This window comes from Punica granatum, chromosome 7 (assembly GCF_007655135.1).
Source record: "Punica granatum isolate Tunisia-2019 chromosome 7, ASM765513v2, whole genome shotgun sequence".
NCBI lineage: Eukaryota > Viridiplantae > Streptophyta > Magnoliopsida > Myrtales > Lythraceae > Punica > Punica granatum.
This window is the reverse complement of record NC_045133.1, coordinates 9221167-9291532: the sequence shown is the minus strand read 5'-3', so window position 1 is coordinate 9291532 and position 70366 is coordinate 9221167. Positions and strand designations below refer to the sequence as shown.

The window sequence follows — 70366 nt, the reverse complement described above, 5'->3', positions numbered from 1 at the left end:
AGGCCTCACCTGATTTCAGGAAACTCAGGTTGGGACGTGAAAGTTCTTAGATCACTTCCGGATAGATTAACCGATCTTTTGACTTTTCAGGGTTCTTGACAACCCCGAAAGGTCCAGGGGATCGATTAGCGCCGGTCACAGGCCGAGGTGGCCCGCACCGCGTAGTCTCTCTTTTCCGAAAATAAATTTCACATCATGGGCAAAATCGTTTCTTTGCAAGTTAGCGATACCTCTAGGGTTAGAATAACAGAAATACTACAGTATCAGGGTAGGGATGGGCTACCTGTCTAGGCGCAGCTTTATCTGCATAGCCCGCTCTATCCGACCGATGAGTTTTCATTATTCTAGCATAGTCTCGGGTAGTTAGTTTTGGTGGATTGGCTCAAAATACAAATACCGGACTAATTATGTACTTGGTTAAGACAAAAACGGGCAATAGCGGAATAGGCACTAAGTTCTTTGATTCACGGGCGGAATACATGTTTGGTAATAACCTGTAACAACCGTAGTATCACAATATAGAACAATCCTAAAAGCCACCCACAAACACAAGACTTGACAACAAACGTCTCCTATGTCAGGTCCTCGGAAAATAATGCCAAATGCGAAATACCTTCCCGAGGCGATCCTTGATTGATTCAAATCTTGCACCCACTTTGTCTGCTTTAGGGTAGGATTTGCATGCCAAGATACCCTGGTTAATAATCGGTTAATTCACGTAAATTCGGCAATAACAAAACTACATTGTTTGTTTATTTGTGCCCGCTTGTTACATTCTTACGCTTGTTTGTTATGCGGATCAAGTCCGATCCTTTAGGACATGATTTATAGGGGGTCCAACGCCTAATCGTAGATCACGGGGTCCAATCCCCCTAACACTGAGCGCGCGTCTTAATTTCAATTCCAGTATTCCGTCGCGCGTCCCCGGGAAGGTGGATACTCCCAAGCCGCCTTGCATTAGGCACGCGCACACGTGCCCTGACGAGATTAAAATTAGGGTGTGTACACCGGGGACGGGCGATGGACGCACGTGAGAAGGAGTCGCCACTTGCCATTTTACGACCTAAAGGTCGAGGGCCGGCAAGTTACCCGGGTCTAGGGGTACGTAGTATACCTAATTGCTAAGGCATATGGTCTGCGAAACCTAAGGTTTCGAATTCGGGGGTTCTGTTACATGCGAGCCTATATCTCGCACGCCCTATCGGTACTCTAGCTTGTCTAGGCTTGCCATTTTAATTTAATTACCGCTTAATTGAGTTCCGCTCATCTTACGCATTTTGACACCATAAATTAGAAGAAACACTCCGACCGTCCACTCTCAGACCGGGATTCTTACATGAATTAATATACAACATAAACCCTTACATTGTTCCCTCGAATAAATAAAATACAAATTACAACGGAATCACAGTCGGTTCGCGTTCGGTTATGATTACACTCGTGCTCACCGTGTGGTTTGAGTGACCAAAATCGAAATTAAAGCAACGCGGGCTGAAAGAGCCGGGGGTCCGGTCCAACCGAAGCAACGGATGGCGAAAGAGTCATGTGACTCTCTTAATAGACGTAGGATCGGTCGAGCTCCCGAGTCATGTCTGGCCGCGGTTTACTTACCTTATCCGAGTCGTCTTCCACATAGACACTACTAGGAAAGAAGTAGTAAGTCGAAACAATACCCGATTTCGCACTCGGGTTGCGCGCGCTAGGTATGTGGGGGCGTTAGACCCCGTGATTGACAAGAGGGGGTGTTGGGCCTTGTGTATATCGTATCCTGGGAATTCGGGCTCGACTCGCAATAAATAAACAGAAAACAGACAAAACAGCGAAAGCAGACAAAGTAAGTGAAATCCGATGAACGTGTGAATGCAAGAGAGTTGTGTCTTTTAATGCCGTGTTTACGTGATTAGCCGATTCGTGCGGGATTTTGATCAAAGCCTATCCAATTATTCACATGTGCACATGAACAAGCAAAATCAGTCACGACAGAATTTAATTTTGTCAATTTTAAGTACGAATAATTAATTAAACCAGTTTGGAAGTATTTAATCGATTTAATTCACATAAAGCCGAGTGACCATGAGATTGGTTCGTGTGAATTCGTTCTCGCTTCAAACAACCGGTTTTGATGTCGAGTAATTAAAATATTTGAATTCGTCCTTTCATTGGTTTAACAATTATTTTATTTTTTGGTCATTCTTTTCTTTATTTTCATTTTTTAACTCAATTTTTCAGCATGACAATCACAAATTATCGTTGCAATCATCAAATTTATTCATGAATTAAGACCTACGTATGCCACTAAGTCGAAATTATATACCTAATTTTGGTTTAAACCAGAAAACCAGGCGTTCGGACCGGACAGGGCGGCCTGAACAGTGCAGACCAGCTGGAAAGGGCGCTGGGCCGGCGAGTTGGGCCGAGCGTGCGGAGGCCAGGCCGGATCGCGGAGGACTGGGCCGCGCGCATGGGAAATGGGCCGCTCGTTCTGGGCTGAATCTCGGGTGAGATGGAGCGGGTCGAACGTCGGATCGAGTCAGACCGTCTCTGCCGGACTGGACTGGGCCAAACGGGCTGGGTGGAATCGGCTGGGCTGGACATGCGCAAACCAAAGAAAGATGGGCCGAGCCCGTGAGAGAGAGAGTGAGCAGAGAAGATGAAGTTGGGTGGAGGAGAGGAGTCCAGCAGGGGAGAGGTAGCGGTTCCCGCCTCTGGGCGCCGCGGCGACGGCGCGGGAGACGGCGGCGAGCACCGCCTGGGCTACACCGTGCTCGGGAGGACCATCACGAGGCTCAGGTCGGTTAGGATCGAGGAGAATTTCGGGTTTTCGGCGAGGTTTTTTTGAGTTTTCCGGCGAGGGGTTTTCGGGCTTAATCGCCGGAAATCCAGGGAATTGAAAGGAGGAAATGGAGGGGTTTTGTTCAGGGTGAGATCGCGAGTTTGTTTCCAGGGAGGAATCGGAGCGGGACCGAGAGATTTCAAGCATGAGCCGAGAGCCAAGAGTCGAGAGTCGAGAGAGAGAATGAGATCGGGACTATGAGGGAGAGATAGCGGCCGAGGGAACGTGCCGGGGAAGCAAGCGGTGACGTGTCGGGCGAACGTGTCAGTGGCGGCAGGTAGTCACGGTGGGTGGGCAACCGCGGCGTGTCGAAGATAGGGGGGAGAAGAGAAGAGAAGGAAAGAACGGCGGGGGCGGAAAGGAAGAGGAAGAAAAGAAGAGGGGGCGAAATGGAAAGAAAGAAAAAGCAAGGGCGGAAATGAAACGGTCAGAAACTTTTGACCCGCATCAGAAATTCTGATAGGCGTCAGATCGGTTTGATGCCGATCTGACCGGTCTGACGCCGATCTGACTGGTCTGAGCGCAATTTTTTTTAACAGATTTAAGAATTTGAATTTGACGCACGTAAAAATTAAAATTATCATATTTTTAATTAGATATCAAAAAATGATTTGAGACCGCTATTGCGTTTAGAAAACTTCAAGAATCGATATTTTGTAGAAAATTATTTTTTTGGTCTCGATAGTGACAAATGACGATTTTACCCTCCTTTTGCTAGGATGGACTAAAATGAGGTGCCGACGCCCTTCATTTTAGACTGTCGGGCACGGGCAATATAATTCCGCTAGCTTACTGAAATACAACAAGTCAACAAGAATGTTAGTCATACCTGTGACGCTGATGCTTACAATAGTCCCCATGTCCAAAGAGAACTAAGACACAAACTCTTAACAATGGCTTTCGGAAAAGGCCGACAGTAGGCTTGTACATGACTCATATATAGTCTAGTCTCTTCCTTAAAGCATTAATATTTGACTGTGGTCGGACAATCTTCGTGTGCATGACCTGGTATCTATCCACATTGCTTCTTTCCGCGACGATTAACAACGCGAAAGTTCGGTTTTGTGCATGTGCGGTAACATGAAGGCTGGGTTGAATTTCCGAAAAGTAGTGATGAAATCGGGTCCAATGAGGGATCCTTTGCCTGCCTCTTTTGTTAATTTTAGTTGAATCTCGCGTCACCAAAAGGTTAAAAAGAAGGGGGCAAAAGGAAAAGTACGTGCTTAGCTGGCTAGCTATTACTTTTCTAATATGAGCTGATAAGGGCACCAGCTTCTCTCATCATTTGCACGTAATTGGTTTTGGTCCTTATCCATTCACCAAACTCTCTTCCTTGAAGTTTCTATCGTATCATGTTTTTACTGTTCTTGATCGATCGATCAAAATAAAGACTATCCACCATTGTCTCTGCCCCTTTATTTGTGGATAAAGGGTTCATTACGGTTGTTTTTCCTACTACGGATATGTCATTGGATATGTCTTCGGGCGAGACTGCATAAGTTTTAAGTGAAATTGTATCCTTCCCAAATAAGATCAATCACAACGTTTAATTGTTATTCATGATAAACTAACCGATTCTTCACCATTCATGTGAATCAGTTCAAGTGATTCAACAATTGTTCTCATTAAATAAATTTTCGAATTCGAGTATTGTGAATGAATAAAATGTACAGTTGGGAGAATTTTTTTTCTTAGTGAGTCGATCCAACTAAACTTGTATTAGTCGCGACCCATTAGACTTCTAAATACCCGATAAGGCTCTGTAAATAAAAATTGACCATGATTTCTTGATCCCATATGAAAGAATCCTTCTAGTCCTTGTCTGAAAGGATAATCTTTCACTCGTATATTGTACCAGGGTCAAGCTAGCATAGCAGAAGAGAGCTGGATTTATTTTATTTTGGATAGTTGAACTATACATATATGTGTGTACTAATTAGATGGTAGAAATGGAAAGAAAGGGCCGTATTGCAGTCAGTACACCCTCGTCCAAGAATTAAGTGGTTTCATTTTTTTTGGTACTAGGTACATCAACTTCCTCCGTAGTTAAAAAAAAAAGGTACTAATATGGGATGGTTTAAGTGTTTCGTATTTGTTCCTCTTAACTAATATCTCGTGTTCGAGTCTTGTGAATTGATAAAATCCATATTGGGAGAATTTTATCTTTTAATGCGCCGGCTTGACTCAAACTGAATTAGTCGGGTCTAGTGAGCTTTTGAATATCATGGAAACAACGAAAAAAAAAGAAGAAGAAATATGGTATAAATGAGCCAATTATACATCTCGTACATCGAACCAATGAAGTCGCATAACATGAACAATGTACATGGTATGTGCATAATATCGTGTAATTTGCTTAGAAAGCTTTTGCAGCTACGTAGATGATCGAGAATGTACATGCATTCGTCCCACACGACCATCCATACAATCTCTTAGCAAAGTATGCACTTTGCGAAAAGCGATTTGGTGGTTGAAGAGCATTGTCACAAGACACTCTTTTCGTTCTTCTTCCACTAGAATTAGTAATAGAACGCAAAGAAAAATATTATCCGACTGTTTTCCATGAAATTAAAAAAAGAAAGGTATGTAGTATAGTATTACCTGTGCACGTCTATAAATTATGAGATTTCCCATTTGATTCTTTTCAGTAAAAATGCATCTATTTATTTAAATTTCTAATTTTTTATACTAGATCTATTTATGTATGTGAAAAGAAAGATTATTTAATATTTCGAGAGTTTGTGAATAAAAAGATGAGGTAGTGCGTACCAATAAAAAAAAAAGATGAGATAATAATATATTGGTAAATACAACTGAAAGTAACCAACAAAAGTGTTGGTTGAGTGGTAAGTAGTTCACCTCCATAAGGAGAAAAACACAAATTCGAATCCCGGGAAGCGCACTTATTAGGAGGAATAATAACCTTTAATGTTCGATCTCCCGACTGGATTAGTCAGAATCCATTAGGCTTCTGGATATCCGGGTATACACCGTGTAAAATTCCTACTATGCCTATAAGCGATTGGGCTCATCTCCAACTCAAAAGCTTGAGCTAATAGGTTGTGGTACACAATCTCTTATAAACTTGTGGAATTCCTTTTATATTTTCGATGTGGGACTTAACTCTCAACACCCGCCCTCACGTGGCAACATGTGGCTTTGACGCTTCACCTACACGTGCCACGCGGACTTGAACACCTGCCCTCAAGAACTGACTATGAGTCGGGACTGAACTTCTGTGCTTGGGACTTAACCACGAGATGGATTTTTTCTTACACCTCGGGCAAAAGGAGGGGGGATAATTGAGATTTCCCATTTGATTCTTTACGGTAAAAATGCATCTATTTATTTAAATTTCTAATTTTTATACTAGACCTATTTGTGTATGTGAAAAGAAAGATTATTTAATATTTCGAGAGTTTGTGAATAAAAAGATGAGGTAGTGCTTACCAATAAAAAAAAAGATGAGATAATAATATATTGGTAAATACAACCGAAAGTATCGAATGACATCATCTAAGTGAAAGATAAATTTGTTGTATATAAAATGTACATGTATATATTCATACATGTGGTGAAGTAAAATTGAAAGGACAGATTTGTAGAGGCTTAAGAAAACTTCTTGGCGGCTGTCTAGACCAAGCTGAATTAATATATGTGTGTTTGATAAGTCCAAGCCAACGGATTACTAAAATTAAGTACGTGTTTGCTAAAGTTTTAAATATTTATTGGAAAAAGTGTTAAAATGATTACATAAAATTTATTCTGTAAGATAAATGTTGAAAATAGATATAATTTTTTTGGTAGATAAAAATAGAAATTCTTTGATATTGTACTTATTTTTGGCGTTTCTTTGGATTTATTTTGAAGTACTAAAAATTTAATTACTTAAGTTTTAAATACTTTATGGAATGAGACCTAAAGCGATTAAATGAAAATTATTTAGTAGGATAAGTATTGAAAATTAGAAAAATTTTCTTTTGGTAGATGAATTTAGAAATCCTTGGATATTATACTTATTTGGTGGTCCTGCATTATACTTCTTTTCACATTTACCCACCATATAATATCAAATTATTTTTTATTGGCATTAGAAAATTTAAAAATTTGAAAATGGAAAGGAATAGCCTAATAAAGAGAGCGGGCGATGGTGGCTCCAATCCAGACCACCATTGGTAGCCAAGATCAGTGCGGCCACTTCTAGTAACTTCTCACCTTTTATATCTTCGCAAAGAGAGAAGGGAAATAAATCTCGACAATAGTGACTATAATACCTACCACCACCCCCAGTCAAAGCCGCTGACTAATTCTCAGGTCGCCGATGAATCCTCAAGCAGCCGATGGTTGCCTTTCCTTGGGGGGTGGTGGCTAGGACCGAAGCCACCACCGTCTCGTCCCCTCCATCGTAACAATTCCCGCATCCTATCCCACCCCTCTCCCACTCCTTCACAACCCACCCCTCCCCTCACTCAAGTCCCTTTACTATTGGTTTTCTTTTTACGGTGAATATTACTATTGGATTTTTGAATATTGAGCGGTACATAAAAAAAATAACTATGGGAGAAAGGAACCGGGTAAAAAGGTATTCCCAAATATTATATCTATCATCTAATTGACCAAGACGTACAGCACACGCTTTATACCGTCGACTAGTCTCGTCTCGCGTCAGATGCCCTCTAATTATTTGAAACCATATGCCCAAAGTTATATGTGTGCGAGCAATAGCCTTTCGGCTGACCAATAAAATGAACCCAAAGTATTTCTTTTTAGTAATCATAATAAAAACAAACTCATCAACCGAATAAAGAGTGAATAAAAAATATAATCTACTAGACTCTTTTGTTGATAGAAGTTTACCTTTATTATGTATATACGACATTGAACCATGGTAGCACAAAATCCATTGATTAAATTGACAGGAGGAGCCTCCGTATTATGAACAATTTTTTTTCTTTTGATTATGAAGAAGGTCAATCAAAATATTTTTTCAGTTTTTACATCATAGGAGGGAGTTATCACGATTTGTTTCTATATATAAAGCGACTATCACGTATTCGGACCAACCAGCACTAGATTTACTTGTGACTATCAAGATGAGTTGCTCATACTTTGGAGACGTAAATAAAAGAAATATCACTTGCCAAAAAAAAAAAAAGGAAGCTTAGAAGTAGAACCACCCAGAGCTGATTAAATCGAGGGTGGATGGTCAATATTTGACTCGCTCAGAGATGTGCAGAATAAATTGAGACCCTCCAGAGGGCAAGCATTGCGCAGGTACATAGAAAAAAATAAAAAGCAAAATCAATTATATTTATCTAATAATTAATTTTACAATAATATTTTATATCTTTTAAAAAACTTTAGATATCAATTTACGAATTGAAAATTTTTCTTATTCTTCTAAAAACTTTTGATTTTTATTTTTAAATTTTCGATGAATAAATTTATTATATCATAGTTTTTTAAAACCTAAATAATTTTAAAATAAAAATAATTAAATATTTTTTCTCAGGTTTCATGCTTCAACTTCTATATATTAAATTGATAATTGACTGGTTTGTTAATTAATGTGTGCACAAGTCGATTCGTAGACGCACCTTACTCGGCTAAAAAATTCCTCTATTGTTGAACACCCACCCTAAAACCTCAAGGAATTTATATATATCTTACCAAAAAGAAATTATAACAAATGCTATATTTCTATAGGACTTATAAATAGTTAGGACATGTGCAACGCAAAAATTAAGTGATAGAATGCAATTGTATTGTCTACCAAGATTTTTGTTATTATTTTTCGGATATTAGAATTGCAACTCTTAATACCCTAAGTGACAATATGCAAGCTTTCGCACTTGTCCTCGTGTCCTTTTCCTTTCGATACTCAATCACTCTGAACAAATGATCATGGGACGAGCATAGACACTTTAAGCACCTGAGACTATTGATCATTGAGATGGGATCCCTCTTTCTCACTTTGGGCTTCCAAACTTGGGTCTGAGGAGCTAACTTAAGGTGCGGTGCTTTTGTAGCAATTGAGTCTAGGTCTTGATGTGGTGCGAAACCACATGAACTCACAAAAACAATTCTAAGATCGTGTTAATTTCACCCGTGGGAGAACTTTACCTTTGATGACCAACTCAACTTGATCCAGATTAGTGGGACCCATTGAGAATCCGGATACTAGGAGTCTAACATACCAAAATGTTCCACCTTGACTAAAAGTGATTACGTGGGTTGGTTCAAGCAGTTAAACACTTGTTCCTCCGAAGTAAAGTCTCAGATTTCGAGACTTGTGAATGAAGAAAATACACGATTGTGAGAGTTTTACTCTTAAATAAATAAGTCCAACCCAAATTGAACAAGTCAGGACCCATTGGTCACTACGACACCATGATACAAAAAGCCCATATCAAACCCCAAAAACTTATAGATGGTTGAACCAAACTGTCTTATGCCACATTCTTCCCATTATTTTTCCGAGACAAGATTCTCAAATCTCAATACTTTGGGAGATCGCACTATAATCTTTGATCCCCCAAATAATATACCTAAACTATTACAAGCATCTCAGGAAAGGAAGAATCAACGGGCACCCCTATTTTTTGCTTTACCATTAATGATTAAATGTGCCGAGCACTGTCCAAAAAAAGTGGTAGAATCTGTGAATTAGATAATCTAAACAATTGTTAAAGCAGAATCCCCCCTTATCATTAATACATGACCAACCGTATTTACCGGCCTCTTAAGTCTTGGGATCGCCAAATTGCTCATGACAAAGATATGATAATGAACCAATTAGAGGGATATGGCATTTCCTTCCACACTTTGCTTTCCGCCGAAGAAAGCGGCTTTGGGGGCAATTTCGTAAATTCGTGAAACCTATAGGGTGGGGGAAGTTGGCGTTGGTTGGAAAGAGACGAGCCAGTCCAAAAGAGCAAAAGTTCGTTCTGTTGAAGAATATGTGTAGACCGGATTTGAGTTCGACATGTCGAAATTCCGGTCTAACACTAACGGTTCGTTTGGATCTAGGGAAATGATGAATTATAAAGAATCACTATACAAATCTTATATGATAATCCACGATTACCCTCTCAACCCAAAGTAAGTCTGGACATGATCAAAAATTCGAACATGATGATTTTGAGTTATTTATATATAAATAAAACAAAGATATCCCGACTTGTGACTTGTGTATGTACGTGCATATGAATCCGGTTTAATTGGTTTTAGGGGCATGCCATCCTAAGGCAACCTTGCCAAGGCAAGCTAAAACCCCCTCGAAGCCAATAATATTCAAACAAGTAAAGAAAAGAATTCAGCTTCTCCTTTTCCCTCCTTATTCCATTTCCTATATAACTTGTCCCTCTCTATTGATCAAGGACTCTTACGCCTCCCTCACTCTATCCTCCCTCCCCATATCAAACGGACAATAGCCACATCATTTCGAGGAACTATCATGATTCGTGTTGCTCTACTTTTATTCGCGATCCATTTCTCAGGTAATTATCTGTTTATGATGTTTTATGTTTCGGTTACAAGGACGTCTGTGTACGATGTTTTTAATATATATGTTCTTGCACTTTGCGATACGAACATTTATGTCACTTAATGTCTTTGTCATCTTGCCAATAAATTGCGCCTCAAGACTAATCGAATTTCTTGCTCTTTTGCAGGCTATGGTCTTTTAGGAGTGGAGTCTCTGGGGATCAACTATGGCCAAGTCGGGAACAACTTGCTGCCACCGGACAAGGTCCTCGACCTCTTGAGCTCCTTGAGGCTCACCAAAGCGAGAATCTACGATACCAACCCTCAAGTCCTGACTGCATTTGCAAACTCGGACGTCGAGCTCATAGTGACGATCGAGAACAACATGTTGGGCCAGCTGACGGATCCCGAGCAGGCCCTCCAGTGGGTCAGCACCCACATAAAGCCGTACTTCCCGAAAACCAAAATCACCGGTATCCATGTGGGGAATGAGATCCTGGGAGGGGATAGCTCTGACCCGGCCCTGATGACGAACTTGGTTCCAGCAATGGCGAGCCTCCAAAGGGCGCTGGCCCAGCTCGGGCTCGATTCGCACATTCAAGTCTCGAGCCCCTGTTCTCTCGGGGTCCTGGCAGAGTCGTACCCACCTTCTGGAGGGAGCTTCAAGGGCGAGCTGTCCGGGGTGATGTACCAATTACTACAATTCTTGGCGAGCACCAGGGCACCTTTCTGGATCAATGCCTACCCCTACTTTGCATACAAGGACGACCCTTCCAGCATTTCCCTGGACTACGTCCTCTTCAACCCTAACCAGGGAATGGTCGATCCTTACACAAAGCTCCGCTACGACAACATGCTCTATGCTCAAGTTGATGCAGTCATCTTTGCCATGGCCAGGATGGGCTTCCAAGGGATCGAAGTTCGGGTGTCTGAAACCGGGTGGCCTTCAAAAGGAGATGCAAACGAGGCTGGGGCAACCTTACAGAATGCAGCGATTTATAATAGGAATCTGCTGAGGAGACAACTGCAGAACGAAGGGACACCATTGAGACCGAGTACAAGGCTGGAGGTTTACGTGTTTGCGCTGTTCAACGAGGATATGAAGCCCGGACCGACTTCGGAGAGGAACTACGGTCTCTTTCAACCTGATGGCAGAATGACTTACAACGTTGGACTTTCCGCCTTGTCGAATCATAAAGCCACTTCAGCTACCATCTCTCTCACTTCCTCCGCCACCAAGGTAATGATAAAACCATAATCTTATGTTCCATCCGTCCGCTTAATTTCCTTTCCAACATTGAAACTCGGGCCATATAAACAATTAATTTTACCATATAGAAGAAGAAGCATACACAAACAAATTGCATATATATGATCAACGCGTAATATTAAAAAATCCATTTAATCCACGGTAATTTTCAACCGTAATTCTCTACAGTCGAATCATGTATTGAATCCATTATATACATATATACTTTGTTAATAAGGAGAAATTGTATAATGAAATTAATGTAATTACAATTAGGTTGGGTTCCTCGTGCAAGATGTATATATGTACATGTAATGTACAGTAATTGTTTCTATATGTATATATGCTGTATATTTGATATCATGTTTGAATTGAAGAATATGTATTTCGGATGTATTCTAATTACAGTTTTTTGTTAAATTTTTTTTCCCGTTCAAATTGGATAATTTTCACGGCGAAACAGGTAGCGAATAAGGAAAACCAAAGCTTGGTTTACTGGATGTTTGTGTATTTGCTGACCTTTCAAGTACTCTTTATGAGAAGAAGACCCTTTTAATCGAATGGGAGGTTCTCCATCGCATGCATGTATATATTTACATCTTGGTAAGGAAAAAGTTTAAATTCTTTTTTAGGGGCTTTTTTTTTCTTTCTTTATATTGCATTGCATGGTTAATTAGTAGGAAATGGGGAAATTATTAGAAACAACCGAGCACGCAAAATACTATTGATTAGAATTCAATCCAGAGATCTGTTTATTTCATATGGAAATCTTGCATCACTGCGATGAACTCCATCTCTGATTTAGAGCGCGTTTGTTTGTTTTTCTTTTTTTTTTTTTTTGGTGTACGAATTGAAGCCTTTCATTTGGAATAGGACATCGTCAATGTAGTTCCAATTGAGCACCCAAATTAAGTAGTAGAGCTCGTAACAATATGGAAACTACTTTATGCAATGTTTTTCTGGCCATAAAGAAAATTCATGCGCCTAGTAAGGGGTAAGAAAAAAAAAATAAATAAATACGAGATATTTTATTTATAAAAATCAAACTCGAAATTTCTTGATTATAGGCGATAACCAGTGCCTCCGTATTAACCCGTTCTCTCTACTTTATGCATTGACGGTTGAACTTGACACTGAAATTGATGGGATCTTATATATCACCTCACAATCATTGCAACGGGTGTGCATATGAAACAATCGATGCTCATACAAAAGGGAGCTGCCAACACGCGTAATGGTGTTTTATAATAACTCCTCGCAATCGATAATTTTTAATATAGATATATAGATTTATGTTATAGGAAGGTCATGTACATTTTCTTTATTTGCTTTATAAGCATCTATGATACATTATAATATGTAAAAGATATGTAGAGTAATGAGAGAGCCATTGTTTTGTCGCCTCATCAGATTGCTCAACGGAAAGTTCTCCACTTTTGGACGTGGAATCCATAACCAGAGCCCCTTCCTTCCATATAAATATTTCCCTTATCTCTCTCTCTGACCATCCAATTTCGATTAAAAAAATGTACGGAATAAAGCAGCTACAGCACATATATGGATCAGCAATCTAAAGTTGTGTCTATTGACATGCCACACATTAAAAAGTTCAACGAAGTTTCACGTGTCTGTAAATTAAGCATCGCTTCACTATGAAATTTTATATCTTCACGTAGTTGACACTCAATCTGAATAAAGACGAAAACATTATTAACTTATCTATGATGCCCTGTCCCTATCAAAAATTCCGGATCCATATGCTCCATAGACATGTGACCTTGAGGTCAGATATGAATTGGCATTCCAAATTCACTGCAGGATGCGTAAATGTATGGCTCATGTTCGGTTGATCTCATTCATCTAATTACAAAAGTCATTACGGAACTTTTCTTTTTTCCTTATCAAAGTTTTCCATTGCAATCAATGTTTTCTATTACAAGAGAGACTCAAGAACTTAATTAGTATAAGGAAATACATAATTTATATATTTAAAGAGTACGGGTAGTCTCACCATAAGAATTAAACTTGAAACCTCTACATTATCAAGTGAGGATGCGTATCACTGCACTATATCTCATTTCTCTTTTTCCTTATCAATGTTAATGACGTTCACATGTATAATATGGATGAAATGCATGCTAAGCTAAAACCCCGTATCAAGATATTAAAGTGCACATCATCATCATCATCATCAATTCACAAATTTTTCCGAGAATATAAACGTTGCTTGTTATATTATGCTTATTGCAAATATGCTTTGGGTGGTCAAAGTTGTTCGTTATATTGGCGTGAGGTATAAATAGAAATGGAAAGCAAACTATAACTAATGCTACCACAACAAGGCAAAACCAATGACTGAAGCTCAATAAGACCTGCTTGATTGTTTTTGACATGACAAGGAAAGATATGGATGCGAGGATATGGACTTGAGGAAGACAAATGCAACAAATGACGTCAAACGTTGCTTTGATCATGTTAAAAGTTGGCAATATATTAAGGAATACATGTGCAAGAGATAACGAATTATTAGAGATCAAAAGTGTAAAAAGGGATGACATTGCGCTTTGTTTAGGGTTCCTTTTCCCAATTTATCTATCCTATACAGTGCATATTCCCTGGCAAAGAATGGACCCAGCCAATATTCTTTCGTCAGATGAGAAAAATGATTTGGTGCAATGGTATAAGTTGTTAATCTGAATCATAAGGTCTCAAATCGATCTTTATCGGTGGAACTTTTATCTCCCTTTATTTAGCTTTATTATTTCCCATATAACTAAAAATATATGTTCTTTGATCAGATGACCGTCAGCATTTGTGTGCCATTGCCATCCCTTTTTGAAAGGAGCTCTCTCTCTCTTTGTTTTTTTTTTTCATTTACAGTAAAGGCTTATGAGTATAATACAGATAAATAATTATTCTAATAATTAATAAAATGATATGAATAGTCCCATAGTAAAATTGAATATAGAAATTCTTAATTACCAAATGATAGCGTATATCACTATACGACAGCCTCTTTTTCTGCAGTTTTTCTCTTTAATGACTATATAAAAGGGAAATTTTTTGGACAAGTTACGGGAAGTTCGGCTGGAGCCTCCCTCCCTTTGGATCTTCCAAAAAGTGGAGGAAAAAGGGCCAACAGTGAAGATCCGGAGGTTGGGAGGTGTGATTTGATCTTTCGTGATTTGACCAAAATATTTCTTATATATATTATATATATTTATATACAAGACTTACGTGGTACCTCCTATGTAGGACCAATTATTACAGTTAAAAATTGGAAATTATAGTTTTTTCAGTAGGAAAATATTATAAATTATAGTTTAATCAAACTTATCACGACATATTCCCGTTGGCTCTTTTTTGATAAGTAAAAAAAAAAACCGACGGGAACATGCCGTGCTAAGTTTGATTAACTATAAGTTTCAATATTCCCTTCGGTTTCGGTGACCGCACAACGTTGAAGACTAACACATTTTCTTGAATTTGAGGCACTCGGAATTCAGAGCAAGTTAAAGTTAAGTCAGGTCAGTGAAAGAAGACGTTTAGTGCAATTTCATTCACTCTTAATTTCAAATCAAAAGATCTTGAGTTAGACTTTAATCCTATAATTTCTGGTACTTGCTCATTTACTTGCTTTTTCCTTATATCATGTTTTAGACTAGCTATATAATTAAATCGCCATTATAGCTCTAAAGAAGAGATTAGTGGTTGACATGTGAGACAAAATGAGGTCAGCCTACATAAGATCTTCGAGGGTTGGTCGACCCATTTGCGCAGCTCAACACGTGGGGCACATGCAGCACACAAGTTTCATCTGCCCTCACACGTTGCCCGGGCACATTTAATTTTTTGTTTACAAATATTTATGCTTATAAAATTCACATTGAAATATTTTATTCAACATATTCAAACTGATAATAATATACATATTCAACATGCCAAATATGTATGGTAGAAATTTAAGAAAGTAAAGACAAATTTATATATTAAACAAATAAGTTTAAAATGACACAAGATTGTCATGGGAAGATTTATATGCAGCAATTGAGAATTTGATAATTGAAAAGAATGTATAGAAACATACTAATTAAATGTAATTATTGCTATTTATATATAATTACAACATGTAATCAGTATTTATTTATAATAAAGTTTTTAATTGATCTTAATTACTTCATTAACACTATGTTTAATTGCCATTTTATTATTACTATAGATAAAATAACAATTTGTTGACCGAAATTATTTCTTCGTCCAGAGAAAGCTATTTCACCCTCTTTTTATGTAAAGCAGATTTATTTAATTATACAATTAATTAATTAGTTGAGGTAAATAGGCTTATTTAATTTAATTAAAGTTACATAAAATTTAGATTCACAATAATTATTTTTAAGAGAATTTCCTGAATGGCGATGTAAATTCATATATATAAGTAATTGTTTTGGTATTTATTGTCGAGACATAGTGACATATGGCGGAAATCACATGGAATATCACATGGGAGCTTGTATACGTGGTGACACATGACGGAAGCTAGAGAGACTAATGACAACACATGGCGCGACGTGGTTAACTATTCCAGACATTATATATAATATATTGATTCGAATGTCTTGCATGTTTATTTTTTTTAGATTTCTTTTTCATTTAATTAAATATATATATATATAATATTTTTGCATGTATTTATTTTTTAAAATTTGACGCATTTAGATTAAATTTGACTAAAGTGATTTTTTCATTAAATTAAATTCATATATATAAGCAATTGTTTTGGTATTTATTGTATGACATTGCAATGCCAATTCGATTGTCTTGGATTTTTTTTTTAAGATTTGCACGTCTTTCTTTTTTTCATTTAATTAAATATATATATAAAAGTAATATTTTTGCACTTTGTTTTTCAAATTTGGACGCATTTCATTTAAATTCGATTAAAATATTTTTTGAATTTAATTAAATTCATATACATAAGTAATTGTTTTAGTATTTATTGTCGACACATAGTGACACGTGGAAAAAATCACATGGGATATCACATGGGAGCTTGTATACGTGGCGATACATAGCAGAAGTTGGAAAGTCTAACGATGACACATGGAGCGACGTGGTTAACTGTTCCATGCAAAATATATTATATATTTGATTGTTTTTAGTATTTATTGTCAACCATAGCAACACGTGGCGGAAATCACATGGAGAGTCTATACGTGGCAACACATGGCAGAAGCTGGAGAGGCTAACAATGACACATAGAGTGACATGGTTAACTGTTCTATGCATTATATATTATATATTGATTTCAATAAATTCGATTAAAATAATTTTTTCCATTTAATTAAATTCATATATATAAATAATTTTTTTATTATTTATTGTCGACACATAGAGACACCTGGCAGAAATCACATGGGATTTCAAATGAGAGCTTGTATATGTGGTGACACATGGTGGAACTTGGAAAGACCAACGATGACACATGGTGCGACGTAGTTAACTGTTCCAGGCCAACGACGACACATGGCGCGACGTGATTAACTTAATTCGATTGTCTTGTATGTTTTATTTTTTTACAAATTAGCACGTGTTTCTTTTTCCATTTAATTAAGTTTATATATTTTAATTAAGTTGCTTTTTCTGCATAAGCTAGAGAGGTCAACGATGACCCATGGCGCGATGTGATTAACTGTTCCAGAAATTATATATTATATATTAATCGTTTTAGTATTTATTGTCGACACATAGCAACACGTGGCGAAAATTACATGGGATATCACATGGGAGCTTGTATACGTGGCAACACATGGTAGAGGTTGGAGAGGCCAATGATGACACATAGTGCGACGTGATTAACTGTTCTAGCATTATATATTATATATTGACTTCGATTTAATTCAATCAAAATAATTTTTTTCCATTTAATTAAATTCATTTATATAAGAATTGTTTTATTATTTATTGTCGATATACAGCGACACATGGCAGAAATCACATGAGATATCACATGGGAGCTTGTATATGTGGCTACGCATGGTAGAAGCTGGAGAGAGTGATACATGGCACGACGTGATTAACTGTTTCAGGCATTATATATTATATATTGATTGGGTAGATCTTGGCTAATTAAAGTAAAAAAAATGCACCTAGAATGTGTGCCACCCTTTACAAATGTACGTTATGGTTCTTTTAGCACTTACATACATTAAATAATTTTTGAACGTTCTATAAATTATAATTCATACTATTATGAGTAAATTTTTTAAAATTTGGAGAATATTTTCAGTTATAAAGAAGTTTAATAGGCCTAATAATGAAATAAAAATCTTAATAGCTAATAAAGGTACATCGATTATTTCATTACTAGTATTGAACTTGAAGTCTTTTAATTATTAGGCAATAATGAAGCAAGCGCTTAACTATACTGTGGCAATGCTGATTGATCAATGTGCGAGTTTATTGCTTTTATTTGCCTGAAACAAATTTGTCTTCTTTTTCTTCTAATGGAAGACTAGTGGTGGAATTAATCATCTGTGAGATCCCCCTCCATCCACAAAGTATTAATTAGATAATGAGAGAGGTTAGTGAGATTAATAGATTACTAAAATAGGCATGCTAGAGAAAGAGGAAAGCTAGGATTAGCTTAACCCCTACTCCATCCTAGCATCTTTTTTCTTTTTCTTTTTTTTCTTTTGTTCGATAGGATTAATATGAGATTGGGAAAAAAAATACACGGAGTCTGACCAGTGAAAATATATTCAGAGCCTCTCTTGATCCGAGTTGATAGCATGTCATGATCCTAAATACTTTTTCTCATTAAATTCTAATTTCTTTTTATCACAAAAAGGTATAGCGCAGTGATATAAGTTCTTATTTGATAATTAAGAGATTCTAAATTTGATACTCAGTTGCATATGCCCCTATATATTAGATATTATGATTTTTATTTCATTGTATTATGCCCATGAACCTTTTTTGTAATTGAAAAAATTATAATTTCTTTTTATTATAAAAAAAAAGTTTATGAGCCTAATGAAAAGAAAATGGTGACAAGCAATCCCACTAGTGGGAATATAACTAATATCTCCTTAACTTTTTGAACGATCGAGATGTGTGTCATTTTATAACAGTATTTTCTCTACTCATTTCTACTTTTTTTTATGTATACTCTAGTATTCAGAAAATCCAGTAGACCCTAACTAATGAAGTTCGAGCTAGGTTAGCCCACTAAGGGTAAAATTGTTCCAATTAAGAATTTTTTTCCAATCACCTGACATGAATTCGAGACCTTACTTAAGGGGAATAAATGCTGAACTATTTGATTAAGAAGGCCTAGTACAAAAAAAAAGAGAAATCCTAAATAACTAATAAATAGCACGTATAGTCTTACTAGATATCGATCATGTGACCTCTAAGTCAGCAGATAAGAGTGTGCGCCATCATACTACACCCAATTTTGATACTCTCATCTCTACTTTAACTTGCCAGAAATTTTTAAATTCAATGTTGACATATTTGTTTGGTAAGAAGATATAATTAATGACATTAATTATAATATGGATAAGTCCCAGTCTTTAACTTTTTGACGTTTCCACAATTTCAAACTTTAGATATATAGCATTTGTTAACGAAGTGAAGTTTGAATTAATTTGAGTTAGTTTGATTTGAGAAAATGAAGACAAAAATAGTTGGAAAAGGTACATGAAAGAATTTAAAGAAGAAGATTAAAAAAATGACTGTGTTGTTGAATTGCGAAAAAATATTGAAATTGAGGAAAAAATATTGAATAGTTGAGAGAATTTATTATTAAAAAATTAATTTAGATAATAGATAAGAAAAAATATGAGAGAGAATTTGAAGAAAAAGATTAAAAAAATGATTATGTTGTTGAATTGATGAAAAAGTTAAGTTAAGTTAAGTTAAGTTAAGACCAAACGTATATAGATTTTCAATTTCAACCTACCTTTCATAAACACCCAATGACACTTCGGGGTATCTGTTCCAAAGCACTCAACGGCTCACAATGGCATTATTGATCGGACTATAGGTGCCATCATAACCGTAATTTGTGAGACGAGAATTTTGAATTCGAGAACATGATTCGGCTTCTCTAGTAATCAATCGTGAATTTAGCTGAAGATTTCCTATGATTGTTGACCTCTTGAAACCACAGGAAACCATAACATAGGTGACGCGGTTCGATCCTTCCGACAATTAAGTCAGAAAAAACGATCAATCTTTTTGACAATTAAGTCAGAAAAAAAAGAAGGCGGGAAAGAGCAAAAAGTAGAGAGAAGTTGATGGGCCCAGTGCGGCCCTGTAAGCGAGGCCCATGGAAGTTTTCTACACTAAAATTGAGGGCCCAGCTAGCCGTTTCACTACTGACCAAAGGAAGAATATTTGCAGCTTACATAATCTTTCTATTATAGATTGTTCAGATATATCGAATATCTCGATGAATATCGCCTCATCTCCCTCCCCTACATAAGAACATCCAGCCTCCAGGTATGCAATTTACTTCAAGCACAATTATACTTTATTGTAATGAATCTGACTTAAGTATCGAATGGTGAAATCGGGACACGCCATTGATTTTTCTTAGGAAAAAAGACACTTTTGGTCCTCAACCTTTTACGCTTTGTCATTTTGAGGATGAGAATCGAAAAGAAAAAGAAGGTTTAGGACCAAAACAACAAAAGCATAAAAGGTTGAGAATCAAAAATGTCTTTTTTCCGTTTTCGTTCGTGCAAGTTTGGAGCTGTGTTCGACGACCCATCAAGACAAAGAAGAACCACCAGGACTTTGGGCTCGGATTTCGACTTCATTAGTTGGCTTCATGTGTGGCAAACCCTGTAGACCTTCAGCATCAAGCAGCGGTTGGTGCTATAACCAATAAGAGTGAAGCCTGGCTTGGGGGTCAGGCTCACTGAGAAAACCAAGTTTGGTTGGACTCGAGGCCGAACATTGAGGACGCAGTCTTGTCGGAGCACTGTCTTATGGCTAACCTTTGAGATCGTCAAGCGAAGGCACCTCAAATTCAAACTCAAGCCCCATGCCCTTCACACGAGGTACGCCAGAGACCTAACCTACTAGAGATGCTTAATGCATGGTAATATCTTGATCTGGGTGATGCAAATGAATGAAAGAAGGCATTTCAACTTCCATCACTGAACAGAAACCTCGAATCCCCTTTTCTGAGGAATAATCTCAGTGCCAAGATATTGTAAAATTTAGTATACTGCCAAACGTTGACATGCTAGGTCCACCATACTCCGATCAAGTGGGAAAGCATTTGAAATCGTTAGGAAACCGGGACGTACGAGAGATAACTCGTGTTCTCATGGAAAATAATTAATGGTCAATATATTCCTTGAGTATATGTGTGAAGACACGCATGATCAGATTCCTCTTCCTCCCTCTTTCTTCTCTTGTTGAAGTAACAAATTAAAGATTCATTTTATTTCCTAAAAACATAAATAAAGATTCATTTGGAAAGATTTTAAAAGATTCCAAAAAATTAACAGATTCAAACAAGAAATATTTTTAAAAATGAAATAATATTTAATAAAATTTTCAAAGAAAAGTAAGTAAGTTCAAAAAAAATTTAAGATTGTTCTGAAAATTCTAAAACATTTTAATATAAGAAGTTACATATAATTTATCAATGTTTACACCATAAAAAAAAGTTATATAAACAACCAAAAAATAAAAAACAAATAAAACAAAATTCAGAAAATGTAGGAAATAAAAACTAAGAGAGAATTCAAAACTTAAAATGCAATTGAAAAATAAAATAAAAGTCAGAAATTCAAAAATGAAAAACTCGGTGATAAAAATATGGATAAAACTCTAAAGAAAAAAGTGATTGAACTTCTTTTAAAAAAACTGATGAGAAGTTTGTCAAGAAGAAGATAAAATATTACTTTATTGTTGAGGATTGATATGTTATTTCGTGGGCAAGAGAATAGGAAGTGAAAGTATTGTTTTTTTAAAAGATTTTGTAATATATGAATTTATGAATTTTATTTTTTAATTTCATTATTTTATTTTATTTTATTTTTCAATTGTGTATTTATTTTTTGAGTTTTTTCTAGTTTTAATTTTTAACATGTTTTGAATTTCACGTTGTTTCTCCTTTAATTTTTGGTTGTTCTTCTAATTATTTTTAAAATTGTGTGTATGTTTTAACTTTAAGATTTTTCTATAATTTCATGTCTATAAATGCTTTCAAAATTTCAAAATATCTTCATTTTTTTATGAAGTTTTTACTTTTGTCTGAAATTTTTAATGATTAAACATCTTTGAATTTGTTACTTTTAAAAAATTTCAAAAAGACTTTCTTAATCCGCATATAATATATAGTAGCGAAATAAAAATGCAGATTCCACGAGGTTGTGCCATATGTCATCTCAAGATTAGTGAGATAATGTCATGCGTCAAGCTCTAACTCTCTATTGCATGGCTTCACCCACAAGAAAGCTTCATTCGAATTAATTATAAAAACAATCTCTAAAGCTTTACAAAAAAAAATCCCTAAAAATATATCATTTAAGAAGTTAATATTTTTAAATTCATACACGAAAAATTAGAGAAGTTAGAGAAAATTAGAGAAGTGAAGGCCAAATTAATATTTAAATTTTTTTCAATTTTTTGGAAAATTTTCATAAAAGATGGAAAAGCATAAATTATGTATTTACCTACTTAAAACAAAGAACAATTTTCAAGGAAAAGAGATTTTTCTAATTCCCCAAATTTAAAGCAATTCAGAGGAGTACTTTTAATAGTTTTCCAATTTTCTTTTTGTTTAATTGGAAGGCTCTTTATCAAAAAAAAATCCAATTTAATTATATCAAATATCCTCCCTTTAATTGGAAAGTCTCCCATGGTTATGAGATATTGAATATAAGGTCGCAAATTCCAAATTTTGATTTTGTAAACATGATATCTCAATTTTCTTTAGAGAAATGAATTTAGAAAATGGATTTTTATCCCAAATGGTCCATGGTTTACTCATTTTGTCAAATCTATCATATGTTATTTTTGTCAGATATATCGCATAGTTTACTTTTTGCATCAAATCTATCCCAGCGTTATCTTTTCCGTCGAAGTCTAACGGTTGCGCTGACGTGGCACATGGAGCGATAGTGGGCCCTACTTGCCACGTGGGCGCCACGTCAGCACGGCCGTTAGATGTTGACGGAAACAAATAACGGTGGGATAGATTTGAAGCAAAATATAAACCATGAGATATAGCTGACAAAAAAAACATATGATAGATTTGACCAAACGCGTAAATCATTGGCCATTTTAGGTAAAAATCCCTTTAGAAAAAGAGAAGAAAAATAAAAAAATATTTTTCTAAAAGTAAACAAGATCGAAAAATCTCTCATCACGTGGAATTTGCGACAATCCCCTCCCTCTCTCTTTCTCTCTTTAATTTCCTTTCTCTGTCTCTTAGTAATTCTTTTGTTCGTTCATCCATTAATATTTTTTAAATTTTTCATGAAAATAATTAAGCAACGAAGAGTTTTTGGTTGGGGGAAGTGATGTTGTCTTCTGATGCAAAAACATAGAATCCTTCACAAGAAAAAAAAAACACATAAAACCCTAAAATGAGAATAAAAAGATTAGGAGAATGAAAAATAATTGATTAGCTCAATAGTTAGGAGGGTTCTTTTCCAAATATGAGAACGAAAAGTAATTTGAAATAAAAAGAAATGATATATGTGACTATATATATATATGCACTAATCTATTTCCCAAGACAACAAGCAAAAAAAATGCAATGCAAACCATTTTCTTAATATATATATATATATGTAATTATGTATGTATGGATTTTTCTAAATTATATATAGGCCAGGGCTATTTCCACCCTTTTTATGGCTAATCCTCCCCTTTTTTTTGTTCATCTTACTAAAATGCCCCCAATACTTATCAATTACAATAGGTAATATGGATAAAGGCCACTTAAATCACTCTCTAAATTTTCATCTCTTCAATTCTTAATTGATGCATACAACTTACTTTCCATTTGAACAATTTTCCTCTACTTACTCTAAATATCCACTAGTTCAAAATTATTTTTTAGATATTTTTTGCTTTTGTACACTATATAAGAAAAAACTATAATTTTGGAGACATTTTTAACCTTTGTACACTAAACAAACAAAAAATATAATATTACCCATATAAACCGAAATCCCATTTATTTATTATTCCGTTGTCAATTTAACTTTAATTAAAAATAAAAAGTAAAAAAGAATCAACTCTTCATATTCAAATAAAATGATTTTCATAAAAAATATAAAAACACAACAACAATTAATAAGAATAACTTATTAGGTTTTATATTGATTGAGATCTTTTATTTTCATTGATGTTTATTTTTCAGGAAAAATTATACAAGTAATGAGTTTGTGCTTTTCCAAATAATAGATTTATATAGTTATACTCATATAGATATGCTTTTCAATTTTCAATTTTGTTCATCAGAATAACTTTGAGATATCAATTTAAATAATATTTATGAATTTATAATTACAATATGAAAAATATGACATTGAATACATCGCCATCAATTATCTTCCTTGGAGCGAGAACACCGTGTCATAAGGGGAACACATGTTCTAAATATTTATTTTTTCTACTTTTAAATAAATATTTAATTTGTTGATATAAATATTTTACTATGTTATTAATATTTCTAATCGAATAATAGGATACTATAGAAAATATATTTTGTACTTAAAGATAACATTTTTTTTCTCATTCATTAAAGAAGAATATGAAATTTTTTTAAGTAATATAATGGGTAAGTCCATTTTTAGAGTAAATAAGAAAAAAGTTTCAGATAGGTAAATTTAATGCATTAGATAGTGATTTAAGGAGTCTAACTGTATTTAATTAGAGCAATTAATGGGCTATGAGGACATTTTGGTACAATGGATAAGAAATGGAGTAGATTAGCCAAAATAGAGGTGAAAATAGCCTCAGCCTTATATACATTGTTGCCATAATGTTAATGGGTAAAATATCATAAATGGATTCTAAAATGGCAACTACAATTCATCACTTTCTTTAAAAAAAAAAAAGTAAATTGCGTGCCTTTAAAAAAAAAGCCACTTTCATGGATTACTAAGGAAAAACACTATATTTATCTTTTTTTATCAATTTAAAACGAGTATTTCTTTGATGTTAAATTAATTAACACATATATTCATCTTGATAAGTTATGTACATTAAATTTATCCTTATGCTAAGGGCATCGGTCAAAAATCAAAGTTTTAATTGATATATATTCTTTCATATCTTAGCATGATTTCCTCTATTTGGAATTCTCTCTGGCATTTTCATTGGCATAACTCTCTCATAATAACTAACTATTATATGTTACTTAGTTTTTTTTCCGTTAATTTCATCCATTTTTTTATGCATGTGTCGTTGTTAAATGAAAAAATGCAAGAATATTACCCACTAAAGATTGTCGTGATGTCGACTCTAAGATATATCTATATATTCTATACAATATGTAATATGGCGAAATACAAGACTCTATGTGTAGTGCCATGTAATTTTTAAACATCTAGATCCAAATGCGCTGATATTTTCAATTGGTTGGAATTTAAATTTTATTACTCATGCAATTAAATACTTTTATTATTTAATTAAAATTTTCCAAAATATATTAAATTAAAATCAAATCTACATAAAAATTAAATAATCTAAAAAAGCTTTAAAACTCAACGATTAAAGCTAACCTTACTTTTCGATAAATTTTAAGTTTTATAATACATAATAGCAAAATTATTCTCCATCAATCGCCACATATTTTGAAATATCAAATCCTCAGCTCCTCATTATTCCACTCCTCACATACTTGCACTTAGGATTAATCAACATGAATGTATAATTATTAGATAGGCCTTCAAATTAATAATCAGCATGAATGCGTCTAATATTTTGTTGGTCTACGCCAAAATTGCTCAGTGTGACTAGAGTAGAGCTTCTTTCATATTTCTCCTGTAGGCATCATGTTGAATAAAGCTCTTCAAAATTTTATTTCAATAGAGCTAACTCAATATGATGAATTTAATATTCTTTTAATATAGCTTAGATTAAGTTATGCAAATAGAAAAACTTGGACGTTGTTTAAAAGTATCCAAAACAACATAAACTAATTGATATTTTCAAATTTTAGGCAACAAGTTATGTAATATATAACATATAAGAAAATAACTCTTTGATAATAATTAATCCCGTGTAATACGGTGCAACTGGCTAATTATTCTTTAATATGTTACTTTGTGACAAAAGAAGAAAGAGAGTGGAAGAGGAAATCATTAGCCCTTAACTTTTCAATAAGACTCGTGTTAACTCTCGTTAAAGGGAAAGAAGATGAGAATAAGAATAGAGGACATAGAATGCACGTCCTAGAAATCATATACAAACACATTTTCATGGGGCAATTTTTATCATTTCATATCAATGGGCCAAAAGAGAAAGTGAGTACTTGATCAACTCAAAATCAAGATGTTATAGGTTTGATTTTCATTAAAAGGGGTTCTTTTTTTCTTAATAAAACCTAGAACTCCCTTTGTAACTGAAAAAAAAAAAGTGAGCCAAAACTAAGTCATGTCACTTTTGGCTTCTTTTTTCATTGAGGTAATTGCATAAGAAGTCCCAACGTATTCTCACATATAAGGATATCATGTTGTTTCAATCATTATAAATAGAAAAATACCATGGAATTCAATACCTACTCATCATAATCCTTCAATCAAAATTAACACATCTCTCTGGAATACTGCGTGTATCTTGCAGAACATACACTAAAACTATGGTAAACTTTAAAAGTCTGAATCATGAATCACGACTATCTGCGATAAAGGGATCGATTACATACCAAATTACTGGCCGCACGAACATGTGAAAGAGGAGTCTGCCTGGAGGTAACACATACTTTTTTTTCCCTTTCTATGAATGCATTAACTATTTAAATATTTGAATTTGACAGATTAGTATCAAAGAAAATAATTAAGGGAAAAAGTACAAAAACCTCATTTCTGGTTTGGGGTCGGGACAAATTGCAACATATGCTTTTATTATGGACAATTAACCCCCTTGTGGTGTACTCCATTAGTCATAGGGGGTCACAACGTTAGTTTTTTCATTTTTAATCCTCAATCTTTAGCCTTTTAATCATTTTAGTTCTATTTTTTTCTTTTATCATTTATATCCTCAACTTTTCATCTTTTTATTTTACTCCTAGAAAGAAAATGGAAAGGGAAAGGGGGGTCGGGGCCGCCAATCGGCGACCCCAACCCCTCCACCGAGGTTGCTGGCGTCCTTCATGGGTATCGGCGACCACAAAGGAGGGGTTGGGGTCGCCGATTGGCAACCCCTGCCCTCGAATCGACTGAGGGCTCCCAGTTGAAGTTCCCGATCGGTTCGCAGGCTGGGGCCACCAATCGACGACCCCAGCCCCTCTACAGAGGCTGCCAGTACCCACGGAGGTTACTGTCGTCCTCAATGGAGGGGTCAAGGGTCATCGATTTCGCAGCCCCAACCCGCGAATGGATCGGGAACTCTGACTCGAAGTCCCTGATCGATTCGGGGGTTGGGGCCGCCAATTGACAATCCTGACCCCTCCATTGAGGTCGTCGGTACCCACAGAAGACGCCAGCGACCTTGATGGAGGGGTCGAGGCCACCAATCGAGGTCACCGATTGGTGGCTCCAACCCCTTATTCCCTTTCGATTTTCTTTCTAGGACTAAAATGAAAAAAAATGGAAAGTTGATGATAGAAATGATAAAAGAAAAAAGATTTAGAGTCAAGATGATTACATGGCTAAAGATTGAAGACTAAAAATGGAAAAAAAAAACTAACGTCGTAACTCCCTATGGCTAACTGAGTACACCACATGGGGGCTAATTGTCCATATTAAAAATATATTGTGCAATTTGTCTTTATCCCAAATCACAATTGAGATTTCTGTACTTTTCCCAATAATTAACAGGCATCGCCGTCTTCGACCTTGACGGAGAACGATTTCCTCTCCATATTGTTGGCGTCCTATTCTCTCTTCTCCATCTCACTCACGGTAATCAACTGTCTATGAGTCCAAATCACTGACCTAGCTTGAGCGACGATTTGACAATTTCTGACCTCGAGCTCATCTTCTTCTTCTCCACGAGCTTCACAGTGAACCCTCACTGTCCTCGCCATCTCACCTTGTCCTCTCTGACTTCAAAAAAAATGCAAAAGTCATGTTTTTCTGTATTATTTTTCAAAAATCGTCTTATTTTTAAGAAAAAGTGCAAATGTCATTTTTTTTAGATAATTAAGTCTAAATTTCATTATAACGTCCAAATTTTACGGGGACGACTACTCCGTTGATCCATTTCAGCAGCCACAAAGTTTTTATTTTCTTTTCTTTTTTTGGCTCAGTAGCCACAAAGTTTAGGATTAGGAGAAAATTTATAATGTATGGTAGTTCATAAGAAGTTCACAATCATGTTAATTTTCTTTTTGAAGAAATCTGCGGTTGAGAAATTGAATAATTAACAAATTAGTCCTGCAGATAAATATAAATACAAATTTTGGTTGAAAAGATAAAGAGGTTGATTTATTCGAGTTCGAGGATGGATTAAACAAAATATAGCACGATAACAAAAAAAAGTTAAGGATGAGGACGAAAATGTGAATATTTTCCTGTAAACGGAAAAGACAACTTTATCCCCCAGGGTTCCTCCTCTCGCTCCTCATACTCATACTCATACCTCCTCCCGCGGCAGCTTACTCTCTCTCCTTCCTTGCTTTCTACTATCAAAATCTGCGTGAGGTTCCAAAGTCGCTCGCTTTCTCAGGCTCCACTCTTTGCCTCAGGTTCGTCTCTTAGGGTTTCTCAATCTAATTGAACAGAAAGTCAGCCTGCTCTGCCTCGGGTCTTTCTTCACGGCAGAGAGAAAACACACAGGAGACCGGCGGACAAGAGGGGGGGCTCGGCTCTTTCAGTCCGTTCCAGCACACATACGGAGGACAGCCGTCAACCTTTGGGCCGGCTCGGTTGTCTCTCCATCACCATCAACGAGTCACTGCTCGCCTCAGCTCGATCGTCCTTCCTGACTTCTAAGCTCTGGATTGCAGCTACACGGAGTCTGTGTCATTCTCACAGAGGTGGGGAATCCGATTACTTACTGTTGAATTAGAGGTACGAATGATGGCTGGTTTGCTACTGCTTGATTTGTTTCTGATTTAGGTGTTTACGGAATCTGAAATTGGTTGGTTGCTTGGTTTGCCTCAGTCCTTGGAAGCATTGAGATTCAGTTGTTTGCATGGGTAAGAAATCTGAAGAAAGGAAACGGAAGAAGCACGGTATAACTGATCAGGACCGGGGCGCTTGCCCCGCTGAAAATTCAGATGCAAATAGAGGGGAAGATGTTGTCGAATTAAGCGGGCATGAAAGAAAAAAGAGGAAGAGAAAGCATGAGAAGAGCAGCATTGATAACGGGCTTGATTCTGCTGGTAATGCTTCTGAGAATGGGAAGGGGGCTGTTGATGATGAAAGTAAAAGCGAGCGAAGGAAGAAGAGGAAAATGGAGCTAAACGCCGATCGAGAGGCGGAGCTTGAGAGGCCTCGGAAGGAAAAGAAGAAGATTCGCAAGGAGACTGAGGCTAGAGCTGAGCCCGATGTTGACCCTTTGAAGCTGGAGGATTCTCAGAATGAGGCGACAACTGAGAGATATGAGAAGGAGACCTCTGCCCATGAGGATAATGGTTATGTAAGGAGTGGATTAGAAGGGGTTAAAAGCAAGAAAAAGAAGAAGAAACACAAGCAAAACTTGGGGGATTCTGATTGGGTTGGTGTAGGGGAAGGACAGGTAATCATGAAAAAGGGTAAGAAGAAGAAGGAAGAGAGTAAACACGGAGTAGATGAAGATACAACCAATCAACTTGATTCAGGTATAGGGAATAACAAGAAGGAGGAGGAGGAGAAAAGGAAGAAGAAGAAGAAAGAGAAGCAGGAGGAGGAGGAGGAGGAGGAGGAGAAGAAGAAGAAGGAGGAGAAGAAGAAGAAGAAGAAGAAAGAGAAGCAGAAGGAGGAGAAAGAGAAGAAAAACAAGAAGAAAAAGGAAGAGGAGAAGGGCAAGAAGGACAAGCTTGTGAAAGGATCATCTCGGAAAGTTCGGTTTGCTGATGAAGTGGAGATTTTTCCTTCCTTGGACAGCCCAAGTGAAGGAAATGTAAAAGAAAAAGACCAACTGGTGCGAGGCAAGCGATTCTCACCGGAAGAAGATGAACTGGTCAAGAAGGCTGTTTACAAGTATATAGAGGATCATGGGCTTGGTGAAAATGGTCTGGACATGATTCTACGCTGTAAAGGGCATGCTGAAACCAGGCATTGTTGGAAGGAAATAGGGGCTGCTTTACCGTGGAGGCCTTTTACGAGTGTCTATTATCGAGCACATATATTGTTTGAGAGGAGTGAGACTCGTTCCTGGACTCAAGAAGAGTATGAACTCATCAAGAAGTACCATGAAGAGCACGGATCAGACTGGAGAACCCTAGCTGACGCTATGAGTAAGCACAGGATTCATGTAAAGGACACGTGGCGGAGGATAAAACTTCTCAACAAGAAGAATGGACAGTGGACCCAAGAGGAGTACCAGTCTCTGTTCGAACTAGTGAACAAGGACTTGCAAATGAAGGCTATGGAAGAAAAGGTCTGGAAGCACGGGATGCTGAAAGATAATATCTGTTGGGAAGCTATAAGCCAGAAGTTGTCCACACGAACTAATGCAACCTGCTGCCAAAAATGGTACGACCAGTTGACTTCTCCCATGGTGGCCGAAAAAATATGGGCAGATGCTGATGATTATCGGCTCCTCGATGCCCTCGTCGCCTTAGATGCTTGCTCAATGGAAGATGTTGATTGGGATTGTCTTATCGAGAATAGATCAGGGGAAGTTTGCCGGAGACGTTGGGTGCAGATGGTCAGGCACATCGGGGAGTACCAGACGGAATCCTTTGCTGAACAGGTGGAGATCCTTTCGAAGCGGTACTGCCCTGATCTCCTGGAAGCGAGGGAGGCTTGTGATAAGAAGCGCCTCGAGGATTAATATGTATGCTTCATCTTCCTCAAGTCGAACTATCCCGAAAGAGTATCGTACTTTTGTAGCTCGAGTTCTTCTTCATCAGGATCTGGTTTTCTTGCAGCTGGTCCCAGTAAGATTTGGTTTCACGGCGATCAAGGTTCAACTCTTTCATACTGTTGTATGATGAAGTTATTTATTTAGACAGTTATATTTATCTCCTATAAATATATTTCTCTGTTCCTTTTGGGATCATTGTGGAGATTGTTAATGCTTTGACATATTAACGGTAGGTTTGAGATTACTGTCCAGCAACAGAATAGGAAAAGAAAAGAAACCGATTTTTTGTACTCGTGTTCGTCTCAAACGCGGGATCGTAAAGAGGCTCGGACCTCCCAATGAATAATTTATCTGCTTTTATTCTCAGTGGAATGGAAGCTAGCTCTGTGATGCTTCAACTAGTTTCAAGTCTTCCACCTAGCATCAATTTCATTGCTAAATTAAGTGGATTGGAAGAATACTTGCCGCAGGAAGTACCAGATGTGCCTTTTACGATTTATAATCTGCGCATTGGTTTCATTCCCAGAGAGGACAATTTGGACATGGCGAGTTGAAATGACCGATCTAATGTCAAAGAGTAGTGTCAGGTATAGGCCTTGTCGGTCATCTTGCTTCCATCAGGTTCGACTGGATGAGCTCTGCCCGTTGCTTTCTTCAGATTCGACTCGAACATCGCACATTTATGTACTTTCTGATATGCATTAATTCTTGGGGTCTTGCCTCGTATACAGCTCAAAGCTGTGGAACATGGCGGTTCTTTCAACTACATGACCAGAAAACCCTAGATAAAAAGGGCGTTCCAGTCTTGAAATAGCCCCTTCTTTCTGAACAAGACGACTCCTTTTAGGGCATGTTTGGTTCGCGGGATTAGGTAAGGAAAACTGAGATCTGAACCAATTCAACCGGATCATACCATCCCTGAAAACCGGGTATGCAGGCTCTGTGCAGCTATGATTCTGAAGCACATAACCTGAAAAATAGCCCTTAAGTTAAAAAGTGAGTTCAGTTAATTAAAGCCTAGTCCAATTATCTAATTTCAAGAACCAAATAAAACAACTCTGCTTATTTTTTTGGGTCTTCCACCATTTCCCTATGAGAAATTTTTTTAACTTACTTGAGAACATGGAGGTTTATGGACCTTTAAAATGGGAAATCAAAGACATGGCACTGGATTTATTTATTTTTTTTACATTGAATATACATTGGCTGCTGCAGATGCTGGAAGCTTAATTATCTTAATTAATAGGGTATAAGCCTCATTTATAGTACAGCCACACAGCATGATACAAAGTTATGAACGCCAAACGATCCAATATCTCACTCTAATTACACGTTAAGCGAGACATTTCTAATTTGTATCAGAAATACACCGTTGCTTTGGATACTAGCAGTAGCACAAGCACAAGCACAAGTAATCAAGAGGGTACACAATAAAGAACAAAGAAAAGTTCTAACTCCAATCGTAGAATTTCCTAATGAAGCGACCCGGACTGCTACCCATCCCCATGTATCATAAGTTTCCTCACAAAATTCAATTGATCCATTCATCGTATCATATGGTTCACATATTGAAGCACAAATACTAACGATCGTGATGCATATGAAAGGTAATTTCACTGTGTAATGGTTAACAAGGAATTCATGGAATTGATTCCTCTGCTAAAAGGAAGCATTGTACCAACAAATTAGTCGGATTTCCATTTAAATGCAAGCAACTCCGAGAAGTCATTATGGTACAAGAAAAAAGCATTAAAGTACAGCAAGTGCTTTCAATCCGAATACCTTAAGAACACCCAGCTCCAGTTCCGAAAAATGAGAAGGCAGAATCGTGGGTCTTTCCTCTCAACGACCCCTCTCAAACCCTATTCTAGTTCGCCCAGATCCTCCTTCATACCCGTCTCGGGTTGAGGACCCACCGCTGGCCCTCATAGTCCCTCCGCTGCCTACCTTTTCCATGGCCTTCTTACCCTTCTTAACCTCCGTCAAGAACTGATCCAACCCGAACGGGTCAGCCTCCTCAGCATCCTTCTCAAACTCAACTGGCCTCTCCCTCGGACCAGCCGTCTCAGATGCACCGGCGAATGGCTTGTCAGGCTTGAACCGGTCAGTTTTCATAATCTTCTGCAACTGCTCATCAGCATCTCCTCCATACGTGTCAGAGTCAACATCTTTGCTGGGCCTGTAAAGGGTCGAAAGAGTTGGCTGGGCAGTGAATAGCCCCTTATCGTAGACATTGTACTGATCATCAGTAGCAAACCCAGAGTCCATTCCCTTCTCTTGATTGAAGAGCCTCTGATCGTACATGACCTCTCCTCCTCTGCCTGCCCCAGTTGAAGCCATTCCCAACGCGACTTTCTCGCTGATGTCTCTATCCCTGTCTCTAGTGATCTTACTCTTCTTGCCCATTGCAGCATCCTTTGCCTCCAACCTCCTCTCCCTCTCCCTCTCCCTACGCCTCTCCTCACGAATCTTTTCCCTCTGCAGCCTCTCCTCCTTCTCTTCTCTAGTCTCCTTCGGGTAATCTCTATCTCTGTCTCTCTCCCTTTCCCTATCCCTATCCCTATCCCTCTCGTGATCCACTCTCATGTCATCACCATTATGAGCTCCTTTCTCAGACGATATAGGAATGGCAGCAGGGGGAGCTGCACCGGTCCTCTCAGATCTTGCTTTCTGAGCCAAGGCCCGAAGCTCCTGCTCCTTCCTTTCCTTCTCCTTCATGAGCATCTCTTTCTGAACTTTAGATCTCATTGCAACTGCCTCCCTAGCCTTCTGCTCAGCAACATAAAGCGCCTCGGAGAGCTTCGCAAAGTTGTCATTAATCTGTACCTCCTGGAGGCCTCTCCCATCTGCAGCAAGACGCTTGTCGAGTGGGATCGTGTAACCCTTCGGGTTCTTCCAGTTGGAAATACAAGGCGGGATTTTCCAGTCTTGTTGGTCCTTCACAGTGACTGGCCTAGGGGGAGAGTGCATGACTGGCACGGGTGGGGAACCTGAAGCCTTTGGGACCCTCTTGTGCTTGAACTTTGGTGGTTCAAGTGGGTCTGTGGGCATTTCCACCATTCTGATAATCCTCTCTTTGGCTCCGGAATTAAATGCTGCCGATTGCTGTGAAGGCTTATACTTGATGAACTTCGAGTCCGTCGATTGCTTAGGGACATTCTTGGGCTGAGCTGCACTCAACCTCACATTAACAATCTTCTCTAGGGCGGCCTTTGTCTCCTGGGTTGTTTCCTCAATCTCCTTCTCAATCTCCTTTTCTTCGTCTTGGTCTTCCTCGTTTCTGAGTATCTTGGGAATTAAATCCTTGTGCTGACTGTAAACAATCTTCTTTGCATTCTCGTTCTGCTTGACAATGGCATCATAGGCCACATTACCATGGGCATCAACTGTAACAGGGAGGATTTTTGGTCCCGGTTTCCCCGATTTGTCCCTACCCAAATCAAGCGGGTACTGGGCAATATGAATTTCAGGGAAGGCACCCCCATCCCCGAAATCCTCAATCTTTCTAGGAACAAAACCCTGTCGTTTCAAGTATGGAGGAACATGGTTGTGTTTAACCACGGCGGTTTGCTCCATCTCAGAGGAGGAGCTGAACCGCTGCTTGAACCAAGGATCATTGGTGTGGTCAAAAATGTCGCAGCTGTAGACTTTGCTGGAGGTAAGAGCTCATTCAGTGACGCCATGACAGCTCGCTGCCGATGAACTCAGAATCCCAAGAATTCAACTCTGAACAAAGGATTCTTAATAATTAGCAATAACAACCTGAGAAGAACGGAGAAAAGAAAGATCAACTATCACTAATTGTGAAACTAGTAGAAATCCCGTACAAATACAATTTCAATGATTGGTAGTTCCAAATAACAAATAAACTGAACTCGAACTTTTCAATTTCTTCAAATTTCTCATCATTTTAAACTCTTAATCATCTTCCTTCCTACAGGAAAATCCTGGTCCTTCTAAGGGATGGCGCCCTAGGGATGGCTACCAGACGGGTCAGGTCGGGTATCGAGCAAATGAACTCGCCCGTAATGCACTAACTCCAAAAATTTCCAGAAGCCATGGTCAGAAGTAATTGGTTCTTTCTCCGAATCCACATACTGAAAAAGCTTCCCATCTCCTGATGGCTGCGAAAACTTTGAAATCACCAACAAAGCACCCCATCACTGAAAACATACGATTCTGAGTTTGCAAAGCCATCGCCACAAGATCCCATATTACAGAAGCTTAAAGGCTCGTGAATCAGCTACGATTAACCAATCCGTAACTGATGAGTGAGTTAAGACGTCGAGTTACCGGATTTCAAGAACTGAGGCTAGTCGATCTCTCGCCTACTCTCTCTTTGGCAAAGGTCCCAAAAGAACTGATTGTTGTACCTTTACGAGGAGTCTCAGATGTTCGTGAACCCTAATCTTTCAGAACTGTCAAGAGTTTGCAACAGGAAATGCAAATCGATAGTTAGGGTTTGCTTCAACAGACGGAGGAGGAGGGGAAGGAAGAGGAAGAGGAAGATGAAGGAGGAGGAGGAGGAGGAGGAGCACCCCTTACCTTCACTGTCGCCATTGCCGGACCTCGGCCTTCTTTCATTGGCTCATCGTTTGTCTCCCAATAAAGGTACTGAGGTAAGAGAATGTGGACTAGATTGTAATTTGATAAAACAAGAGGGGCGTCATGGCTAATAAAAGAAACAGCCTCACTAAATTCAAATGGGCCTGACCGGCCCAGAATTCTGGCCCTAATTCATGGCCCACCTCACTATTGCCTGAACCCGGACAAGGAGCCCATCTCGAACGATTCACGCCGGGGCTGTCCCCTGGCGTTACCTATCTCGCACTGAAGTTGTGAAAATAGCTCGTAAGATTTAGTACCAACCACGACACGTTACTATGCGTGGCGTGAGTATCACTTGTTTACCGGTTTGCTATAATCTAATCGTTGTTCCTTGCCCGCGTACGTGAAGTAAGATAACCGAAAGGATAGTCCTTCCCGCATCACTTGCTGAAATCAGGTTGCTTGCTCCTACTGAGTGAGAGTGCTTCTATGAACCATAAACAGTCCCACCCCAACCTCCATCAGATGAACTTTAATGGAAATAAAGTTTCATGCTGGCAAGACATTGCATGCAGAGGGTGCGAGCTGCCCCGACCTGCTCGTTAGCGGCTCGATGACCAGTCATATCAACCGACTCACAAATCGCAATTTTATATAAGCTTAAATTGTGGAGGTGCAAATATGCCGCCCATAGTCATAAGTAAAGCCTCAAAGCCAAAAACCATGTCTATGGGATTCATTGGCCAATCTCATAAAAATCGCACGGTTTCCACATTATCCTTATAATAGATCTTAGTTAACGCAGTCCCCATGAATTTGTTTTTTTTTTTTGGGAGAAAGGGAAATATATATTAATAACTAAGCAAGAGTTCTACCCGCCATTTGAGTTAGGTACCATATAGACGTTACGGGTACGTGGAACACCCGCCAAATCAGCCAACAGAAAGCTAGACGCCTCAGCGGGAGGTGAATCAAACTACACAGTGTTATCAATAGTCATAGAGTCATCAATATAAAAAGGGTCACCCTAGCGAGCTTAGCTAAACTATCGGCCACCGCGTTAGCTTCCGTGTAGTTGTGCTTCATCCTAAAAGCGACAAAGTGACGAATGAGACTCTGCAATCCGAAATAATGTGCATTAGTACTAAATTGTTGCAATCAGAGATTGTAATTAGATCATATACTACAAAATTACACGTGCAAAAACCAAAACGTACATCTCAAGCAAAAACACACAAAAACGCAAATAAAAACACGTGCAAAATATCTTACAACAGGAACACCAACTTGCTGAGCACCTCCACCTTGGACTGCATTCAGCTCAGTGGTAGGGAGAGATAGTAAGACGGCATTTGATGTGGCACTAGCAGCAGGAACATTTGGAGAAATCTTACACATGCAACAACCAAAACGTTAATCTCAAGCAAAAACACACAAAGATGCAAATAAAAACAAGTGCAGAACATCTTATAGCAGGAACATCAACTTGCTGAGCACCTCCACTCTGGACTGCATTCTGCTCAGTGGTAGGGAGAGATGGTAAGACAATGTTTGATGCAACACCAGCAGCAGGAACATCTGGAGAAATCTCACCCTACAAAATTACGTGTGCAAAAGCCAAAACGTTAATCTCAAGCAGAACATACAAAAACGTAAATAAAAACAAGTGCAGAACACCTTACAGCAGGAACACCAACCTGCTGAGCACCTCCACCCTGAACTGCATTCTGCTCAGTGGTAGGGAGAGATGGTAAAGACAACATTTGATGAGGCACCTGCAGATGGAACATTTAGAGAAATCTCACCCTACAAAACTACACGTGCGAAAACCAAAACGTTAATCTCAAGCAAAAACACACAAAAGTGCGAATAAAAACAAGTGCAAAACATCTCACAGTTGGAACAACATCAGTCAGAGGATGACCAGTATCAGAAGGACTTCCATCGTGGACTGCCCCTTTGAAATCATAAGAGCTGAAAAAAAAATGTCAATTGGAGTTTATAGAATGTAAAAATGTCAAAAAATAATAAGAGCAATTCCCTAACCATAACACAGAGCCACAAAGCCCACCTGTTCAGTATTAGAGCCTTCCTCTAAAGGACATCTGATCCCCCCAGAAGCTACTGATGCGAGATCCTTGGGGTGAATTACTTTCTTAACCAGTCTGAAAAGATCTACACTTGTCTTAGAAACCTTGTCTGACACTTTCTGCTCTAAAGTCCTCAACCATTATCTATAATATTCTCCAACTTTCCAGCAATAAAGGAAATCCCAATCGAATCCTCCAGTCAGATATATTATTGCCCTTTGATATTTTAAGCCTTTTCATGACTCAGCTGTCTGCTTTGCTCTCATCCCCTCACGCATTTAATGATCCTTTCATTTCCCATAAAACCTTAACCTCTTCCTCTCCTCACCCACCCGCCCACTCCCTACCTGGGTTCTGAATATAATCTAGTCTTTTCATGACCGACTTTATAGCCGTTTGCCTTGCCCTGCTATGGTCTGCCCGTTTGATTACAAAATTTGTTTTTAATTCTTTTTTTTTAATTCAATAATATAATTATTATTATTTTATTTTTTTTCAATTTTTTTAACTATTCAATTCAATTTTTAATACTAAATTCTCTCAATTATTCGTTACATTTTTTTACAATTCAACAACACAATTGTTACTTTCTCTTAACTATTTTTACTTTTTTCACAATTCAACAATACATTCATTACTTTCTCTCAACTATTTATTATTTTTTCATATTTTTTTATCATAATTTAACAATACAATTATTACAAATCAATTAAAACCAAGACTTAACTCTAAAACTAAACGCAATCGCATTTTTCTGATAACCTCTTCCATTCCTCAACCCCTCTCTCCACTGCTTCTTTCCCACATGGGAGCACAAACAAGAAGGTCGAGAGGCCGCCATGGGAGTACAAGAACAGGGTCGAGAGGTTGCCACGAGAGAGCACAGCAAGGACGAGAGGAGTTTAGCACCGACGACGTCTCATGGGTGAAGTCCGACAATAGTGTTCCTGATTTTCTTTTCGACTAGTAATCATCTTTTTTTTAATTTAACTTTTTTTTTTCATCATTTTTCCAGTTCTCTTTAATGTTTTTAACCCTCAATTGGAACCTGAAGAATTCTATGAAAATTTTGTATTCTTTCCCTGGAAATTTTCAAGGAAGCGGGCTCAGCCCAAATCTAGGCCCATTTTTTTTTTTGAATCGTTCATGTACATATGTGTAGCTGCAAATTTACCGCTCATTTTCCCTGTTCGATTTCACTCCCCTTTCACCTGTATCATCTTCTCTTCGGACGAAGAACAACGTACTTCCAACAATGGTTGATGGTTAGTTATTTCTTCATGCTTCGATGGATCACCGATTTCTGTAGATTGACCTTCGATTGCTTTGATTTTGCGTGATCATTGAGCTGAGCTCCCATTTCTTTGGTCGTGTGCTTTGAGTTTTGTAGGTTTTGTGATCATAGATTTTGTGTTATCATCATCGATTGATCTTCCATTTCTATAGATTGTGTTTTCTTCGACTGAGCTCCCGCTGAGCTCCATCAATTTTGTGTGATCTTCGCTTAATCTAATTTTTCTTCGATTTTTATAGTTAGTTTACTCTGAATTGATGTCCCTTCGATTGGTGCATTTATGAGCTTCGATTTTTATAGTTAGTTTACTCTGAATTAATGTTGGTCCACTTAATCCGAGCTACTAAGCTTTGATTGCTTTGATTTTGCGTGATCAGCGAGTTGAGCTCTCATTTCTTTAGTCGTGTACTTTGAGCTTTGTTGGTTTTCTTATCATAAATTTTGTGTTATCATCATCAATTGATCTTTAGTTTCTGTAGATCGTGTGATCTTCGACTGAGCTCCGACTGAGATTCATTTTTTTTGTGTGATCTTCAGTTAATCTAATTTTTCTTCATTTTTTTTATATTTACTTTACTCTGAATTGATGTGTTGGAAAATTATGACATTGGTGAATGAGAAATTGTTTCTCATTAATGAAATGAATGTATTGAATGGTGGTTTGTAAAATTTGTATTGGACACCATCAATCCTTGAAATGAAAGGACACCATCAATTGTTATGAATTGAACGGCACCATCAATTGTAAGGAATTGAAAGGACACTATCAATTCTATAACCATCATCAATAGCATGTATTCATTGATCGATTGTCTATAAATTGTAAATTCCCCTCGTTTTTGAAGAGAAGATAATTGCATAGTTAAGTGAGAGTGTTCAACTTCGTTTTGTGGTTTGTTGGGGTGCAGATAACTCGTGCTGCTAGCTGCACTCAATATCGTTTTATCCTAGGAAATAGACGCTCACGTGACCTCGAGCACGTCCTAAAGGGATGAATCTGTTTCAAGGGGATTGTGTGAAACACAGGACTCGGCTTTCTCATGTCTTCCAATCTTTCGGTTTCGTCTTTGTAACGGTTTGAATTTCTAAGTTCTTATACTAGTGAAATTCATTTAATTTTATAGCATTCTATTTATCCAACTTGTTATTCGAATTGTCGTTCAATTTGTACTTATTACGGATACTACTTTTACATGATGTTCGTTCGATTGGTGCATTTATGAGCTTTGCTATGATCACTGATCTTCGATTCAGCTTCGCTTTGATTGCTGATCGATTGTCTAATTTGTGTTCATCATTGATCTTTCGCAGATGGAAATGTGTTCACTGGTCTAGGACTTCTAGGTGATGGTAAGTACGTGACCTCTGATATGCTCGCTGATTCTCTACTACCATTCCATCGTGAGGTTCGTGGGGTTTAAACTACTAGGTTCGTTTGAGTGCTCTGCCACTTCGAGAGGCTCGTTCTTCGCGCTCCGATGTCAGTTTTCGAAAGATTTTGCACCTCTGAATCTGCAATTCAATTTCCTATTTTCTAGAATTTTTATGGATTTTTAAGTAAATTGTTTTTGACCCTATTTTCGGTAATCATATGTATTTTCGCAATTTCTATAGAAAAATTAGTTATTCAGATGAAATTTGTTCTTGCTTTATCTTTTTCTCTTTGCTCATTGATTTCTCTTCCAAACTACCCCAATAAAGCACAGATCATTTTCCAACCTCTAAAGAGAGAAAGCTTAATTGCGATTGTTAATGGTAGATTCAAGAAGGATTAGATTCATTCTAAGGGCGTGTTTGGGAAGTAAACATGTTCAACTTTGCTTATTTTTACTTGCATGAGGACAAAGAAAGCCGTAGCTTTGAAAATTAAGGGCCCAACCAGTTGACGTATTAGACTTGTACCGACGACAATGTCACAGGGTGCTCTTTTTCTTCTTCTTTTTTTGCCCTATCGGTGGCCAATTATGACCGTTCGGTAGGGGCCATCTTCCTACCCAACAGAAACCATCGTTCCCTTCTCTAGAGTTCCATCTTTGCCTCTGTTTTAGGGTTCCATACAATCACTCTCATTTTCGATCGAAGTCGGGCACAAGAACCAGCTAATCAGCTCGAAAACTGTCAATTAGTGACAAGGAAGAAGCCATTTCACAGATTAGTAGAGGCCCTACGGTGATTTGCAGAGTGTATGGGCGTGCAGAAGACAGGGAAAGACGCTGTCCGAAAAACAGTGAAAGCTCGACTTTGTCAAGAGAGATTCCCGGAGTTAGTGAGGTCTGTCACCAAAGGATAGAGATTCCCGACTTAGGTCTTTATCTAGGGCCCCTTCCATTGCTTTGTTCACTTGCACGATGGTCTTTAAGAACCGGTCCACCTCTACTTGGGAGAGCCATCTACAGTCGAGGTAGCTTCCTCTACCCTCTTTCTACACTATTCCTTGTCGGTTGCATAACAATGTTGATTTTTTTGCTTCTCTGGTCATTGAGTAGGAAGCTGTTTTTTGGTTTCGATTAATCTGAGTAGGAGGCATGGGCTTGTTTTCTAGTTAAGCTTTTTCCATTATGGGTTTTTTTTTTTCATCTAGTGGATTAATTTGAGCTGCTCATCCTTGTTGGTTTCGGTTTCATTGCATTCTTTGGGTTCATCTAAGTAGGCATGGGTTCTTCTGAGTAGCCATTAGTCCTTGCACTTTTCTTCTTTACTGTTTCCTGGAATTCTCCAGAGTTTGAAAAAAAAATTGAAAGGTCCAAAACTGTTCTTCAAGAGGGTTTTTGCAAGATCGGTTTTTTTTAGTTTGGTTATAATTCATATGAATTTCTAGTTGGACGATTTTCTAATAGTAGACAACACAGAAAAAGGTCTTAGATAACACTTCAAAATGCCTTTATATTTGCACACCTCGGCATCGTCTCGCTGTTCTGAGAAAGAAAGATGAAAATTGGATAAATTCTAAGGGCTTATTTTCTGGTTTTGCCTTTTCGATTCTGTGATTTTTTTTCATTTTGTGGGTTAATGTGAGGTGTTCATCCTAGTTGGTTTCGGTTTTGTTGCTATTTGGGCTAATTTGAGTAGGCATGGGTTAAACTGATGTAGGCATGAGCTTGTTTTCTTATTTCACTTTTTTCATTATTTGGTTTTTCCATTCTTTGGGTTAATCTGAGGTGCTCATCCTTGTTGGTTTCGGTTTTTCCATTCTTGCAATCGTTTTATGGTATGAATGAATAGTGGACGATTGAGTTCATCCCAAAAAATAAACTCTCATGACAGTACACTAGTTTATGTTGTATTGTTGAATAATTGAAATCCGTTCTACTGCAACTTGTTTTTATTATGTTATTCATTTCGTTTGCCTGTTACGTGTGGAAGTTTGATCCGACAAGTGCATCCACCATGGCTCCTAAGGGTAAGAATATCCTCGAATAGACTGATCAGATAGAGTTGGCTTTCATTAATATTATGCTTGAGAAGTTAAAAGGAAGCAACGCCACATCTTGGAAGCAAAGGAATTGGGATTAGATGACGGTGGAGATGGGAAAGCAATTTCCCAATGAGCAATTGTGCTCCCAGAAGATAAAGGACAAAAATACGAGACTGAAGAGAATGTACAAGCAATTCACTGAAATGGTTAACCACACTGGCATCGGATGGGATGTAGACACCAACACTATCAATGAGAGTCCTGATGTACGGGATATGTTTATCAATGTACAATCTTCGTTTGCCAACTTCGCATAACATCAGATCAATCTTTTTCTTGTCTTTTATGCGTGAACTTGAATTCCTAATAATATTAGTTGAGAAATACGACAAGTCTTTCGAGGTAAAATGCATGCATGTCCTTTGTATATATGTTCGTTTTTTATGGTTGCTTCGAATGTAATGAAGTGTCCCGTTGAATGATCATTATTTTAATATGCAGAAGAACAGGGTGTTCAAGACATTCCGAAACAAAGATTGCAAGCACTACCGCCTGCTGAATGAGCTTTTCAATTCTTCAAGTGCTACTGGTGCTCTCCGTATCTCCTCAATCGATCTACCGAGGACTTCAGATGAGGAACAACAGCTGCATGAGGAATTCATATCAACATCCAAGAAAAAGCAGAAACAGCCCGTCAACCTCCAAGAAGGCCCCGACGAGAGTGACGACCCTGTCCAGATTCAAGAGCCTATTATATTTGAGTCCCGACATCGAGTGCGCAAAAGACCTTCATCGAAAAGCTCAAAACTGCAGGAATGTATGGACTTGTTCAAGGCTAGTTTCAAACAGAAGCCACATAGCACCCCACCATCGTCAAAGAGAAACAAGTCTGTTTCAAGCCCTGAGAAGAATAGCATATGGGAAGCCATGGTGGAGTTGGATAAATTGAAACCGACAATTCCTCATCGCCTGTATATAGCTGGCAGCTTAACTCTCCTTGATGACAAAATGATGAGGCTTTTCATGTACTACACGGAAGACGGCCAAAGAAAATGACTGCCGCATGTTGCAGACTCTTAAATCAGCTTGGGATCCGGCTTTATTTTTAGTTGAACTTTTTCGATAATCTCGTTTCTTTTTCTTTGTCATGAAATTACTCGTACTACTATGTTTGTTATGTGTGTTTGGATATGTTGACTTGATTATATTTTATGTGTGCTTGGAATGTTTATTTTGTACGGTTATGAATTATTGTGTTTTATTATTAATGACATGTTCATGAACTTTCTTTCAATGTTATAGGCGCACAGTTGAAAGACAATCTACCAAGGAATAACACTTCTTCGCGATATGACGATAGCTCTAGTGACGAAGAGATGGAAATTAGGCAACGATGGTTCCTCTTTTTGATAATGCAAGTTACGGCTGCTGAAGAACAAGTTAGGCGAAGCATCCCATGTAGAATTTCTCAATTCTAAGAAAAAGAGTACCCGCTTGAAGTTTTGGAGAATAATGTTAGATGTAACGAGAATTTCAAAGTGGAACCGTATGTATTTAGAAACCTCTGTGACACATTTCGACACAATGTGGCATCAATGATACTAGGAATGGTATCACCGTCGAAAAGATGCTCAGAATATTCTCATTGGTTATTTCACATAATACGCGATCTGTAGTAGTGGCGGAAAGGTACCGACATTCCAAGTAGACGGTGTCGCGTTAATTTATAAAAATTCTCCGAGAAATACAAGCCTTAGCACCCATTTATATAAAGACCGAGGAATGTTGTTGTGCAGCCCGAAATTGAAAATTATTCATAGTGACATTTCTTTACGGTATTTTTTAGATAATTCAATACTATAATAATTCATTTCGTAATATTATATATTACATATAATTTTGCATTGCCCCGCAAGATTGCATCGGAGTTATGGATGGAACCCATGTGGCTGCATGTGTGCCTAAGGAGAAACTAGTAGCTTATTGCGATCGAAATACAAAGATATCACAAAAAGTACTTGCCATTTATTCCCACGATATGATGTTTACATATGTCATGACGAGTTGGGAGGGTTCGACACATGATTCAAGAATTTTTCCGAAGCTACCACATTGTAATTATTTCCAGCGCTGCATGGTGGTGAGTGTTTGTTGATAAACTTTCTATTTCCCAAAAAATTTCAGCCCCAACGTATTTAACTATAATTTTCCTTTTGTTATTTCCAAAACAATATTATGTTGTCGATGCAGAGTTTTCCAATATTCCGGGATATTTGGCTTCATACAAAGAGGAACGGTATTACCATAGTGATTTCGATGAGGACAATCTGCTGAAAACAAAAAAAGAGTTGTTCAATCAACGTCACGCATCAGTGCGTAATGTCATTGAACGTTATTTTGGTATTTTGAAGAGGAGATTCGCCATACTAAAATTAATGCCAAACTTCAAACCGCATAGGTAAGGACAGATTGCCCTGGCTTGTTTTGTGTTGCATAATTTTATTCGCTGCAACCATTACCACGACAGGTTATTTGAGGAGTATGGTGATACTTTGGCGGATTACGATGAATTTCAAAATCCACCAGAACAAGCAGGAATTAGAATTGAAGTGGACATGAGTAGTCATGAAATGAATGTTGTACGCGACCGTATCACTAATCGATTATGGCGCGAAGAGAGAAGAAGGCGATGACTTGCACTGAGGTCTTTGTATTTGAAATTAGTAGCAATACTTTCTCTATTTGGAAATTAATTTTGTCAATTTTTATGAAATCCATTCAATTAATGTTGACAATCTATTTTTGTACATGTCTTCTACACGGACGATTTATTTCATAAAATGTGATGAACAAATACCTGATCATCAGCACGCTCGTCAAATGAATCTCATGGGGCGGTGCTCTGTGTACAAATAGAAAAAAAATGGGAAGGCATGGAGAAAAAAAACCATAAATTCCACCATCATGAAGCACATGGAGTGAGCAAATATAAATTAGACAATAGTAAGAAGGCAACGAAAAGGGAAAAAAAAAAACAATTCGGCTAGCGAGAGGCTTGTCAAGCCGTGCCATGTTTTCAAACTTAAGGCCCCACCAAAAACATAAAAATCTACGTTGACTTTGCCTTTAGCTCGCATAAATAAAGTAGAGTAAAAAATTATTTTACTACCAAACATGACCTAAAGTTTTCATATGATCAAAGTCTTTGGGTTGTGAGGAAACTATAGAATTTGACAGCTCATGATTTCGTTAAACGGTTTGTAAGATATTGTCGTTTAAAATTTTATGGTTTTGTGATAAAACCTAAATTTTAAACCAAGTTTTTGATGTTTGTTTCTTTACTTTTTAACCCAACTCTTGTTTATGAATTGTAATTTACTAAATTAAATTTCCATAGAAATAAGTAACTCGTTGATTGGAGCTCCAAGTGAAGCGAATGAATGACTTGAAAGGAGCCTTTCGACCTCCATTTTGAATAGAGAGGGAGAGGAGGGAATGAAAGAGTATAAGAACAAAAGGGGAAAAAAAGACCAAATTGATTTTGCAAAAGGGGGTACAGGGACCTTTTTGATGATCAACTAATTTTAGTGTAGTTTTATTCTCAACGAAGTTATAATGGCCGTTGATAGGGGCCAAATTGATATTATCAACTACCAAATTGAAGTTACTAAGAACCAAATTGATGTCATTAAGGACCAAATTCTTGTTTTCAAGGACCGAATTTATGTTACCAAGTATCACATTAATATTACCGAGGACCAAAATGATATAAAAATTGTTTCAAGAATGCAATTGATTTAACTTGAATAAGTCAGGGACGAGTTTGCTAATTAACTCAAAAATCACAATATTGAACCAATTCGGTTCAAATTTAAATTAACGAGGACTTTCGGATACTAGGTAATGCACACTAGAAAAAGACATTACATCGATCTCTTTGTTTGGATTGAGGGATTGGGAAGGGTGGAGAAGGGAAAGAGATCAAATGCCATGTTTGGATATTAATTTTTAAGGGAATGGAAGGGATATGGAGGGGTTGTAAATTCCACCAAACCCCTCCCAACCCCTTATTTTTCAAATCTACCAAAATGATGGAATTAGGAGAAATTGGTAAAATAACAATTATAATTCCTTCTTATCCTTCCTAATATTTAGCTTATCCAAACAAGAGAAAGGAATTTGAGGAAATAACTTATCCTTTTCTATCGTTTTCTTATGCAAACCAAACAAGGAATTTTATATCCCTCCCACCCCCACCCCACCTCTCCATTAGTGGATGTCCAAACAAGATGTTGGAGTTCCAGAATCTTCTTCTCCGTCAAGAAAAGAAAACCCTTACACAGAAAATGGCAAAAGGGCTAAAAGTTTCTAGCAGCTTCTCCATTTTCCTTCTTCATCCCATCTCGCTCTCTCTGTATCCCGTTCAAACGGTACGTACATCCTTAAAAGCCTCTGCGCATTTCCCTCTGCCAGTCTCCATATAGTCTCATCACCGAAGCTAACGAGTCTCAGCGGCAATGGCGGACGAGCTGGCGCTGGACCTGGAGGAGCTGAGGCAGCTTCACAGCATCGCGAAGCGCCCCCGTGTTCTCTCCCTCATCTCTTCCGAAATCGGAAATCTGGAGAAGGTACCGATATCCCCTGTTCCTTCCTTCCCGCACTCCCTCTCTTCATAATGCTTGTTCAACCCGTCAGTAGGAGAATTCATTGACTGAAACTGTAGCTTAAGACTGAGGATTGGCTTGTGAGCATAATCTGCGGCTCCCTTCTGCAATCTCTCCAATCACCGCCGGAATTCCGGTCGCGGATTTGAATTTGAAAGACCTGGTGTTGCTCTCTTGTTTTTCGTAGTTTTATCTCGATCGTTCTTCGTGTTCGAATTGATTATGCTATCAGTACAGTTGAGAAACTGTCAAATTCAAACGTTTGCGCTTGCATTTCTTCCGAAGTTTTGATTCACCCTGTATTCATTTACCGATTTGATCGAGTTGACAAGTTATCATGCTTGATTTGATTACTCTGGCAGTGAGCCCAAGCTTCTTGATTATGGAACAGTCCGTGTATTTGTCTATTAACTATTGGTCCGTTTGGTTCAATGGATATGCTGTGCAGCTCTCAAGTGCAAGAGCTTCACAAGCTGCAGTTCCTACTCCGGCTAAGGTGCCTTCTGCTCCATCTTTGATATACACTAGTCTTGGATCTTTCAGCTGGGATCAGGACAGCGACAAGCTCAAGGTATCAACGCCGTCCACACTCACCTTTTAATTAAAGTTTCTGCTGGGAGTTTGATCTTTTGGAGGCTGTCTGGTTAGGCTTTTGCATAGTCTTTTTTCAGTTAGCCTCCTCTGAGACAGAGGTAGTCCTATTTCGGTCACATAGAAGGCATGATTCTGACACTCAGACAAGCACCTGACCTGACAATTAGACATGTTAAAAGCATGTTTATCGAATGTCCTGAGGTTATCAGACATTGTTGTCTTCCAAGAGTGATAAGTCTGTCATGCTATCATCTTTCCCACGTCTTATATTTGGTACAGATTTACATTCCCCTGGAGGGAGTTGATCAGGAAAAGGTGCAAACTGAGTTTAAGCCGATGTCGGTTGACATTAAGATCCATGATGTTCAAGGAAAGAACTATCGGTGTGCGATACCCAAGCTGCACAAGGAGATTGTGCCTGAGAAATGTAAGGTGTTGGTGAAGCCTACAAGGATTGTTGTCACACTAGTCAAGGCTACAAAAGGGAACTGGCTAGATCTACATTTCAAAGAGGATAAGGTAAAATAATCTTATCCTTGGGCACTAACCTCCCATTGTGCTTCCCCTTGAAATGAGTGCTGATAGTAAGGAACTTCCTTCTTGAAACAGCTGAAGCCAAGCGCTGACAAAGACAAAGACCCGATGGCAGGAATTATGGATCTGATGAAGGTAAGAGCTCCTCAATTGCATAATACCAGTTAATTGGCAGATTGAATACATTTGGCTCTCATAAGCATTCATGGCAAAGTCATGTACAGGAACTTAAGAAATATTGGTTACACTCTCTTCCTCATGGCGTAATTTATATATGGCATGAGATGGGTGGATAAACCTTCACTCCCCAGGATTACTTTTAGTGTCTATCGCAACTGTTGATTTTACTTGTAGGATACTTGTGAATGATTCTTAATTTCTTACCCTCTGGGTTGAGTGAAATGGTGGAAAAGTACAGTGGGGATAAGGTGATGATAATGGTTGGAGTAGTCTACGGGCCTGTAGGATTACGAAGTGTGGAGATAGTGATTCAAACAGTTGTTTGTCCTTTAATTTCTAGCTGAGTGTGCTATCTCTGAGTCAGAACAGGGCCAAGAAACAATGTACCGTCGTCGTAACAGTGACTCTTGTCTTTGACATTTGAGTTGGTAATGTTATGATACATGGTGATTTGTACCCGTCGAACAGTTGTTTCTTTTTTAATTTCTAGCTGAGTGTGCTCTATCTGAGTCAGAACAGGGTCAGGAAACAATATACCATCATCTTAATGGCGACTCTTGTCTTTGACATTTGAGTTGGTAATGTTGTGATACATATGGTGATTCGTGCCCTGTCAATTTGCAGAACATGTACGCGGAAGGGGATGAAGAGATGAAGCGGACCATCGCAAAGGCATGGACTGATGCTAGATCTGGAAAAGCAGCAGACCCACTGAAGGGATTCCAATGAGATATTATGCCAGGCTTTGCAAAGCCTAGAATTTTTCAATGTGAGTTTGCCTTTCATGTTTTATTATAGGGGGCGAAAATCCTTTTGGATTCTGCCATTTGGTACTTGAGCTCATTTTTGAGTGTTTCTTTTGCATGGTTGGAAATGTTGAACTGCTATCTTGTAGTCTTTCGGTAGTGTATTAACAGACCCTTGCTGTAAAATTCCTGGGTTCATCTTGGTATGCTTTTAACTTTTGTTTGCGATCTTACATCACATTATTTAATTAATAGAGCTGGCGCAAAGACATACTGGTGAAATACTTTGGAGTCTTCCTCTACAGCTTCATCAATAGGAAGTCCACTTAGCGTGAGAAGGGGCTATAGCCAAAGTAATACGACCGTGTTGACAATTCGGGTACTGGGAAAGATCATTGGTCAGAGTGCTATCTAAAAGTCCCCTATGATTCTAATCTGAAAGTCACTTAATGCCGGGTTCAACGTCTGATACACGGAAAACAGCATGCCATTGGAGAGTGTCCTCCTTCAGGTTGTTCGAGGAAGGGAGGGGGTGGATTAACCGGAACGTAAATGACCCGCAATTTGAACTCTTTGACAACCTTTCCATCCTCCGCTTTAAACTGCATAGAGGCAGAGCAAGATGACAAATCATAACGAAGATAGAAATTTTGGACTCTCAGGATTGTTAAAATTTGAATGTTATCATAGGCATGGCATCAATTTTTTTTTTGATATATATATATATATATATGAAAATATATTGCTATTTTGAACAGTTACTTGTTCCTATAACTTACGATATTTAGTATGTTTTTGTAGATAAAGCAAACAAAGTATAATAATATTAATTTTTGGGACAAAAGTATATTTTAAAGGAAATATAGTAAGAGGTATCATAAAATTTAGAAGGCATGGCGATAAATTTTTAACCATTATCGGACTGTATGTTGAACAAAAGTGGAACGAAACTAACGATTCTTGGCCGAAAAAATTATTAATCCTTGCAATTGGTAGAAGAAAGAAATGCATCATGGAATCTCTGAAAGAGTGGAAATTATTGGGAATATTGACGTATCGGGACTTTAAGAATCTCCATGTGTCTGTAAATGAAGGCCATTTCGTTCTTGGGCAAATGGGACGCTTCTCATTGCTCTCCTTTTTTTGTTTTCTGAATAAAAAGGCTGGGAGGGAAGACCATCATAATAACCTCTCTCTAGGGAGACCAGAGGAGCTCCACAGCTGCCATGGAATGTTCCATTCGCCCGATTGGATAAAGGGTTCAGTGAGACATCAGTCCACTTAAGTCACCATGATCACACCAAAGCGCACAATGAACCAGAACAACTCCTATATGGTAGAGGACAGGGCTTTACTAACACAAACACTTTCGTGTTTAAGTCAAGGTTCGACGCATTGATCTCCCTTTTAGAAAACAAAGCCCGTTCCACTGGGCTACCACCTTGGTGGTGCTTCTTATTGCCCTTGACTACATCGATAATTGGTTTGTTTGAGCCGGCCAGTCAAACAGAATGGACCGACATTCGGAATATCTGAAGTGCGCTCATGCAATAGGGCGAAGAGGCGCATCGGGGCATACATGGCAGAGGCATCTGGGGGTTTCTTTTACTTAAAGCAGCACTATGATAATACCACAAACAATAATAGAAGCGGGAAAATATTCTTTTCTCATTGTGTCTCGTATACAAAGGGGTACCAATACCATATATACATGCTAAACAAATCAGAAAACAAATCGAGAGGAAGAGAAAATGGGAAAGGAGAAACTGCAACTGAAGAAGGGAGCAAATAAATAAAATTAAAAATAATGGGGAGACCGTTTAAGCAGTTCGAATGCAAAAACAATGGGAGGCAGTGGCATCAGAAGTCGATGCAAAGAGATAAAGAAATCATCAGCGGCATCAGAAGTCGTTAATGGAGAGCATACAAGCGAGATTGCACAAGCGTTTGGGATGGTATGTATATGAAGGAAACAGAAATTAGTGTCAGAATTATTAGCAATTAAGGGAGGAAGTGAACAATGGGAATTAAGAAATTAATGTCTTTTAACTCTTTTAACGGTTGCGGTGGAGGGGCTTGAATGTTGACTGAGTGAAGTTTGGGCGAAAAGATTTAATATTAAAAATTAAATTGAATGGTAGTTAAGATAAAAGAAATTGGAAAAAAATGAAAAAAAAAGTAATAATTATGTTGTTGAATTAAATATAAGTAGAATTAAAGTGAAGTAGAGTTAAAAAATTATTTTGTTGCTAAACAAGCTTGAATAAGTTCAGAGGGATGCCGGGGGAGAGGAGACGTTTCGTATTCACTGGAGTAGAAGCGGTTTGTCCAGAGTTTTTTTTCTTTTTCTTTCTTACAGTATTTATTTTGAATTGTAAATTGATAATTTATAGCATAATTACAAGGATGGGATAGGAAATTAGTGGCGGAAGGACATGACCGTTACAGTGAAAACACGTATTGATTCAATAGGGACGTGTCTACTAATGAGAAAACAAAAGGTACCACACCAAGAAATTAATTTTTGTTACAAAAGGTGCCCACCAAAAACGATGAGTCACGTCTAAATACAATGAATGATATATTTGAAAAAGAATAAAAAATATATATAGAAATTTTTGAAGGGTAAAATCGAAATTATGAAATGTGAAAAAACACTTATTCAAGCTTAATATTTTTATATTACTAAGAGATAGACTTTCAAATCTTTTTTTTAACTTAAGTAGAAGGATAGTTTTGAATTTTTTTTTGTGTGTATCTCTAAAGTCTAAGGCAATAGAGCTCTACTATTTCAAGTTCAAGCCCCGGTCAACCTATTAAAGGGTGAAGCTCTACTAATCATAGACTTTCTCCATTCACATGACTTAAATTTGAGATCTTAATTAAAGAGAGGAAACGTTGAATATTAATTTTGCAATTTGTATGAAAAGAAATTCTTGGCCCCTGTTCCTTTTTCTTGACTGCTTCAACCACTGCCATAAACTCTGCCTTTGTGGTAAATAATGCAACTGTAGCTCGCAAGGTTGCCTTCCAACTAATGGCACAACCACTAATGGTAAATATATACCCAATGAAAAACCGCCTCATGTCTAAATCTCCTGTAAAATCTTAGTCGACATAGTCGACCAAACCAGTAGAGTCTCGACCTAACTCCAAACAAACATCAACAGCACCTTTAGATATCTCAAAATCCATTTAACAGCTTGCCAGTGGCCTTTTTCAGGACAAGACATATATCTACTAACTACACTGATAGCATGAGCAACATATGGACGAGCGCATACCATCACATACATGAGACTTCCAACTACACTCGAGTAGGGAACTCTGGACATGAACTCAGATTCCTTCTTGAATTGTAGTGCCATCGAAGCAGAAAGTCCAAAGTGTGCAGTAAGAGAAGTGCTCACCGGCTTTGCACTTTGCATAGCAAATCGCTCCAGCACCTTCTCAATACTTCTGCTGAGAGAAAAATAATCGGCTTGAGCTTCTTTATCAAAAAATCTCTATTTCCAAAATCTTCTTAACTGCTCCTAAATCCTTCATCTCAAACTTCAAATTGAGCTTTTGACTTTCAACCTGTTAATCTGAGATTTATCATTTGCTGCAATCAACATGTCATCAACATAAAGCAGCAAATATATAAAGGACTTATCAGCAAGTCTTTGCAAGTAAAAGCAGTTATCGTACTTACTCCTTATAAAGCCTATACTTATCATGAATGAATCGAATTTTCTATACCAGTCCATAAAAGGATTTATTCAGCAAACAAACACGGTCCTCTTTGCCTTCAACCTCAAAACCCTCCGCCTTCTGCATGTAAATATCTTCATCTAAGTTGCTGTGAAGAAATGTCGTCTTCACATTTAGTTGCTCCAACTCCAAATCGTAAATGGCGACAAGAGTGAGTAAAGCACAAATTGATGTGTGCTTCGCGACTAGAAAGAACACGTCGTGGAAGTCAACTCCTTCCACCAGGTTGTAGCCTTTCACAACTAGATGGGCTTTGTACTGAGTGTCTTCACTCCTCAAGCCTTCTTTCTTCTTAAAGACTTATTTGCAGCCCACTATTCTCTTGCTAGTTGGTGATTTGACTTGCTCCCAAGTCCCATTTTTGTGTAGGGACTCCATCTCTTCTTCCATTGCTGTCAACCATTTGCCGGAATCGGGAGCATGAATCGCCTCAGAGTAAGATGTCGAATCGGAAGAGTCGATGCTCTCAGCAACACTAAGAGCGTATGCTACCATGTATTTAAAATCGTATCTCTGAGGTGGATTAATTTGTCTACTCTCCCTATCTCGAGCTAATAGGTACTCCTCCAACTGAGGTGAAGTCTTTCAAGGTGGGGCTTCAATTTCAGGTTGGCTCTCAGATTGATCTGGAGTAAAGGTGTCTACCTTCCTTTGACTGGAACTAGCTCCGATCTCCAGCTCCACTTGCTTTGAGACATTTTCATTTCCTATAGAAAACACAAATAACTACTTCCTTGAGTTACGCATCACGGATTCATCAAATGTAATATCTCTACTAATAATAATTTTCTTGGTTTCAGAACAATACAATGTATAACCTTTGACACCAGGTTGATAACCAAGAAAAATACACTTTTTCGCTCTAGGTTCTAGCTTCCCTTCATTAACATGAGCATATGCAAGACAACCAAATACTCTTAAATGTGAATAATCGAGAGAACTACCTGACCATAACTCTTCAGGAGTTTTCAACTTAATTGACTGATGCAGAGACTGATTCACTAAATAACACGCCAAGTTGACTACTTCATACCAAAATTCATTCCCAGCATGCATAGACTCGTTCTAGTAGGGTCTTGTTCATCCGCTCTGCTACACCATTTTATTGCGGGGTGTTCGTTACCGTCCAGTATCAAACAATGCCTTCCTTTTAGAAAAACTTATTAAACTCTAACCCACAAAACTCGAGGCCATTATTAGTACTGAACCTCTTCACCTTTTTCTCGGTCTACTTCTCAATAAGAGTTTTCCACAGCTTAAAGGTATCAAACACATCAGATTTATTTCTATGAAAATAAATCCATACCTTTCGGGAAAAATCATTGATAAGAGTCAAAAGGTATTTGCAGCCTCCCTTCGAAGTAACTTGTGTGGGACCCCATAAGTTTGAATGGATGTAATCAAGAGTTCGCTTCGTTCAGTGTACTGCATGGGTGAAACTAACCTCTTCTGCTTCTCGAATATGAAGTGCTCACAGAAATCGAGTTTCCTGACACTTAGTGTAGGTAAAGGCCCCCAACTACTTAGGATGGACATGCCTTCTCACTCATGTGCCGTAAGAGCATATGCCATAGCTCTGTTGAGTCAGATTCTGACCTAGAGGAGGATATTGCTGCTGAGCCAGTCGCTATCGAGCCATGTAAAATATATAAACTGCCGATCTTTATTCCTTTCATTAAGACAAGAGCTCCACATGAAATTTTCATGTCGTTAGACTCGATGATAATGTTGTAGCCATTCGAGTCCAGAATACCTAGCGAGATGATATTCTTCTTCAAATCAGGCACAATCCTGATATCTTTTAAAGTCCTAACGACACTATCATCGTGCATCCTGATCCCGACTGTACCGATGCCAATGGTCTTATAAGCAGTGTTATTGCCCATAAGAATAACTCCACCTTCAAAGGATTTGTATCTGAAGAAATAGTCTCGATCGAGACATATATGATATGAGCATCTGGAATAGAGAATCCACTCATCCCTGAACTTGGATTTTTTGTCTTCAATCACCAACAGTACATCTTCGTACTTCTCCTTGGCTACAACAACATCAGCTACATCGGTCTTTTGTTTTCCCTTCTCATTGTCATGATCGGTCTTTTTCTTGTTCTGCAAATTCCAACATTCGTCGACAATATGGCCCCTTTTTTTATAGTATTTGCAAGGCTTGCCTCAGTTCCTCGACTTTGACCTAGACATGTTCTTACTAGAATTCTTGGATAGCTGCCTTCCTCTTGCAACTAACCCTGAGGCCTGATTATCCGATTTATTGCTAATTCATTATCCAGTTATTCTTTACTCAGCAAATTAGCCTTAACATCATCAAATGTGAGATATTCTCTACCATATATCATTGGTTCCCTGAAAGTCTAGTGAGAAGGAGGTAACAAGCATAATAATAACAGGGCTTGGTCTTCGTCCTCTATTTTGACATCTATTTTGACATTAACGTTCTTCAAATCGTCAATAAGGGTAATGAATTCACTAATATGAGACTTGATTATAATACCTTCGGCCATGCGGAATGTGTATGGAGATTGCTTCAAGACTAGCCGATTAGCCAGTGATTTCATCATATGTAAGGTTCCAACTTTTTCCGTAAACCGGTTGCTTTCTTCTCTGAAAGAACCTCCTTCAGAACGTCGTTGGTGAGACACAACTGGATTGCTGATAGAACCTTCTCGCTCATTTCCTCCCATTCACTTGCAGACATGGACTCAGGCTTTGTGCCTGACAACACCTTCTTAAGACCGTTATGCACCAAGAGGGCAAGCATTCGGTCTTGGCACAAGCTGAAATTGGAGTCCGTCAAACTTTTCAATGTCGAATTTCGTCATAGACATCTTGAGTTGATGCAGAGAAACCCTATCGATGATGGCTCTGATATCAGTTTGTTGAGATCGATAGTCGGTTGGGATCAATTTGTAACGATAGAAAGAGATCTAACTCACGAAATTCTCGACGAAATAATTAAAAGGAGATAACGAAAGAGAAGCTTGCATACTCGTGTACGTGGTTCGGGCCAACAATGTGCCAATCATATGTCCACGGGCAAAGGAGGCTTTACCCATTCTTCTTTTATTATGAGCGATGAAGTTGTTAAGTACAAAGTATTTTTCCAAACCCCGATTACAATGTTGTCTCTCTGCATTCTCTTTCACTCTCATCCCATATGTAATCTTATACAAGAAGAAAAAATCGGGGAAAATAAATCACATACATGAAAGAAATCAACTGAACAAGGAAATAACAAACTAGCCAAATCTGTTATGATTATGCTAGATCCCGCCTAGGAATTCTGTTACTTTCTGCAATCAACTATGCGGCTTACCACAATCGACTGTCCGTGGCTTCTGTCCTTTCAGCCTATTCAAACTGCAGTTGGTTATCTGCAGTGTTTCAATCGATTGTCCATAACTTAAGTCTTTCTTGATGCCTTCAGGTTGTGTTTGATTTTAATTGATTTGTAATAACTATATTGTTGAATTATGAAAAAAAGTGTGAAAAAGTAATTAATAGTTGAGAGAAAGTAATTATTGTATTGTTGAATTGTGAAAAATGTAATGAATAGTTGAGAGAATTTAGTATTAAAAATTGAATTGAATGGTTAAAAAAATTGAAGAAAAAAAGGAAAAGTAATAATTGTAATGTTGAATTGAAGATAAGTGGAGTAGAGTTGAAAATTTTTCTGAAAACAAACAGACCCAAGTCTTAGGGTGACAATTCGAGTCACATTCAACAGGGGTGGTGGCGGCCAGCGATAGCGGAGGCCACCATCACCCATTTTCTTCCTTGAACTTTCATTTTTCTTTTTTTGCTGGTTCAAATGGGTGAACCAGCAGTCAAATTGGTACAGTTTTCGGGACACGTCATCATTCCAAAAAATTGACGAATTTCGGATGCGACCCAATAAAGCTGTGACACGATGAAAACATTTGAGTCCGTTTGGAAACAGAATTTTGCTCAACTCTACTCAACTCCAAACTTTTTAAAATTTCAAAATGATCAAAATGTTTTCAAAGTTTTCACTTTTGCCCCACCCTTCTCCCTCCTCCGCGACGTCACTGTTCATCGTCTTCCTCCCCCCTCCACCCCGTCTTCTCTCTCTTCCTTCACGCCGATCCCCGAGCCCCAAATCTCACCGATCGATCCTAGGGTTTTCGATTTCCACTTCATAATCTGAAGATCGATCCTAGGGTTTCCGATTTCCACTTCATAATCTGAAGATCGAGGCCAAGTTCACCGTTTCCAATGGAAGCTTGACTCCATGGAACCTCAGACGAGATAATCGGACTGAACTGTCAATGGAGTGGCAGAAAAGCTCAGATAGAGAGAGAGAGTGAGAGAGAGAGGCGAAGCGAACCTGAGCCAAGGAACATGTCGTCCCACTATCTACTTGCTGTTGCTGCTTCCTTCTGTGGATTTCCCGAATGGTCTTTTGCTACTTCTTATTCCATCCTCCTTCATTCCATTTCTGGGTCGTGGAATTTTGCTCTCAGCGCTGATGTTCCGGGCAATTCTTGCAGGTGCCCCGCCCTCAGTTTCGACAGCCACAGCTCTCGAATCAGACACTATTTCCTCGCAATTCAGGTCAAGGGTTCGTGAGAGGTACTCGGAAGTTCACTTCTTTCGTCGTGAAGTTCATTCCTTGGTGGACGGAAGAGTGGTCTTGATGAGGAGAGGGAATGAGGAGAGGGTGGGCTCGAAGATAGGCGCCCAGGGGGGTGAGGAAGATGATGAACAGTGACGTCGCGGAGGAGGGAGAAGGGTAGGGCAAAAGTGAAAACTTTGAAAACATTTTAGTTATTTTGAAATTTTAAAAAGTTTGGAGTTGAGCAGAGTTGAACAAAATTCTGTTTCCAAACAGACCATAAACTAAAATGTAATTTTTCATATTGGATAGGCCTATATATGATAAAAAAAAATCTCCCATTATTGACTTCTTTTACGCCCGCTCTAAAAAGCAATCTTCATTTGGACACTTGTTATCTCTACTTCTCGAAAGTTACAAGTGACTGGGCTCCTGCTGAACCATTAAGCCAATGTGGCACTTTTCAACATAATCTTTTCATTTTAAATAAAATTATAGGTTTTAAAAATAAAAAATGGAAATTGAGAAAAAAAAGAGGGGGGGGGGACGATGCAGCTGGGAGGAGACGGGCGGTGGGGCTTCCCGCCGGCCACCCACCTCCGGGTAAGTGTTAACCAAGAAAATGTTTTTATCTATTTCTTGCTTAATATATATTACTTATCAGAATGACAATCGCAATCTCAGTTATCTTCGATGTTAATCTAATGGATATCGTAACATTTTACCGATATTGCAATAGTATTTAGGAGAATATTCCTGCTAAAATTTACGGGCGGTGATATATCTACCCGTTTGAATAAAATTAAAGATATCAATCTATTAATGACCCTTAAAAAGGAAAAAAAAATCAGATTTACCGATTTAAATTGGGAGGAATATATTAGCACATTCTTCTATATATCTTTGTTATATATAGATTCTAAGAAACTATGATCCATAAATTCTAAGAAACTATCAGTTGATGCTTACTCTCTTCCTAAATTAATTACCCGATTAGTCCGTCTGTTCGTATAGAGACTAAACTAGGCCATGGCATCATCTGGTACCAGTGGTGGTGGCGACGGTGCCAAGGAGTGCAGAATAGAACTCGTGGTTGTAGAGTGTGCCGGTGGCCCGGTCGCATTGGGCTATCCCGTCAACGCAAAGCCCCCTCCTACTCATCACATCCCTAAAGATCAGGTAGCAGCTGTGCCAGTGACGACTGCCAGTGTAGGTGGCGAGATTCCAGTTACAGGACGACACCCGGCTGCCCCTGGTAACTCCCACTCATCAACTCGACGATCTGCAGCCCGCCGGCACTGCTATCGTCAGATATCAGAGCTCGCTGTCACCATATTTATTGCGGCCTTTCTCATCTGGCTATACTTATCCTACCATCAGAATCCGCTTCCAAAGCAGCCCACCTTCAGCGTCAAAGACTTCGCTGTCTCGAACTTCAGCATATCCAATTATCACGGTCGCACGGCGCTTGCCGCCAATTGGGAAGCAACCATCACTGTGGTCAATCCCAACCGCAAGCACACGCTGTCCCTGGAAAAAATCCTGAGCTTTGTCTATTACTACGACGACACCAGCGCTGGCCAGCTCTCCCTTGGACAAGAATTCCAGCGCCTCCATCACCGTCAAGACCACGACCAACTTGACCGGATCAGACAGGAGAGAGGCTGCACTGGTGGAGAATATCCGTCAGAAGCTGCGGAACACCGGGACCCTGAGTTTCAGCCTCGGTATCCACTTGAACGAGGATTTCAGTCACCATTTTTACATCGATGTAGTAACTGCTTACTGTGAAGGTCTGAAGGTTGATTTCCTGTATTTGGGGGATATCGTTGTCGGAACATTATCGACTGATAATCCAAGAGGTGAAGTTTCATGCTGGACTTCCTATTGCGACTGGCCGGATGGGATCACCAAATCTCTCGACTGTTGAAAAAGGTTATGATTATCACTATCCAGCAATTAGGAAATAATACACGCCATTGGGAAAGGTTAATTGATCTTGTTTAACATTGAAGATAACGATTGTGATTTTTTTTTTCCGTAAACTAAATTGTGAAAGACATTGCTGTCGCAATTCCAGGAGAATGAATAGTAAATATTATTTCCCCTCATCGAGTGTCCCATGGGGTTGAAATTGTTTATCACTAAATTAATACTTTCATTTTTGGCTAATTGTTGGTATGATTGTGATTTTTTTCAATCTAACTGTTGTGATTTAATTCTCTTACTGTGATTATTCAAGACATTGCTTTACAGTATCATCATGCTGACTGCGCTCGAGTATATTGATTCGGCTTACGAAATTCTAGAGCCGGACCCAAAAAAAGTCCCCGTGGTGGGACGCTTAATTTTTCATTACATATAAACCTCATCAAATTTTGTGGATTGATGGCGTGTCCCGAAGAAAAGTCACCATGTGTCCCAAAAGCTGATTACGTTTAGTAGTGAGCCGGCCAACAAATGAAAGAAAAAATAATCGAAACAGACAATCGGAAAAGGAAGATTTGGGGTTCGGCTTTTTTTTTTTTTTTTTTGTTGGGGGGGGGGGGGGGGGGGTGTGGTGTCGAGGGTTAGGGATTGTGGCTCACCAGCTACTACCCCCTCAGAACGAGGTCGCCAGCGCCACCAATGACCTCCCACCTCCTCTGGTCTCGCCCAATCTCTCTTCGGCGCCCGGGAGCCACCATCCCCTCCCTCCATCTTCTTCTTCCCAGCATTTGCTTTGCTGCTGTTTTTTTTTTTTTTGACTTTATTTTATTTTATTTCAAATTTATATTTTTTATTTACAATAAATGGTATTTATTATACAATAAGTATTTATATAAGATTATTTATTTTGCTAAATATTTATTAAAAAATATTTATATTACAAGAGACTTATTTAAAACTATTTACTTTTTAGCAAATATTTATTGTTAAATAAATAAGTAGTATTTATTATTAAATATTTATTGTTAAATAAATAAATATTTTTTATTTTACGATTATTTTATTAGTTGTAAATTAATAACTAGTTTTTAATTTTCATAATTACGAAAGATTATTTTATTTACAATTATTTCTTAAATTATTTTGCTATAATTATTTTTAAAATTATTTAATATCAAAATATTTATAAATTCCCAATTATTTTTTAAATTTTTTAAAATTTACACTTATTATTTCTATGATTATTTTATTTACTATTATTTATTAATTATAATTACAATTAATTTATTCTTACAATTGTTTTATTTATGAAGTTATAACTTGTAATTATTTGATTTACAAACTTATAATTTTCAAAAGTTAAATTGAAATATTAATGTCACATTCAAGGTTATATTGTTCAAAATTAGTCTGACCAGCCGGCCAAAAACAAATCACTTTCTTTCCTTTTTTGGCCAAAGTTTTGGTCGGAATTTGATTGAAGGGGTACCTTGCTTATTTTCCAACAAGGTTGGGGGTACTCTGCAAAAATTTGAAGGCTATGGGGCAAATTCAAACTTCCTTTGTAGGTTAGGGGGCAAAGTGCATTTAATTTAATTCCAAACGATACACCTCTTCATTAATTTGCTTCATGTACATACACAAAAACTAGGGGTGTGCATGGGTACCGGGTATACCCGGAACTGGTTGGAACCTACCCTAACGGATAGGGTCCGGGTAGCTCGTATTGAAAATAGGGTAGGTTTCGGGTATTAAAATTAGGAACCTGTGAAAATCGGTTCCGGTTCCGGTTCCTGCCGACAGGGTACCCGGAACCGGTTATTTATTAAAAAAAAAAGAGGAAAGAGTAAAGTTACTATTTTCTCTAATGAATTAGAACATAGGCACTTTGTTTTATGAGATCATATTATGAATGTTCAATTTTGTCGATGGATTGATGAGACATATTATTATTTCATTGTTGTGGATTAATCTAAATTTTGTTGATATTCTATTTGGCGTAATTACTGATTATGTATGTGATATTTTCGATTTTATTTAGCGAGAAGAAAAAATTTACAGGTTTCAACAGGGTACCCGGAACCTGTGGTATAATACAGGTTCCGGGTAGGTTCCGGTTCTATGATTCAACAGGGTAGGGTCCGGTTCCAAAATCTTGGAACATGTCCCTTATAGGGTAGGATCCGGGTATTATGAAAAATACAAGATATCCGGAACCGATCACCCCTAACAAAAACATACGCGCGCATACACACACATATTTATGTTGTGTATATAAGAATTGATCGTTTCGTTTCCTCAAACAACAACCCTCTTCAGACACTCATCATTCAACACAAAAATATATACAAACACATATGTAAGAGCGCTCCATCCATCTCTCCCTCTCATTTAACTACTTTTCTTCTCCCCATCCGTTCCTTTCCCGTGCCTTTTTTGTGTCTGGCCAACGGGTTCGACGTAACGTTGGTACGTAAGTTCCTTTTCCAAGTCCCTCCTCTTTGTCGACCATGAGTTTTTCTGCAGTCTATCTTTATTATTCGGATCTTGTTTTCCTCAACCGATCGACCATATGAGAAACACGCGGATATATAGTTCGTTTCTTAGTTTTATACACTTGAATTGTATTTCTATTTGTCTAGAAATTAAGATATGAAGGAGGCGGGTGTCAGAAATCCTGGGGGAATGAGAATCGAACACAAGAATCCTTGTATTGACATTCTTGATTCGACGGAGTCGAGACTACAAAATAGGCAATAAATATTTGTAACTGTAAAGTAAATAAAATCAGATCGTGAAGCGTAGCCGTAACGGCTTCTTTTAACACTTTCTTCTTGCTTCTGGATTTCTTTACCATATTAAAACAAAAATCCAGTCGTCTTCTCGTTTTTCTAATCTTCCATTGTATCTGTACTCTTTTTTTTTTTTTTTTGGGGGGGGGGGGGGGGGGGGGGGGGGTTGTGGTGTGGGGGGGGGGGGAGGTGTGGGGGTGAGGTTTGGGGGGGAAGGGCGTCAACATATCTGTACAGTTACATATTATTTTCTGTGAAATATATTGTTGTCTTTTATGGAAATTCCATATAGTTACAAATTATAATATATTGTTGGACATACCTGTTGGACGCATGTAATTTCGTTTCTAATTTAAAGACAATGAGTTGCTTTCTAATATTTATAGAGTACAGATATATATATATATTGTTTTCCTTTTTTTTTTTGTAATCAATATATCGTTTTCCTTTGTTTCTTATATTGCTTGCACTTCAAGTTTATTTGGAAACTCTAAATATATATATATATAATATTAATATACATCATGTAGTGCAAACATATCAACTTATTATGGAATGGCTTGCGGCAAATTCATGTCCTTTCATTAATCATTCATTGTATGCAATAAGTGTATCGAATTTGAGTACTGGATTTCCAGATAGATTTCTGATCCTTCGTTTTCATCAATAGAGAGAACTGAGGGAGGGAGGGAGGGAGGAGAGCTCTCTGTATAGCCCTGATCGGTTGCCAGAAAAGATCATGGGCTACGGTCGTGGTGTTCAAGTATTCATTATGATCCTCACGTTGCTTCCTCTCAATAGCGAGGCATGGGGTTGGTTCGGGTCCTCCGACAGAGGAACTCCTTCAGGTGACAGTCCGGACACCAATGGTATGGTTGCGGTGTTCTCCATGGAGCAGGGCCTCAACAACCCCAAGGTGGCCGAGATGATGGAGAATGCTCAGAGGAAACTAATGACTCCGAATTCTTGCTGGCAAAACGCTTACCGCAATCTTTTCGATGGGTGCTCGAAAATCTTGGCTGCGGAGGAGAAGCGGTCTCGATTCGCTTGGCATCTCAGTGATTGTTTTCAGAGGGACTCCGGAAGGTCCCCTTTTCCCCACTGTGATGAAAGGTCGTCCACCACTGATTGCCGGAAGAAGTTGGACCAATCCGAGGGCATGGTGTTTCTCGAGTTTTACCTTGAAACTAACTCCATCTGTCACCAGTTGCAGTTGAGTAATTCTACTTCGCCCTTCCCAATAATCCTCTCGATTAGTTTTCCCGGTCGTAACACGAAATTTGTTTTTCAGGGCAAATGCGTTTAAGCAGGAGACGGAGAGACTGGTCAATGACCTGAAAACCTCGGCCGAGTATGCAGAGGGCAAACTAGATGGCATACTAGAGAGGTCGGATTCTCTTTCTCGGAGCTCAAAGGAGTTACAGGACTCATTGGCTTCTATTGATCTCCGGACTTTGCAACTATCTAAAGCATCCAAAAACGTCGAGGAGCATGTAGCAACTATCTGGAATCATGCTCAAGCACTTTACGAGCAATCTCAAGGCATCGCAGCTACTCAGTCAGAGTTGCAAGAAGGCCAGTCCAGAATGAATGAGCAACTGGAAGAGGAAATGACAAAGATTAGTGATTCTTACAGCAGACTGGGCCGGGGCATAGAAAATTTAAGGATCGAGGCTCTCGACATAGAAAACGAGATAGCCAAGCTCCGAGACAACATGTTCTCGAAGATGGATACTTTGCAAGGGAAAGCTGACGACATCGGAAACATGGCAGGGGCTTCCTTGGAGAAGCAAAGACAACTCTTAGAAGGGCAGTCCAATGCACTCGAGGGTCTCCAGTTCCTCACTGAATTTCAATCTAAAGCACTTGCAGAGAGCAGGTAAAATAATAAAATACATTCGAAGAATATAAACGTGAGGGGATTGTGATAATTAAGCGAACGAAAGTGATGTCGAACTTTTGTAATACAGGAGTACTTTGCAGAGGTTGACCGAATACAGCAGTAGCCAACAGCAGCAGCTTCTCAAGGGGCAAAATGAGATTCATCAGGTCCATGATCGTCTCGTGGAAAAATCAAATTCTATCTTGGCAGCTCAGGTCAGTGTTATTCCCCTTTACGTTCTTTTGTACTTGAATCGGATGAAGCGTTCGTTTGGTAGTGCTGTTGTATAGTCCTTCACGGAAAAAGTTATATTTATCGTTGTTGACAGGTAGATTTTGAATCAAAGCAAGCAACAATGTTTGCGGCCCTGGACAAGTTATTTGCTCTGCATAATGCCATGTTGCTCGAGTCGCGCTTGATAAAGGCCTTCTTCATGTATTCTTTATCGATTTTCATCATCTACATGTTCACAAGTACGAAGCAGACATACAATGTGAGGCCGTGGCTATATATTGGTGAGTATATTAGTTGCAGCCTAAAATCTTTTTGTCGGAGTCGTATATCGCTGAGGATGGTTTTATTCAACAGGGCTTTGCATTACTTTCTTCATCGAAGTCCTGGTGCTCCGATTCACAAGGCTAGATATTGAACAGCAAGCGAAGATCCTGACCTTTTTCAGATACCTCTTCGCATTCCTTGCAGCAGCCCAGCTTCTACATGCCATTTTCACGCACAGGTATGTTGATGTCAATCGGTCCAATGGAATTAAGTATTCTGGTTGAAAAAAGTTAACATGATCTCAAGATTCCTGACTGTTATTTGTCATGCACACTCATATTTCAGGGATTATGAGGTATTGAATCATCAGATACTGTTAAACTTGATGGAGAAGGTCAATTATATGCAGAGTGAGGATAAGCTTTCATGGGAAACCGACAGCGATGTGGATTGGTCTTCATGGATCGACTCGGAGCTGCCCGACGAAGTAGAAAGCTCTGAAGACCCCAACTACGAAGTGTCTACAGATGTTGGAGAGAGCTCATTAACAACTTATGTTAGAAAGGAGTACAATTTGCGCAAACGGCTCCATGGGTAATGCTGTACTTCTGTTGGCACACTAATAACATAGTACTAAGCTAGGACTGATTCACTTTTGTTCTCTTTCCCTTCAACAAAATTGATATTTGCCCATAGAAGAAGTGATTCTATGTTCGTTGATAGAATTTAGTACAATACAATCGGGGGGAGAAGCAATTCAAGAATGCAATGGGCACAGTTGTACTGGCAGAAAAGTCGGTTATGGTAACTGAAAGGTAAGATATATAAAAGCGAGGGTATCATGTGTTAAGAATTTGGGTCGGGAAATCGATGGTATATCGTGTGTTCGCATATATTACCTGTGTATCTGATAAGTGCATCAAACAGCAGAACTTAAAGCTGTTACGCGACAGAGTTCCAATCACTGCATTGTCTACACTTCGCAATAAGCAATTGAACAGAGTTCCAGACTTCTTTCAAAAAGGAGCAACTGAAGAACCGATGGTTTCTGCTCTCTTCTGCTTCATTACATAGCAAACTGGTGGTATTAATATCTGTTTTCCACTTCTTAATCCTGTCCAGTGTGGACAGCTACCAAAGTTCTACAACTTAGCTAGCAGAATTTACAATGAGATCATTTGCGGTTATCATAGGTTAAGTTTTACAATGATGATTCGACTCTCTAGCTCGTAAAACAATTGAAACTGTTGATTTGGTCCCATTCCAATCTTGCTCTTGTCATGGAGATAAGGTAAAAAGACGGGGGAAATTGCAGAGGAGGGTGGAGTTACAGAGAGCCAGAGAGGTTTCCGGGGCTTTGATTTGGTCCTCTCGCTTTAACCAGTTATCTTCTTCTGTACGTTCCACAACGTAATAAATCCTTTTTCCGAGTTCATCCGCCTCCTTTTTTATGCCGGTGCTACCTTTTTTCTATTGATCATATTTGTCTTCTCGATCAACCCCGCCTTCAGTGAAAACAGTCGAACAGATACATATGTATTTTGGTTCTTGTTTCTGCAATGGACGTTCCGTGAGCCTGGAAACATAAGAACTCAGGAAGGTATGAATAGGCATAGGAAATTCCGGGGATAAGAATCAAACCGAGAATCCTATGGTGTCCGAGATACGTTACTCTCGCAATAGCAAAGAATAGTATGGCATGTGTATTCACATTTGATATCTCTCAATAGCAAAGAATAGTATGGTATGTGTATTCACATTTGATACGTTGAGACTACGAGGATTAATAGGCAATAAAAAAATTATTTTTTAATAATAACTGTAAATTTCTCACACATAGGGAAGAAAGATAAGATACATAGCACAAACGTAAACGCCTTCCGATGCTTGGACGTTCAGCCATGTATCTGACTGCCATAAGCAGAGTTGAGCTTTTTGTAGCGATGAACGTGAGGGTAAGCAGAGGGCCTCTACATCTTTGTGCCTGATGGGTCCGGCCTCTGGCAACTCTGTCATTTTGAAGTCCTGCATATGCAGCAGCCTCCTGGCGCAGTATTCTTATGTCCAAGCCTGAGTATCCTTCGGTCTTCTCGACCAACAAAAAGTATGGAAGTTCAAGCTCATCTTCACTAGCCACAGAGGGCAAGAGCTCCTGGTTCTGGAAGAGGCGGACCACGATCTGTCATAGTCACTCAAAGGCAAAATTTTTCCTCAGTGGATCTCGGATGTGCTTCCCCGATATGCTTATCAGGAAGAGCATTGCCATATTGAATAGAGGCCAGAGGAGATTGAAATGGCTAATATTGCCATGGATCCTCTGTTTCTCAAGACGCCTGAGCCCCTCACGTGGTAGATTCAACGCCTGCCCTTTAAGACTAGTACTCGTCATATTGTTAACTCTTGAGTCATATGCTTCCCCGGACAATTAAGGTTGCTGTGATCAGATCTTAGTGGTTATTGAAAATCCGATCGGGGTGGTGATGGCCGTCGGAAAGGCATGTGAGGCCACTGCTCTGGATGGTGTTGGCGATCTCGATTGGGGATTGGTGTCATCAGCAAGATACTAACCCTTCTAAATCAAGATAAATTGCGATCTCAATTTAGGAGGAGTTTGGTCCCCACCGAGTCTATGGCGATTTCCATGATGGTCGATGACTTCCTCAGGGCGATGGTGGCCGTCAATGAGTATCCCGGGCCCCACCCGTTGGGCGAGTGTCCCAAGACAGAACAACTTCGTCGTTACAAATTCCAAACGATACAACTCTTCTTTTCTTTTGCTTGAATACATGTTGAGATATGTTGTCCTCACAGAAAAATTGTAAAAGAAACCATAAGATTATATGACCATAAGGTTATATGAGGTGTGGGTCCAACAACTAATCAGCTTAAGTTTTTGGATTGCAAATGGGCTTAAATTCGTATAAGCCCAAGTGGGACGTGCCCTTAAACACTCGTGATCCAGCGTGTGCCTCATGCTAACACTTGAACATCACGACCGTCTCTAGCAATACGATGTTCAAGTGTTTCTTCTGATGATCCTCGTATTGCTTCCTCCTAAGGGGTGGAGTGGGTTCGGGTCTTCCACCGGAGAGACTCCTTCAGGTGATAGTCAGAATGGAGCAGTAGACAGTTCAAACGCTAATAGTATGGTTGCGAAGTTCTTGATGGAGGAACTCAGCATCCCGAATGTGGAAAAGCTGATGGAGAATGCTCAAAGGAAACTCATGGGCTCCAATTCCTGCTGGCAAAACGACTACCGCAATCTTTTCGCTGGGTGCGCAGAAATTCTAGCGGTGGCGGAGAAGAGGTCTCGATTTACTTGGCATCTCAGTGATTGCTTTCAGCGGGACTCTGGAAGGTCCCCTTTCCCCCACTGCGATGAAAGGTCGTCCACGGCCGATTGCCGGAAGAAGTTGGACCCCACTGAGGGCACGGTGTTTCTCAAGTTTTACGTTCAAACCAACTCCATCTGTCACCAGTTACAGTTGAGTAACTCTCCCATGGAACTGAATAATACACTCGATTAGTTCTCTCGGTGGTAACGCAAAATTTGTTTTTCAGGGCACAAGCGTTTAAGCAGAAAAAGGAGAGACTGGTGAAAGAACTGAAAAGCTCGGCCGAATATGCAGAGGACAAACTAGACAGCATAATAGAGAGGTTGGATTCTGTTTCTCGAAGCTCAAAGGAGTCGCGCGATGCATTGGCTTCTATTGATCTCCGGACACAGCAATTATCTCAAGAATCCAAAAACGTCGAGGAGCATGTAGCAACTGTCTGCAATCATACTGAAGCAGCTTACGAGCAATCTTGAAGCATTGCAGCTTCTCAGTCAGAGTTGCAAGAAGGTTAGTCCAGAATGAAGGAGCAACTGGAGAAGGGCATGATAGAGATTCGTGATTCTTATAGCAGACTGGGCCAGGAAATAGAAAATTTAAGGATCGAGGCTAACGACATAGAAAAGGAGATCGCCAATGTCCGAGACAACTTGTTCTCGAAGACGGAGACTTTGCAAGGGAAAGCTGACGACATAGGAAACATGGCAGGGGCTTCCTTGGAGAAGCAAAGACAACTCTTGGATGGGCAGTCCACTGCACTCGACGGTCTCCAGTTCCTCACCGAATTTCAATCTGAAGCACTTACAGAGAGCAGGTAAAATAAATACATTCGAAGAATAAACACCGAGGGGTTGCAATGATACAAATGATTGTAACATCGAACTTTTGCAATGCAGGAGTACATTAGAAAGGTTGGCCGAGTACAGTAGTAGCCAACAGCAGGAGCTTCTCTAGTGGAAAAATCAGCTTCATCAGGTCCTTGATCCTCTCGTGGAAAACTCAAAGTCTATCTCGGCAGCTCAGGTTAGTATTATTCCCCTTTCCAGTCTTCTTTACTTGAATTGGATGAAGCATTTGTTCGGGCAGTGCTGTTTTATGGGTCTTCACAGCAGAAATTCTGTTTGTCATTGTTGACAGGAAGCTTTTGAGTCGAAACAAGCGACAATGTTTGTGGCCCTGGACAAGCTATTTGCTCTACACAATGCCATGTTGCTCGAGTCGCACTTGATAAAGGCTTTCTTCATGTGCTCTATCGATTTTCATCATCTCCATGTTCACAAGTACGAAGCAGACATACAATGTGAGGCCGTGGCTATATATCGGTGAGTATATTAGTTGGCCATATCCAAGGAAAGTTCCTTTTTCTTTTTACTGTGTCAGAGTTGTATATCGATGAGGATGGTTTTTCAACAGGGCTTTGCATTACATTCTTCATCGAAGTCCTGGTGCTCCGATTCACGACGCTCAATATTGAGGAGCAAGCAAAGATCCTAACCTTTTTCAGATTGCTCTTTGCATTCCTTGCATCGGCGCAGCTTCTGCATGCCATTTTCACGTACAGGTATGTCTGTCGATACTGTTGCAGTCGAAAAGAGTTGGCATGATCCATAGCTTCTCGAATGCTATTTTTTCATGTATACTCAAATTTCAGGGATTACGAGGTATTTGAATCATCAGATACTGTCATCCTTGATGGAGAAGGTCAATTGCATGCAGGAGGATAAGCTTTCATGTGAATCAGACAGCGACGGGGATTGGTCTTCGATGGTCTTCGTGGATTGATTCAGATCTGCCCGACGTATTAGACACCTCTGAAGACCCCGACTTCGACGTGTCTAGAGACGTTGGAGAGAGTTCATTAGCAACTTCTGTTAGGAAATACGATCCGTGCAGAAGGCTTCGTTAGAAAATTACCTTTGTGACTACATTTGTTCTGCAGAAGAGCTATTGCTGGCACACTACCTAAAAATTGATTTTTGCCCTCGGAAGATACGATTCTGTCTTCATTAATGTAAGTCAGTGTGATACCGTAGGGACTCGAAGCGATTCAAGACTGTCAGGTAAATTGATACAGTTACAGCAGCACTGGGGTACGATCTGTTAGGGGTCGTGCAATGAGAGCATTTACAACCGAGCTGGTTTAAGGTTACAATGGGATCGTCTACAGTTCTTGTAAATTAAGTTTTCCAATGACAGATTTGATTCTCTAGTTCTTCAAACAAAGCAAAATGATGATTCGAGCCCAGTTCGATCTGGTTCTTGGCTAAATACTGAAAACCACAAGGCAGAAGAACCACAAAACCGCAGATGAACAAGAAAGCAAGCTGCAACAGAATACTAGCCAACCAATTTTTTTAGGTGAAACTCGGCTTTTATAAGTACAATATTCTGTCCCAGTTGAACCTAGTTCGGAAAAACAGAATCAGAGGAAATGGATTTCAATCATCGATTCAGAAGAGAAGTCCTAATTTTGCATTTTTCTAATGTTACAAAATGCAAAGAATAGCTAGTAAAAGAGCCATAAAAATTGAAAAAAGGAATTACTGGTACAACCGAAATAAATAATCTAATATCTGGCAAGAGGGGAAGGACAAGATATATGCCAAAACGTTTATATCTGATGATGCTCATACATTCAGCCAAGTATCTGACTGCCGTAATCAGAGTTGAACTTTTCATACCGATGAGCTTGAAGGTGAGCAGAGGGCCTTGTGTTCTTCAAAGCCGCCTCTATATCTTCATGCCTGATCGGTCCGACCTTGGGCAACTCTGTCATTTTGATTCGTTCGTTCAGTTC

At 38.7% G+C, this 70366-nt stretch overlaps 7 protein-coding genes, 1 long non-coding RNA gene and 1 pseudogene across 18 annotated transcripts in view; 6 read left to right on the top strand and 3 right to left on the bottom strand.

Moving 5' to 3' along the window:
* The first annotated feature begins 10172 nt into the window (after positions 1-10172).
* Positions 10173-12327, top strand: LOC116213018 (glucan endo-1,3-beta-glucosidase 14-like). Its single transcript, XM_031547818.1, has 3 exons — positions 10173-10332; positions 10507-11558; positions 12031-12327. Exons 1-3 carry the CDS (start codon positions 10290-10292, stop codon positions 12121-12123), a joined length of 1188 nt encoding a protein of 395 aa, XP_031403678.1. The 5' UTR covers positions 10173-10289; the 3' UTR covers positions 12124-12327.
* A 16027-nt stretch (positions 12328-28354) lies between these two features.
* On the top strand, positions 28355-31094 carry LOC116214790 (transcription termination factor 1). 3 transcript variants are annotated; one of them, XM_031550250.1, is made up of 2 exons: positions 28355-28746; positions 28874-31094. In XM_031550250.1, exon 2 carries the CDS (start codon positions 28905-28907, stop codon positions 30687-30689), a length of 1785 nt encoding a protein of 594 aa, XP_031406110.1. In that variant the 5' UTR covers positions 28355-28746; positions 28874-28904; the 3' UTR covers positions 30690-31094. The 3 variants fall into 3 exon arrangements, with proteins under 3 accessions (XP_031406110.1, XP_031406111.1, XP_031406109.1); XM_031550251.1 differs by having other exon boundaries at positions 28829-31094; XM_031550249.1 differs by having other exon boundaries at positions 28356-28780.
* A 1229-nt stretch (positions 31095-32323) lies between these two features.
* On the bottom strand, positions 32324-35378 carry LOC116214789 (SNW/SKI-interacting protein A-like). Its single transcript, XM_031550248.1, is given in 4 exon segments — positions 32324-34354; positions 34357-34484; positions 35016-35140; positions 35268-35378. Coding segments are annotated over 2 exon segments (1839 nt in total). The 5' UTR covers positions 34406-34484; positions 35016-35140; positions 35268-35378; the 3' UTR covers positions 32324-32564.
* A 291-nt stretch (positions 35379-35669) lies between these two features.
* On the bottom strand, positions 35670-37508 carry LOC116214792. Of its 2 annotated transcripts, none has more exons than XM_031550253.1 (6): positions 37342-37508; positions 37166-37244; positions 36968-37084; positions 36768-36864; positions 36543-36659; positions 35670-36386 (listed from the first exon to the last, which is right to left on the bottom strand). In XM_031550253.1, the coding sequence occupies exons 3-6, from the start codon at positions 36994-36996 to the stop codon at positions 36267-36269; spliced, it is 363 nt and encodes a 120-aa protein (XP_031406113.1). In that variant the 5' UTR covers positions 36997-37084; positions 37166-37244; positions 37342-37508; the 3' UTR covers positions 35670-36266. The 2 variants fall into 2 exon arrangements, with proteins under 2 accessions (XP_031406113.1, XP_031406112.1); XM_031550252.1 differs by having other exon boundaries at positions 36968-37045; positions 37342-37505.
* A 591-nt stretch (positions 37509-38099) lies between these two features.
* Positions 38100-43363, top strand: LOC116214793. 5 transcript variants are annotated; one of them, XR_004158339.1, is made up of 4 exons: positions 38611-38625; positions 39563-39729; positions 39966-41055; positions 42571-43363. It is a non-coding gene; the product is annotated as an uncharacterized LOC116214793 (long non-coding RNA). The 5 variants fall into 5 exon arrangements; XR_004158337.1 differs by having other exon boundaries at positions 38100-38625; positions 39563-41055; XR_004158341.1 differs by lacking the exons at positions 38611-38625; positions 39563-39729 and adding an exon at positions 38121-38285.
* Positions 43364-46365: 3002 nt separating this feature from the next.
* On the top strand, positions 46366-49025 carry LOC116215447 (calcyclin-binding protein-like). Its single transcript, XM_031551159.1, has 6 exons — positions 46366-46499; positions 46582-46697; positions 47182-47304; positions 47607-47846; positions 47937-47996; positions 48666-49025. The coding sequence occupies exons 2-6, from the start codon at positions 46587-46589 to the stop codon at positions 48768-48770; spliced, it is 639 nt and encodes a 212-aa protein (XP_031407019.1). The 5' UTR covers positions 46366-46499; positions 46582-46586; the 3' UTR covers positions 48771-49025.
* A 13404-nt stretch (positions 49026-62429) lies between these two features.
* On the top strand, positions 62430-65765 carry LOC116213200 (protein GAMETE EXPRESSED 1). 2 transcript variants are annotated; one of them, XM_031548048.1, is made up of 6 exons: positions 62430-63066; positions 63146-63733; positions 63825-63951; positions 64065-64251; positions 64352-64472; positions 64580-65765. In XM_031548048.1, the coding sequence occupies exons 1-6, from the start codon at positions 62594-62596 to the stop codon at positions 64830-64832; spliced, it is 1749 nt and encodes a 582-aa protein (XP_031403908.1). In that variant the 5' UTR covers positions 62430-62593; the 3' UTR covers positions 64833-65765. The 2 variants fall into 2 exon arrangements, with proteins under 2 accessions (XP_031403908.1, XP_031403907.1); XM_031548047.1 differs by having other exon boundaries at positions 62434-63066; positions 64325-64472; positions 64580-65761.
* Positions 65766-67325: 1560 nt separating this feature from the next.
* LOC116215710 lies at positions 67326-69781 on the top strand (annotated as a pseudogene).
* Positions 69782-69904: 123 nt separating this feature from the next.
* LOC116215708 (katanin p60 ATPase-containing subunit A-like 2) overlaps positions 69905-70366 on the bottom strand; it is a 5207-nt gene continuing 4745 nt past the window's right edge. For all 3 annotated transcript variants that reach the window (XM_031551533.1, XM_031551534.1, XM_031551535.1), the window contains exon 11: positions 69905-70338. In XM_031551533.1, the coding sequence (XP_031407393.1) occupies positions 70205-70338 (134 nt within the window). In that variant the 3' untranslated portion in view covers positions 69905-70204. The remainder of the gene's footprint in view (positions 70339-70366) is intronic.

Excerpts from the sequence above, each read along its gene's own strand:
- LOC116213200 (XM_031548047.1), top strand. The coding sequence starts at position 62,594 with ATGGGCTACGGTCGTGGTGTTCAAGTATTCATTATGATCCTCACGTTG. Across the intron at positions 63,067-63,145 it reads TCCATCTGTCACCAGTTGCA|GGCAAATGCGTTTAAGCAGG; the intron begins GTTGAGTAATTC and ends TTTGTTTTTCAG. Across the intron at positions 63,952-64,064 it reads ATTCTATCTTGGCAGCTCAG|GTAGATTTTGAATCAAAGCA; the intron begins GTCAGTGTTATT and ends CGTTGTTGACAG.
- LOC116214790 (XM_031550250.1), top strand. The coding sequence starts at position 28,905 with ATGGGTAAGAAATCTGAAGAAAGGAAACGGAAGAAGCACGGTATAACT.
- LOC116213018 (XM_031547818.1), top strand. The coding sequence starts at position 10,290 with ATGATTCGTGTTGCTCTACTTTTATTCGCGATCCATTTCTCAG. Across the intron at positions 10,333-10,506 it reads ATTCGCGATCCATTTCTCAG|GCTATGGTCTTTTAGGAGTG; the intron begins GTAATTATCTGT and ends GCTCTTTTGCAG. Across the intron at positions 11,559-12,030 it reads TCACTTCCTCCGCCACCAAG|GTAGCGAATAAGGAAAACCA; the intron begins GTAATGATAAAA and ends ACGGCGAAACAG.
- LOC116215447 (XM_031551159.1), top strand. The coding sequence starts at position 46,587 with ATGGCGGACGAGCTGGCGCTGGACCTGGAGGAGCTGAGGCAGCTTCAC. Across the intron at positions 46,698-47,181 it reads AAATCGGAAATCTGGAGAAG|CTCTCAAGTGCAAGAGCTTC; the intron begins GTACCGATATCC and ends TATGCTGTGCAG. Across the intron at positions 47,305-47,606 it reads AGGACAGCGACAAGCTCAAG|ATTTACATTCCCCTGGAGGG; the intron begins GTATCAACGCCG and ends TATTTGGTACAG.
- LOC116214792 (XM_031550252.1), bottom strand. Across the intron at positions 36,865-36,967 it reads AGGGTGGAGGTGCTCAGCAG|GGTGAGATTTCTCCAGATGT; the intron begins GTTGGTGTTCCT and ends GTAATTTTGTAG. Across the intron at positions 36,660-36,767 it reads GAATGCAGTCCAGAGTGGAG|ATTTCTCCAAATGTTCCTGC; the intron begins GTGCTCAGCAAG and ends TGCATGTGTAAG.